General features: G+C 53.0%; 1 protein-coding gene across 1 annotated transcript; it reads left to right on the top strand.

The window, feature by feature from the left end:
* The first annotated feature begins 26,364 nt into the window (after positions 1-26,364).
* On the top strand, positions 26,365-49,206 carry LOC140694425 (rho GTPase-activating protein 20-like). The gene is made up of 7 exons (XM_072957678.1): positions 26,365-26,548; positions 33,630-33,808; positions 35,188-35,349; positions 38,663-38,772; positions 41,207-41,396; positions 42,554-42,668; positions 43,820-49,206. The coding sequence occupies exons 1-7, from the start codon at positions 26,386-26,388 to the stop codon at positions 45,664-45,666; spliced, it is 2,766 nt and encodes a 921-aa protein (XP_072813779.1). The 5' UTR covers positions 26,365-26,385; the 3' UTR covers positions 45,667-49,206.
* The last annotated feature ends 21,367 nt before the right edge of the window (positions 49,207-70,573 follow it).

Genomic DNA, 70,573 nt, shown 5'->3' with positions numbered 1-70,573 from the left:
AGCCGCAGTGCCTCCGGCCCCTCCACCACTGACCTCTTTCACTGACCGCACCACGCCCGCTCCCAAGAGCAGGCTGATTAAATGGCTTCAGTCTGAGGAACGTGGGAGAGCGGCGGTCGCCCCCAGGCTAGGCCGTTGGGGACATGGGAGAAAATCCTCTGGCTCACCAGGGGCACCCCAGTCCCCGGACCCTGTCCCCATCACTGTCCCCTGACTGCACTCCGCCTGTAGTGAGTGTGTCTGTCCGTCTGCCTGCCTGCCTGCCTGCCTGCCTGCCTGCCTGGCTGTCTATCTATCTGTTGGAGGAGGGGAGAGGCTAGTCTATGTCTGTGTGTCTCTGTGTGTCTATGTAATGGAGGAAGAGGAGGCTAGTATGTCTATCTCTCGGCCTATCTATCTCTCTGACAATCTATCTATGCAATGGAGGAGGCAGAGGAGGCTAGTGTGTTTGTCTATCTACCTAATTGAGGAGGAGAAGGAGTGTAGTGTGTGTGTGTGTGTGTGTGTGTGTGTGTGTGTGTGTAAGTGAGTGTGTGGGTCTGTCCATTTCTGTATTTGTCTATCTAATGGAGGAGGAGGTGGAGGAAGCTAGCGTGACTTTCCGTCTGTCTGTCTGCATACGCACCTAATGAAGTAGGAGGAGGCTACTGTGTTCGTCTAAGTGTCTTTCTATTGGAGGAGGTGAGTGTGCCTGTCTCTCAGTCTGTCTGGGTGTTTCTTTATCTACTAGAGCAGGAGGCTAGTGTGTCTATCTACTTACCTACCTGATTGAGGAGGAAGAGGAGGCTGCTGTGTGTGTGTATCTCTCTGACAATCTATTTCATGGAGGAGGAGATTGGTGTGTCCATCTACCTACCTAACTGAGGAGTAGGAGGGGGCTTCTGTTTGTGTGTGTGTGTGTGTGTGTGTGTGTGTGTGTGTTGGTGTGTGCCTGTCTGTCTTTGTATCTATGTATCTGTGTACCTATGTAATGGAGGAGGAGGACGAGGTTAGTGTATCTATCTGTTAATAACAAAGAAAGAGACTAGCGTGTCTGCCTATTTATATGTCTGTCTCTCTGTGTATTGGAGGAAGCCTCCCGGGACTCCATTGACCTGGAGAGATGTCAGATGCCACCCTGAGGCAGAAGAAGGCGCCCAGAGAGCTGGCTGGGGGGGACTCGGGAGGAAATCCACAGGCTTGCCTGGGCAGCTCGCGTCCTTCGCTGCTGCCCTCTCTGCAGCCGCCCCGCCCCCTACCCCAATCCCGGCCCCTGGGCGTACAGCCCCAGCATACGCAGAAATAAATTCAAAATGGCTTAGACACTTAAACGCAACACAAGACACCACACACCTCTCGGTAGGAAACGTAGGCCAAACAGTATCCCACGTACACCTCACCCATTTTCTCCTAGGGTAGTCTCCCCAAGCAACAGAAAACTCAGCAAAAATACAAACACAAACGGGAGCAAACTGAATTCATCAACTTTGGCACACCAAAGGAAACCAGAAGCAGAACTAAACCACGACCTACGAAATAGGAGACAATCTTTGCCAAACATGAGACTGACTAGGGGTTCATTTCCACCATATCCAAACAGCTCATCCGACTCAACGGACAGAAGACGACCCAATCCAAAAATGGGCAGAAGACGACCTCAGGAAGCAATTCTCCAGCGAAGACCCACCAGCGACCAATGAGAGGCACATGACAAAACAGGCTCAAGGTTGCTAATTATCCGAGGAATACAAGGCAAAACTACAATGAGGTGGCATCTCACCCCAGTTAGAGTGGCCACCATTCCAAAGCCCACACAGGACCAAGGCTACAGAGGCTGTGGAGAAAAGGGATCCCTCCTACACTGTCGGTGGGAATGTCGTTTGCTGCAGCCACTGTGCAAAACAGGAGGGAGAGTCCTCAAAAGACGGAAAATACACTGGTCAGAAGCTTTGGATCTCGGGGGGAGGCCAACAAGCTCCCAAAGGCCCGGCCTCGCCCCTGCTTCTGCCCCAGCTCGCCTGTGCCCCACAGGGTCCGGGGCGGCCTCCACTCCCAGGGCAGGGCCACCCGCGCGGGAAGGCCTCGCAAGGCCTCGCAAGGCCTGAGGGCCAGTCTCGGCTGGCCCGGGGCCGTCCAGCGCCCTCCCATCTCCCGGGGCTGCTCCCACTTTGCCAAAGCCGCCTGGGAGCGGCGGCCAAGAAAGCCGCGCAGTTCAGCCAGTACTAAGGAGGGGGAGGAAGGCACCCCAACCAGGCCGGGGGGCCCCGGGACCCGCCTCACGGTCCCAACCTGGACGCGCGGCCTGGACCCCACCGACGCACCCCTCCCCCCACCCCCGGGCGCCTCCCCAACTGCACAGCCCAGGCCTCACCCGCCGACTCCCCGACCTGCGCGCCCCCACCAGCGCCCCCTTACCTGGCTCGCGACGGCAGCAGAGGCGACAGCAAGCGGCGGGAGGCCGAGACCCCAGGCAGCCTTCCTCCTCCGGGAGCTGGTCCAGGAGCACCCAGCTCCCGCCCAGCTTCCTCACGTTCTGGGCGCGCCCCAGCGCCCTGGCGTCCTGGCGCCCGTGCGCGCGCGCGCACGAGCAGCTTTCAGCGCCCCTCCCCCTCCCGCCCGCCTGACAGCAGCATGGAGGCTTGGCTGCGACTCCAGCAGTAGGGATGCTGCGAGTGGGGCCGGGCGGTGGGCCGGTGGAGCTTCGGGCGGTGGGGCGAGCCCAGCCCGCGGCCAGGGCTGGCCGGGTCCCCAACACCAACGCGGCCCCCCACGCCCTCCTCCAGGGTCCCGGCCCCCAAGTAGGACCACCACGGGCCCAGGGCCAGGCCTCACCCCACCAGCCCCGCTACCACTGCTCGCCGACCCCCCACCCAGTCAATGCCTCCCCACCCCCTGCCACGCCCGGTCCCCGATCCACTGCACCCCCGAGACAAAGCTGCTTCTCCTCACACCCAAATCCCGCCCCAGGTCTGCGCCCCACTCGGTCCTAAGCTACAGCCCCTGTAAACCGCGCTCACCCCAAGGGCCTCACCCCAGGTCCCCCCACCGTCCGGAGATACTCCCCTAACCCTTCACCTAGGAATGAGCCCCCACCCTTCAGCCGGGTCACTTCCGCTCCCAGCAACCCCTCCCCCTCACCCTGTCCGCCCTCATCGCCAGATCGCCGCACACCCGGAGTGCACCCCTACCCCAGATGACCCCCTCAGCCCTCTCCTCGCGAGAGCCGGGCGCTCCGGGCTCCGATCACCACGGCGACAGCCGCTAGACAGGGATGCCCCGGGCCCACGGCAGGCACGCAGTCCTGGCTCCCAGGGGCGCGGCCCCGGCGGCCGGGTGGGCGGGGCTTGAGGCCATTCCAATTCCCTGCCCCACCCCCACGCCCCCATCCCACCCCGAAGCCCAATGCCTCCTCAGAGCCCATGGGATAGGTGGTCCCGAGCTGCACACCGCTCGCCAGTGGGCCTTGGCTGCTTGATGCTGGTGCGGGGAGGGAGGGTGCAGCCTTAGCCCGGCCCTCGGCCCCCGGGATGGACAGCGGGCAGCAGTGGCAGTGGCAGTGGTAGTGGTAGTGGGGGTGGCGGCGGAGGCGGCGGAGGCGGGACAGGGCGGCGGTCCAGGGAGAGCAAGTCCACTTGCTCCCACTTCCCCCGCCGCCTGGCCTCTGCTGCCAGAGCTTCCTGGAAGGAGTTTCCCCCTGTCAGCCTGCCCCTGGGAGGCAGGCCGGCTATGGCCAGGGGGGGCGGGGCGGCGGCAGTGGCAGCAGCAGAGCTGGAGATGGCAGGATTGGGGCTGACCCATACTACTAGCCAGGTACTTGCTCCCATTGCCCGCTGTCTCTGTCGCTGTCTCTGTCGCTGTCTCTGTCTCTGTCCCTGTCGCTGCCCCCGCCCCTGCACATTGACTGAACCACGCCCACCTCTCAGGAGCAGGATCACCTGACGACAAGCCTCCAGGGACCCTGGGGCAGCAGAGACCGCCCCCAGAGCAGGCTGAGGGGGACACGCGAGGAAATGCACAGGACTGCCTTGGCAGCCCCCGCCCCACGCTGCCGCCCGCCCTCTCTGCAGCCGCCCCAGACCCCGCCACCACCACTGCCCCCTGAGCACACCGCGCCAGCATCCCGGGAGCCAGACAACACGGACATGCGCACCCAGTGAACCTGGCGTAGCACAGGGCGCCCCCTGAGCAAGCTGAGGGGTCACCAGAGGAAATCCACAGGCTTACCTGGGCAGCCCTCGCCACCGCTGCTGACCTCTCTGCAGCCTCCCCTTCCCCGCCCCGGGCCACCATCCCCTCAGCGCACCGCGCCTGCCTCCTGGGAGGCATCCAACACCTAGGCGTGCAGCCAGGGAACCTGGGGTATCAGAGTCCGACCCCAGGCCAGGCCAAGGGATCATGGGAGCAAATCCTCGGGCTTCTAGGGCAGCCCCGCCTCCTCTCTGCAGCCCCTGACCGAACCTCCCCAGCCTCCCATGACCTGGCTGACAAGGAGACTTCAATCCCGCAAACCTGGGGTGGCAGAGGCTGTCCCCAGGCCAAGGAGAGGGGGAGATGGGAGGAAACTTGCCAACTCGCCAGTGCAGCCCCCTTAGCCGCAGTGCCTCCGGCCCCTCCACCACTGACCTCTTTCACTGACCGCACCACGCCCGCTCCCAAGAGCAGGCTGATTAAATGGCTTCAGTCTGAGGAACGTGGGAGAGCGGCGGTCGCCCCCAGGCTAGGCCGTTGGGGACATGGGAGAAAATCCTCTGGCTCACCAGGGGCACCCCAGTCCCCGGACCCTGTCCCCATCACTGTCCCCTGACTGCACTCCGCCTGTAGTGAGTGTGTCTGTCCGTCTGCCTGCCTGCCTGCCTGCCTGCCTGCCTGCCTGGCTGTCTATCTATCTGTTGGAGGAGGGGAGAGGCTAGTCTATGTCTGTGTGTCTCTGTGTGTCTATGTAATGGAGGAAGAGGAGGCTAGTATGTCTATCTCTCGGCCTATCTATCTCTCTGACAATCTATCTATGCAATGGAGGAGGCAGAGGAGGCTAGTGTGTTTGTCTATCTACCTAATTGAGGAGGAGAAGGAGTGTAGTGTGTGTGTGTGTGTGTGTGTGTGTGTGTGTGTGTGTGTAAGTGAGTGTGTGGGTCTGTCCATTTCTGTATTTGTCTATCTAATGGAGGAGGAGGTGGAGGAAGCTAGCGTGACTTTCCGTCTGTCTGTCTGCATACGCACCTAATGAAGTAGGAGGAGGCTACTGTGTTCGTCTAAGTGTCTTTCTATTGGAGGAGGTGAGTGTGCCTGTCTCTCAGTCTGTCTGGGTGTTTCTTTATCTACTAGAGCAGGAGGCTAGTGTGTCTATCTACTTACCTACCTGATTGAGGAGGAAGAGGAGGCTGCTGTGTGTGTGTATCTCTCTGACAATCTATTTCATGGAGGAGGAGATTGGTGTGTCCATCTACCTACCTAACTGAGGAGTAGGAGGGGGCTTCTGTTTGTGTGTGTGTGTGTGTGTGTGTGTGTGTGTGTGTTGGTGTGTGCCTGTCTGTCTTTGTATCTATGTATCTGTGTACCTATGTAATGGAGGAGGAGGACGAGGTTAGTGTATCTATCTGTTAATAACAAAGAAAGAGACTAGCGTGTCTGCCTATTTATATGTCTGTCTCTCTGTGTATTGGAGGAAGCCTCCCGGGACTCCATTGACCTGGAGAGATGTCAGATGCCACCCTGAGGCAGAAGAAGGCGCCCAGAGAGCTGGCTGGGGGGGACTCGGGAGGAAATCCACAGGCTTGCCTGGGCAGCTCGCGTCCTTCGCTGCTGCCCTCTCTGCAGCCGCCCCGCCCCCTACCCCAATCCCGGCCCCTGGGCGTACAGCCCCAGCATACGCAGAAATAAATTCAAAATGGCTTAGACACTTAAACGCAACACAAGACACCACACACCTCTCGGTAGGAAACGTAGGCCAAACAGTATCCCACGTACACCTCACCCATTTTCTCCTAGGGTAGTCTCCCCAAGCAACAGAAAACTCAGCAAAAATACAAACACAAACGGGAGCAAACTGAATTCATCAACTTTGGCACACCAAAGGAAACCAGAAGCAGAACTAAACCACGACCTACGAAATAGGAGACAATCTTTGCCAAACATGAGACTGACTAGGGGTTCATTTCCACCATATCCAAACAGCTCATCCGACTCAACGGACAGAAGACGACCCAATCCAAAAATGGGCAGAAGACGACCTCAGGAAGCAATTCTCCAGCGAAGACCCACCAGCGACCAATGAGAGGCACATGACAAAACAGGCTCAAGGTTGCTAATTATCCGAGGAATACAAGGCAAAACTACAATGAGGTGGCATCTCACCCCAGTTAGAGTGGCCACCATTCCAAAGCCCACACAGGACCAAGGCTACAGAGGCTGTGGAGAAAAGGGATCCCTCCTACACTGTCGGTGGGAATGTCGTTTGCTGCAGCCACTGTGCAAAACAGGAGGGAGAGTCCTCAAAAGACGGAAAATACACTGGTCAGAAGCTTTGGATCTCGGGGGGAGGCCAACAAGCTCCCAAAGGCCCGGCCTCGCCCCTGCTTCTGCCCCAGCTCGCCTGTGCCCCACAGGGTCCGGGGCGGCCTCCACTCCCAGGGCAGGGCCACCCGCGCGGGAAGGCCTCGCAAGGCCTCGCAAGGCCTGAGGGCCAGTCTCGGCTGGCCCGGGGCCGTCCAGCGCCCTCCCATCTCCCGGGGCTGCTCCCACTTTGCCAAAGCCGCCTGGGAGCGGCGGCCAAGAAAGCCGCGCGGTTCAGCCAGTACTAAGGAGGGGGAGGAAGGCACCCCAACCAGGCCGGGGGGCCCCGGGACCCGCCTCACGGTCCCAACCTGGACGCGCGGCCTGGACCCCACCGACGCACCCCTCCCCCCACCCCCGGGCGCCTCCCCAACTGCACAGCCCAGGCCTCACCCGCCGACTCCCCGACCTGCGCGCCCCCACCAGCGCCCCCTTACCTGGCTCGCGACGGCAGCAGAGGCGACAGCAAGCGGCGGGAGGCCGAGACCCCAGGCAGCCTTCCTCCTCCGGGAGCTGGTCCAGGAGCACCCAGCTCCCGCCCAGCTTCCTCACGTTCTGGGCGCGCCCCAGCGCCCTGGCGTCCTGGCGCCCGTGCGCGCGCGCGCACGAGCAGCTTTCAGCGCCCCTCCCCCTCCCGCCCGCCTGACAGCAGCATGGAGGCTTGGCTGCGACTCCAGCAGTAGGGATGCTGCGAGTGGGGCCGGGCGGTGGGCCGGTGGAGCTTCGGGCGGTGGGGCGAGCCCAGCCCGCGGCCAGGGCTGGCCGGGTCCCCAACACCAACGCGGCCCCCCACGCCCTCCTCCAGGGTCCCGGCCCCCAAGTAGGACCACCACGGGCCCAGGGCCAGGCCTCACCCCACCAGCCCCGCTACCACTGCTCGCCGACCCCCCACCCAGTCAATGCCTCCCCACCCCCTGCCACGCCCGGTCCCCGATCCACTGCACCCCCGAGACAAAGCTGCTTCTCCTCACACCCAAATCCCGCCCCAGGTCTGCGCCCCACTCGGTCCTAAGCTACAGCCCCTGTAAACCGCGCTCACCCCAAGGGCCTCACCCCAGGTCCCCCCACCGTCCGGAGATACTCCCCTAACCCTTCACCTAGGAATGAGCCCCCACCCTTCAGCCGGGTCACTTCCGCTCCCAGCAACCCCTCCCCCTCACCCTGTCCGCCCTCATCGCCAGATCGCCGCACACCCGGAGTGCACCCCTACCCCAGATGACCCCCTCAGCCCTCTCCTCGCGAGAGCCGGGCGCTCCGGGCTCCGATCACCACGGCGACAGCCGCTAGACAGGGATGCCCCGGGCCCACGGCAGGCACGCAGTCCTGGCTCCCAGGGGCGCGGCCCCGGCGGCCGGGTGGGCGGGGCTTGAGGCCATTCCAATTCCCTGCCCCACCCCCACGCCCCCATCCCACCCCGAAGCCCAATGCCTCCTCAGAGCCCAGGGGATACGTGGTCCCGAGCTGCACACCGCTCGCCAGTGGGCCTTGGCTGCTTGATGCTGGTGCGGGGAGGGAGGGTGCAGCCTTAGCCCGGCCCTCGGCCCCCGGGATGGACAGCGGGCAGCAGTGGCAGTGGCAGTGGTAGTGGTAGTGGGGGTGGCGGCGGAGGCGGCGGAGGCGGGACAGGGCGGCGGTCCAGGGAGAGCAAGTCCACTTGCTCCCACTTCCCCCGCCGCCTGGCCTCTGCTGCCAGAGCTTCCTGGAAGGAGTTTCCCCCTGTCAGCCTGCCCCTGGGAGGCAGGCCGGCTATGGCCAGGGGGGGCGGGGCGGCGGCAGTGGCAGCAGCAGAGCTGGAGATGGCAGGATTGGGGCTGACCCATACTACTAGCCAGGTACTTGCTCCCATTGCCCGCTGTCTCTGTCGCTGTCTCTGTCGCTGTCTCTGTCTCTGTCCCTGTCGCTGCCCCCGCCCCTGCACATTGACTGAACCACGCCCACCTCTCAGGAGCAGGATCACCAGACGACAAGCCTCCAGGGACCCTGGGGCAGCAGAGACCGCCCCCAGAGCAGGCTGAGGGGGACACGCGAGGAAATGCACAGGACTGCCTTGGCAGCCCCCGCCCCACGCTGCCGCCCGCCCTCTCTGCAGCCGCCCCAGACCCCGCCACCACCACTGCCCCCTGAGCACACCGCGCCAGCATCCCGGGAGCCAGACAACACGGACATGCGCACCCAGTGAACCTGGCGTAGCACAGGGCGCCCCCTGAGCAAGCTGAGGGGTCACCAGAGGAAATCCACAGGCTTACCTGGGCAGCCCTCGCCACCGCTGCTGACCTCTCTGCAGCCTCCCCTTCCCCGCCCCGGGCCACCATCCCCTCAGCGCACCGCGCCTGCCTCCTGGGAGGCATCCAACACCTAGGCGTGCAGCCAGGGAACCTGGGGTATCAGAGTCCGACCCCAGGCCAGGCCAAGGGATCATGGGAGCAAATCCTCGGGCTTCTAGGGCAGCCCCGCCTCCTCTCTGCAGCCCCTGACCGAACCTCCCCAGCCTCCCATGACCTGGCTGACAAGGAGACTTCAATCCCGCAAACCTGGGGTGGCAGAGGCTGTCCCCAGGCCAAGGAGAGGGGGAGATGGGAGGAAACTTGCCAACTCGCCAGTGCAGCCCCCTTAGCCGCAGTGCCTCCGGCCCCTCCACCACTGACCTCTTTCACTGACCGCACCACGCCCGCTCCCAAGAGCAGGCTGATTAAATGGCTTCAGTCTGAGGAACGTGGGAGAGCGGCGGTCGCCCCCAGGCTAGGCCGTTGGGGACATGGGAGAAAATCCTCTGGCTCACCAGGGGCACCCCAGTCCCCGGACCCTGTCCCCATCACTGTCCCCTGACTGCACTCCGCCTGTAGTGAGTGTGTCTGTCCGTCTGCCTGCCTGCCTGCCTGCCTGCCTGCCTGCCTGGCTGTCTATCTATCTGTTGGAGGAGGGGAGAGGCTAGTCTATGTCTGTGTGTCTCTGTGTGTCTATGTAATGGAGGAAGAGGAGGCTAGTATGTCTATCTCTCGGCCTATCTATCTCTCTGACAATCTATCTATGCAATGGAGGAGGCAGAGGAGGCTAGTGTGTTTGTCTATCTACCTAATTGAGGAGGAGAAGGAGTGTAGTGTGTGTGTGTGTGTGTGTGTGTGTGTGTGTGTGTGTGTAAGTGAGTGTGTGGGTCTGTCCATTTCTGTATTTGTCTATCTAATGGAGGAGGAGGTGGAGGAAGCTAGCGTGACTTTCCGTCTGTCTGTCTGCATACGCACCTAATGAAGTAGGAGGAGGCTACTGTGTTCGTCTAAGTGTCTTTCTATTGGAGGAGGTGAGTGTGCCTGTCTCTCAGTCTGTCTGGGTGTTTCTTTATCTACTAGAGCAGGAGGCTAGTGTGTCTATCTACTTACCTACCTGATTGAGGAGGAAGAGGAGGCTGCTGTGTGTGTGTATCTCTCTGACAATCTATTTCATGGAGGAGGAGATTGGTGTGTCCATCTACCTACCTAACTGAGGAGTAGGAGGGGGCTTCTGTTTGTGTGTGTGTGTGTGTGTGTGTGTGTGTGTGTGTTGGTGTGTGCCTGTCTGTCTTTGTATCTATGTATCTGTGTACCTATGTAATGGAGGAGGAGGACGAGGTTAGTGTATCTATCTGTTAATAACAAAGAAAGAGACTAGCGTGTCTGCCTATTTATATGTCTGTCTCTCTGTGTATTGGAGGAAGCCTCCCGGGACTCCATTGACCTGGAGAGATGTCAGATGCCACCCTGAGGCAGAAGAAGGCGCCCAGAGAGCTGGCTGGGGGGGACTCGGGAGGAAATCCACAGGCTTGCCTGGGCAGCTCGCGTCCTTCGCTGCTGCCCTCTCTGCAGCCGCCCCGCCCCCTACCCCAATCCCGGCCCCTGGGCGTACAGCCCCAGCATACGCAGAAATAAATTCAAAATGGCTTAGACACTTAAACGCAACACAAGACACCACACACCTCTCGGTAGGAAACGTAGGCCAAACAGTATCCCACGTACACCTCACCCATTTTCTCCTAGGGTAGTCTCCCCAAGCAACAGAAAACTCAGCAAAAATACAAACACAAACGGGAGCAAACTGAATTCATCAACTTTGGCACACCAAAGGAAACCAGAAGCAGAACTAAACCACGACCTACGAAATAGGAGACAATCTTTGCCAAACATGAGACTGACTAGGGGTTCATTTCCACCATATCCAAACAGCTCATCCGACTCAACGGACAGAAGACGACCCAATCCAAAAATGGGCAGAAGACGACCTCAGGAAGCAATTCTCCAGCGAAGACCCACCAGCGACCAATGAGAGGCACATGACAAAACAGGCTCAAGGTTGCTAATTATCCGAGGAATACAAGGCAAAACTACAATGAGGTGGCATCTCACCCCAGTTAGAGTGGCCACCATTCCAAAGCCCACACAGGACCAAGGCTACAGAGGCTGTGGAGAAAAGGGATCCCTCCTACACTGTCGGTGGGAATGTCGTTTGCTGCAGCCACTGTGCAAAACAGGAGGGAGAGTCCTCAAAAGACGGAAAATACACTGGTCAGAAGCTTTGGATCTCGGGGGGAGGCCAACAAGCTCCCAAAGGCCCGGCCTCGCCCCTGCTTCTGCCCCAGCTCGCCTGTGCCCCACAGGGTCCGGGGCGGCCTCCACTCCCAGGGCAGGGCCACCCGCGCGGGAAGGCCTCGCAAGGCCTCGCAAGGCCTGAGGGCCAGTCTCGGCTGGCCCGGGGCCGTCCAGCGCCCTCCCATCTCCCGGGGCTGCTCCCACTTTGCCAAAGCCGCCTGGGAGCGGCGGCCAAGAAAGCCGCGCGGTTCAGCCAGTACTAAGGAGGGGGAGGAAGGCACCCCAACCAGGCCGGGGGGCCCCGGGACCCGCCTCACGGTCCCAACCTGGACGCGCGGCCTGGACCCCACCGACGCACCCCTCCCCCCACCCCCGGGCGCCTCCCCAACTGCACAGCCCAGGCCTCACCCGCCGACTCCCCGACCTGCGCGCCCCCACCAGCGCCCCCTTACCTGGCTCGCGACGGCAGCAGAGGCGACAGCAAGCGGCGGGAGGCCGAGACCCCAGGCAGCCTTCCTCCTCCGGGAGCTGGTCCAGGAGCACCCAGCTCCCGCCCAGCTTCCTCACGTTCTGGGCGCGCCCCAGCGCCCTGGCGTCCTGGCGCCCGTGCGCGCGCGCGCACGAGCAGCTTTCAGCGCCCCTCCCCCTCCCGCCCGCCTGACAGCAGCATGGAGGCTTGGCTGCGACTCCAGCAGTAGGGATGCTGCGAGTGGGGCCGGGCGGTGGGCCGGTGGAGCTTCGGGCGGTGGGGCGAGCCCAGCCCGCGGCCAGGGCTGGCCGGGTCCCCAACACCAACGCGGCCCCCCACGCCCTCCTCCAGGGTCCCGGCCCCCAAGTAGGACCACCACGGGCCCAGGGCCAGGCCTCACCCCACCAGCCCCGCTACCACTGCTCGCCGACCCCCCACCCAGTCAATGCCTCCCCACCCCCTGCCACGCCCGGTCCCCGATCCACTGCACCCCCGAGACAAAGCTGCTTCTCCTCACACCCAAATCCCGCCCCAGGTCTGCGCCCCACTCGGTCCTAAGCTACAGCCCCTGTAAACCGCGCTCACCCCAAGGGCCTCACCCCAGGTCCCCCCACCGTCCGGAGATACTCCCCTAACCCTTCACCTAGGAATGAGCCCCCACCCTTCAGCCGGGTCACTTCCGCTCCCAGCAACCCCTCCCCCTCACCCTGTCCGCCCTCATCGCCAGATCGCCGCACACCCGGAGTGCACCCCTACCCCAGATGACCCCCTCAGCCCTCTCCTCGCGAGAGCCGGGCGCTCCGGGCTCCGATCACCACGGCGACAGCCGCTAGACAGGGATGCCCCGGGCCCACGGCAGGCACGCAGTCCTGGCTCCCAGGGGCGCGGCCCCGGCGGCCGGGTGGGCGGGGCTTGAGGCCATTCCAATTCCCTGCCCCACCCCCACGCCCCCATCCCACCCCGAAGCCCAATGCCTCCTCAGAGCCCATGGGATTGGTGGTCCCGAGCTGCACACCGCTCGCCAGTGGGCCTTGGCTGCTTGATGCTGGTGCGGGGAGGGAGGGTGCAGCCTTAGCCCGGCCCTCGGCCCCCGGGATGGACAGCGGGCAGCAGTGGCAGTGGCAGTGGTAGTGGTAGTGGGGGTGGCGGCGGAGGCGGCGGAGGCGGGACAGGGCGGCGGTCCAGGGAGAGCAAGTCCACTTGCTCCCACTTCCCCCGCCGCCTGGCCTCTGCTGCCAGAGCTTCCTGGAAGGAGTTTCCCCCTGTCAGCCTGCCCCTGGGAGGCAGGCCGGCTATGGCCAGGGGGGGCGGGGCGGCGGCAGTGGCAGCAGCAGAGCTGGAGATGGCAGGATTGGGGCTGACCCATACTACTAGCCAGGTACTTGCTCCCATTGCCCGCTGTCTCTGTCGCTGTCTCTGTCGCTGTCTCTGTCTCTGTCCCTGTCGCTGCCCCCGCCCCTGCACATTGACTGAACCACGCCCACCTCTCAGGAGCAGGATCACCAGACGACAAGCCTCCAGGGACCCTGGGGCAGCAGAGACCGCCCCCAGAGCAGGCTGAGGGGGACACGCGAGGAAATGCACAGGACTGCCTTGGCAGCCCCCGCCCCACGCTGCCGCCCGCCCTCTCTGCAGCCGCCCCAGACCCCGCCACCACCACTGCCCCCTGAGCACACCGCGCCAGCATCCCGGGAGCCAGACAACACGGACATGCGCACCCAGTGAACCTGGCGTAGCACAGGGCGCCCCCTGAGCAAGCTGAGGGGTCACCAGAGGAAATCCACAGGCTTACCTGGGCAGCCCTCGCCACCGCTGCTGACCTCTCTGCAGCCTCCCCTTCCCCGCCCCGGGCCACCATCCCCTCAGCGCACCGCGCCTGCCTCCTGGGAGGCATCCAACACCTAGGCGTGCAGCCAGGGAACCTGGGGTATCAGAGTCCGACCCCAGGCCAGGCCAAGGGATCATGGGAGCAAATCCTCGGGCTTCTAGGGCAGCCCCGCCTCCTCTCTGCAGCCCCTGACCGAACCTCCCCAGCCTCCCATGACCTGGCTGACAAGGAGACTTCAATCCCGCAAACCTGGGGTGGCAGAGGCTGTCCCCAGGCCAAGGAGAGGGGGAGATGGGAGGAAACTTGCCAACTCGCCAGTGCAGCCCCCTTAGCCGCAGTGCCTCCGGCCCCTCCACCACTGACCTCTTTCACTGACCGCACCACGCCCGCTCCCAAGAGCAGGCTGATTAAATGGCTTCAGTCTGAGGAACGTGGGAGAGCGGCGGTCGCCCCCAGGCTAGGCCGTTGGGGACATGGGAGAAAATCCTCTGGCTCACCAGGGGCACCCCAGTCCCCGGACCCTGTCCCCATCACTGTCCCCTGACTGCACTCCGCCTGTAGTGAGTGTGTCTGTCCGTCTGCCTGCCTGCCTGCCTGCCTGCCTGCCTGCCTGGCTGTCTATCTATCTGTTGGAGGAGGGGAGAGGCTAGTCTATGTCTGTGTGTCTCTGTGTGTCTATGTAATGGAGGAAGAGGAGGCTAGTATGTCTATCTCTCGGCCTATCTATCTCTCTGACAATCTATCTAAGCAATGGAGGAGGCAGAGGAGGCTAGTGTGTTTGTCTATCTACCTAATTGAGGAGGAGAAGGAGTGTAGTGTGTGTGTGTGTGTGTGTGTGTGTATGTGTGTGTGTAAGTGAGTGTGTGGGTCTGTCCATTTCTGTATTTGTCTATCTAATGGAGGAGGAGGTGGAGGAAGCTAGCGTGACTTTCCGTCTGTCTGTCTGCATACGCACCTAATGAAGTAGGAGGAGGCTACTGTGTTCGTCTAAGTGTCTTTCTATTGGAGGAGGTGAGTGTGTCTGTCTCTCAGTCTGTCTGGGTGTTTCTTTATCTACTAGAGCAGGAGGCTAGTGTGTCTATCTACTTACCTACCTGATTGAGGAGGAAGAGGAGGCTGCTGTGTGTGTGTATCTCTCTGACAATCTATTTCATGGAGGAGGAGATTGGTGTGTCCATCTACCTACCTAACTGAGGAGTAGGAGGGGGCTTCTGTTTGTGTGTGTGTGTGTGTGTGTGTGTGTGTGTGTGTGTTGGTGTGTGCCTGTCTGTCTTTGTATCTATGTATCTGTGTACCTATGTAATGGAGGAGGAGGACGAGGTTAGTGTATCTATCTGTTAATAACAAAGAAAGAGACTAGCGTGTCTGCCTATTTCTATGTCTGTCTCTCTGTGTATTGGAGGAAGCCTCCCGGGACTCCATTGACCTGGAGAGATGTCAAATGCCACCCTGAGGCAGAAGAAGGCGCCCAGAGAGCTGGCTGGGGGGGACTCGGGAGGAAATCCACAGGCTTGCCTGGGCAGCTCGCGTCCTTCGCTGCTGCCCTCTCTGCAGCCGCCCCGCCCCCTACCCCAATCCCGGCCCCTGGGCGTACAGCCCCAGCATACGCAGAAATAAATTCAAAATGGCTTAGACACTTAAACGCAACACAAGACACCACACACCTCTCGGTAGGAAACGTAGGCCAAACAGTATCCCACGTACACCTCACCCATTTTCTCCTAGGGTAGTCTCCCCAAGCAACAGAAAACTCAGCAAAAATACAAACACAAACGGGAGCAAACTGAATTCATCAACTTTGGCACACCAAAGGAAACCAGAAGCAGAACTAAACCACGACCTACGAAATAGGAGACAATCTTTGCCAAACATGAGACTGACTAGGGGTTCATTTCCACCATATCCAAACAGCTCATCCGACTCAACGGACAGAAGACGACCCAATCCAAAAATGGGCAGAAGACGACCTCAGGAAGCAATTCTCCAGCGAAGACCCACCAGCGACCAATGAGAGGCACATGACAAAACAGGCTCAAGGTTGCTAATTATCCGAGGAATACAAGGCAAAACTACAATGAGGTGGCATCTCACCCCAGTTAGAGTGGCCACCATTCCAAAGCCCACACAGGACCAAGGCTACAGAGGCTGTGGAGAAAAGGGATCCCTCCTACACTGTCGGTGGGAATGTCGTTTGCTGCAGCCACTGTGCAAAACAGGAGGGAGAGTCCTCAAAAGACGGAAAATACACTGGTCAGAAGCTTTGGATCTCGGGGGGAGGCCAACAAGCTCCCAAAGGCCCGGCCTCGCCCCTGCTTCTGCCCCAGCTCGCCTGTGCCCCACAGGGTCCGGGGCGGCCTCCACTCCCAGGGCAGGGCCACCCGCGCGGGAAGGCCTCGCAAGGCCTCGCAAGGCCTGAGGGCCAGTCTCGGCTGGCCCGGGGCCGTCCAGCGCCCTCCCATCTCCCGGGGCTGCTCCCACTTTGCCAAAGCCGCCTGGGAGCGGCGGCCAAGAAAGCCGCGCGGTTCAGCCAGTACTAAGGAGGGGGAGGAAGGCACCCCAACCAGGCCGGGGGGCCCCGGGACCCGCCTCACGGTCCCAACCTGGACGCGCGGCCTGGACCCCACCGACGCACCCCTCCCCCCACCCCCGGGCGCCTCCCCAACTGCACAGCCCAGGCCTCACCCGCCGACTCCCCGACCTGCGCGCCCCCACCAGCGCCCCCTTACCTGGCTCGCGACGGCAGCAGAGGCGACAGCAAGCGGCGGGAGGCCGAGACCCCAGGCAGCCTTCCTCCTCCGGGAGCTGGTCCAGGAGCACCCAGCTCCCGCCCAGCTTCCTCACGTTCTGGGCGCGCCCCAGCGCCCTGGCGTCCTGGCGCCCGTGCGCGCGCGCGCACGAGCAGCTTTCAGCGCCCCTCCCCCTCCCGCCCACCTGACAGCAGCATGGAGGCTTGGCTGCGACTCCAGCAGTAGGGATGCTGCGAGTGGGGCCGGGCGGTGGGCCGGTGGAGCTTCGGGCGGTGGGGCGAGCCCAGCCCGCGGCCAGGGCTGGCCGGGTCCCCAACACCAACGCGGCCCCCCACGCCCTCCTCCAGGGTCCCGGCCCCCAAGTAGGACCACCACGGGCCCAGGGCCAGGCCTCACCCCACCAGCCCCGCTACCACTGCTCGCCGACCCCCCACCCAGTCAATGCCTCCCCACCCCCTGCCACGCCCGGTCCCCGATCCACTGCACCCCCGAGACAAAGCTGCTTCTCCTCACACCCAAATCCCGCCCCAGGTCTGCGCCCCACTCGGTCCTAAGCTACAGCCCCTGTAAACCGCGCTCACCCCAAGGGCCTCACCCCAGGTCCCCCCACCGTCCGGAGATACTCCCCTAACCCTTCACCTAGGAATGAGCCCCCACCCTTCAGCCGGGTCACTTCCGCTCCCAGCAACCCCTCCCCCTCACCCTGTCCGCCCTCATCGCCAGATCGCCGCACACCCGGAGTGCACCCCTACCCCAGATGACACCCTCAGCCCTCTCCTCGCGAGAGCCGGGCGCTCCGGGCTCCGATCACCACGGCGACAGCCGCTAGACAGGGATGCCCCGGGCCCACGGCAGGCACGCAGTCCTGGCTCCCAGGGGCGCGGCCCCGGCGGCCGGGTGGGCGGGGCTTGAGGCCATTCCAATTCCCAGCCCCACCCCCACGCCCCCATCCCACCCCGAAGCCCAATGCCTCCTCAGAGCCCATGGGATAGGTGGTCCCGAGCTGCACACCGCTCGCCAGTGGGCCTTGGCTGCTTGATGCTGGTGCGGGGAGGGAGGGTGCAGCCTTAGCCCGGCCCTCGGCCCCCGGGATGGACAGCGGGCAGCAGTGGCAGTGGCAGTGGTAGTGGTAGTGGGGGTGGCGGCGGAGGCGGCGGAGGCGGGACAGGGCGGCTGTCCAGGGAGAGCAAGTCCACTTGCTCCCACTTCCCCCGCCGCCTGGCCTCTGCTGCCAGAGCTTCCTGGAAGGAGTTTCCCCCTGTCAGCCTGCCCCTGGGAGGCAGGCCGGCTATGGCCAGGGGGGCGGGCCGGCGGCAGTAACACACAGGAGAAACAGTAAATCCAAGTGGTTAAGAGCCTGACCTGCGGGCAGACGCCGTAGTTTCAAGCCTGGCTTCACTGCTTACCAGGTGTTTAACAAGTTTTTTAACATCTTTGCAGCATGGATTTCCCATGTGTAAAATCACGTGTGTGGATATCTACCTTGTAGGATTATAAGGTAGATTTACGTTAATTAATATATTAAAATGCTTAGAATAGTGTCTGATATAAAGAAAGCATTCAATAAATATTATCTTTTGCTACTACAGAAGGTGTGCTCAATCCTGTGTTTGTGTGTGTGTGAGTGTGTGTATACACTTACAGATATAAACACGTACATACACACATATACATATATATCCACATACATATGTATTAGCATGGCTTATATAATTATATATGTGTATGTGTGCATGATTTATAAAGCCTGTGTAAGCCTACTTTAAACCACATGAGATGGACAAGGCTCAAAATGGGCTGGAACATTTTCCCCCCATTACTTCCACTATAAACAATTCCGGGCTTTGGTGAGGTGTTTGTGTGTGGGTGTGTGTACGTGTGGGTGTGTTTTGGACAGCAACTCCTGTTTGGAATAGGTCCCGCCAGAACCCTGTTCTTCCTCAACCTGTCCCGGTAACAGTCCAATCCGGCAGGAACCTCGATCTGTTTCTTTCTTATCACAAATACAAACAAACCCCTTCAACAAGCTAGTATCATAGAGTGGCGTGCTTCATCACTAATCCGCCCTTTCTGCAGTCCTGACTCCAAGGGAAGAATGCCACCTTCCCAACCATCCGCACCAGTCAGCCAGTCCTGCAAAGTGCGGCAATGCTCAACTCAGCCCGGGTCGGCTCCAAATCCCCTCCCTCTGATTATTCTTTGGCCTTAAAAAAATTTGCCACTATTCGGGCTGACAGGAAGTTATGCTCTCAGCACCCATACCTGGTAAACATTTCCGCATATTGTAGCCTTCTTGAGAAGCCAAATTTCGGAGTCCGCTCTCTGCGTGCGTTTTCCCTAATTGCGCTTGCACTTTTGGAATGCCCGGGTCTCTGCCGCTCACAGACAGCGGAAAACGCCGGTGCAAATTGCGTGGGGGCTGCTGCCAGGCCCGGCCCGGCCTGGCGGCTGCAGAAGCTGGCGCAGGTCCCCCCGGGAGGCTAACGTGCAGGATTGCACAGGAAGTCAGCCGGTGCTTCCAAACCCCTCTGCGACGCGCGACTCCGTCCGGGGCCTCCCGGGCGGGGCGGGGCAGGGCGGGACGGGGGGCGGAGGCCCCCCCTGCTGCACGGAGAAAGCCTGACAGGCATCACCGGCGCTCCTCTGTTCGGTCTGAGGTCGCCACGGCCTCGCCGATGCATGGGCTGCCGCGGCGCCTTTCCCGCGGGCGCAGCGCGGGAAGGGATGGGGTCGGGGGCGAGTGGGCTGCGCGTCGGGAGTGGCGCGCATCCGCGCGCTAGAGGCCCGGTTAGTGACACCGGCCGCTGAGCCCCTTCGGACGGGACCCACTCGGCATCGCGGACTGAGAAGGTCAGTAGGTGGCCGGTTTCCTAATGTGTATCTAGAAAGGCGCGCGGCAGGCCAGGTCGCCACAGGGAGGGCCGTGGCCAGAGGAGGGCAGCCGGGGGCGAGCCCGGCGCAGGCCGCCTGGCACGGTGGGCGGACCCGAGGCGGGGTGGCCGCCGCCGCAGTTGCCTGCAGCCACGCTCCGGAAGGCGGGCGGCGGTGCATGGCCCCGACGGGAGGTGCGCGTCCCGGACCCGGAGCTCCGCGCGCCTCCTGAGCGCTGCAGCCGCCTCTGCGCTGCGAGTCCTAGGCACTCCGGCCGCCGTCCCGCGGACAGGACTGCGTAGCCTCCTCTTGGGCTGGGATTTGCTTGGAAGTCTTCTTCCTGGAAGCGATGTCCCCCCAACAGGAGACGCTAGGGGGGCAGCCGGGGCGCTCCTCTTCCCTGACAGGAGTGTCTCGAATCGCGGGCGGCCCCAGCACCAAGAAGGTGAGGACGCCGAGCGGAACCCCGCCCCCGCCGCCGCCGCCGCCGCCGCCGCCGCATTCCAGGCGCGCGCCCTCTGCGCCCGTCACCTCCGTGGGGTTTAACGTTCGAAGCTCGCGTTCGGTGCCGTTTGTTCCAGACCATTCCCTCCTTACCCGCCCTCACGCCCGCGGCGCTCCCAGCACCTCCTGGCCTCTTGGCGTCTAGTCTCACTCGCTCCACAGAGGACCCCGCGGCAGCCCATCCACCGCGGCCCCGGCGGCCCCGCTCCCGCCCCCGGCGGGGGCGGGGGCCGGGAGCCGGGCAATGCCTTTTCCGGTCCCCTCCTGGTGCCGGCTCTCGGCGCCCCGCCCGAAGTCCCCCGGGCGATCACCACTTCTTGACCGGGTCAGCTCCGACGTCGTTCAGGCCGGCGGCGTCTGCCTGGGCGCGGCTACCGCGCTGAGTAAGGTAGACGGCCGTGCTGCATCGCCCGCGGGACCCAACCCCTCACCTGGACCCCGCGGCGCGGCCGCTCCGCGTGATTTGATGGGGTCGGGGAGTGGGTGCGCGCCTCGCACTGCGCTCCTGGATGGACTCCGGGTCTTCGAGGCGGTGGGCAGCCTCCTAGGTGTGCTGGGGATGCTAACGGTCAGCTCCATGGAGGAGCCTGAGACCGTGCTGGGTGGGGCCAGTGAGCTGCAGCGGGGGGTCGTGAGGGCTGCGGTGAAGGGCCTTGGCCCTGCGCTCGGTCCTGGCTCCAGGAATCGGCGGGGCTGGGCAGGGGCCGGGTGTCAGTGTGGTTGTGCCGACAGTGCGCTTGATCCCTGTCAAAGCTCGGAGGAGGGATGCGGGCCACAACTTGCAGCGTACCATGCCGATAAACACAGCCGCCCTGTGGCGTGTCCATTACGATCGGGTGAGGTTTCCTTGGAACCGTTCCCTCCGCAAGTGCACGCGGCCGCGAGCGGCACCCTCTGCGGCTTGGCTCTCTCTCCAAGTGATTGATTTGGGTGTTTCTAGCCTTGCCTTCTCTCGCTCCTCCCCTCCCCCAAGACCTTCTGCTAGTTGGCCATTTTTGCTCTGTGTCCTGGTGGTGCCCTTCCAGCTTCTGTGGAACCAAGTTGGGATTCGAGGGATAACTTAACTCTTCCTTAAGAAATGCCTTGAGGCATTTTATTTATATCTTTGGAGCCCTAAGGGACCGCGGAGGCTCCCTGATGTCAGAGTCTTACAGCCTTTCATGACTCCTCTGACCAGGATCCAGATGGGCTCCAGGTCAGTGGAAGAGCGGCGAGATCCGTGCGTCCGTGCGCCAAGTTCAGAAGTGTGTGTGAGCTCCCAAGGACCATGACCATGTCAGCAAGCCATCTAGGTGTCGGTGAACTCGATGTATCGCTGTAGTGCAGGCTCAGCCTTTGATGTATTGAGGCTGAGGTTTGTCCTTGTTGCTTGTCCCCTTCAGAGATGCACGGATGGGGGGGGACTCACTAGGTTAGAGCTGTATTTGGGACGGTAATTGAATGCTCAGTAATTAGCATTTTAAAGCATTTTTATTCTTGTTAACTTAAGGAATTGGGAAAAATCAAATATTTCTATTCGTGAACAGATCTCTTCCTTTTTTTACTAACGGTAATTAGGCATACTGGTGAGGGGAGAACACATTAGAGGAGCTTGCTCATGTATCAGTAGTATTGTCCAATAAATGATAGGTTGCTTTGCATCTTAAGCCATTGTCCTAAAATGCTGTCCTTCATTATAAAACATAATGGGTTGTCTCGTTACCAATCCAGTCTTTTCCTTTTCCTTTTTTAAAAACCTAAATGGATGTTGCCAGTCTGGTCTTTTGACAGCATTTTACTGCCTATAGAGCAGGAGTAAGGTTGAAGAACTGTTTCATTTTGCTTTTAACATTTTTTTTCCAGAAAAGTGCGTCTCCGCCTGTTTCAAATATTAGTAGGCATGTCTGTTTGATTTCAGACCCCCAGAGCAATAGAAAGTAATACTAATAAAAGATTATTTACAAAAGCATAGCTCAGAGAACACTGCCATTTACACTCATGGACCGCAATCTTCATGTATCCCAAATACTCAACAGACTGATCTTTTTCAGATTTCATCTCACCATTCTAGTGCTTGGTAGTCCGAGTGAGTCATGGGATTTATTTCTAAAAAGTCTACTATGTGGTTGTAATGTTAATTACTAGGATTTGGATCCATGTTGTTTAAATTACCAGTTATAATCAACATTTAAAAATGAAATAGAAAAGAAAATATTAGCAGGGTAGTAAGGGTAAAGACTGTTTTGTGTAACTTCTTTTTCTCTGTTTCACATCCGTATATGTATTTTGGGTAGGGATGTAAAATGTATTTCTTACTGAGTGGTCAGAATTTTTAAAGATAGGTTTATTGGCCAGACCACTGTATGGGATGAGTTCACTTGGCTTTTAGTTCTAGCTCTATTACTGTCTCAGTAATCTTGACAAAAATCACTTAACTTGTTTGTTTCCTCATCTGTAAAATGGGAATCAAAGAGATAATGCTGCAGCAAGTGCTTTGAGAAGCATACACAGTGGACAGATACATCTTTTACTCTATGAAAATAAGATGCTCTTAAATAATAGGCCTTAAAGGAACACGCTAAGCAGTAAAGCAGTAGGATCTTTCAAGCTAGTCATCCTGAGAGTCTGTGAATTCAGTGGTGTTACCAGTGCCTCGAATGTGGTTCATGGTCCTAGAAACTGTTGCCAAGGATGCGGTTTTGTACACTGTGATGAAATTTGGAGTGTGATGACCTAGGTTCAATTCTACATTGTTTCTGTCCTAGCCTACTGACCTACTGAACCTTTCAGTTTCCTATGTGTAAAATGAAAATAACAATAGTACCTAACGCCTCGAGATTTTGGGGAAAATCGAATGTGAAATTGAGTGAACATTGACATATAATAAGCACTCAAAAGGTGTTAGCTCTTATTGTTTGTACTTAACGTGCATGTCTGTTGTAATTCATAGTACTATGTCCCAGTGGTTCAAGCCAAAAATCTAGGATTCATTTTCAGCTCCTGGCATTTCCTCACTCTATAGCAACCATCAGAAAGGCCAGTTGACTATCACTTCAAAACATGTCTTGAATTTCTCCACTTCATCTCCACTGTTGTCACTGTAGTCCAAGCCAAACCATCACCATCTCTCTTGTACCTTTGCAGAAAGTCCTTAACATGCCTAACACCTTTTCTCTTGCTCTTCCCTGACCCAGTCTCCATTTTGAAGCACCAGAGTGATCTTTTAAAAACGTAAATTGATGTTAATTAATGACATGACTCATTTTCTTATTTATGCTTTTCTTTTGGGTAAGTGATCGGTCTCATCACCCCAAAAGTATTTCTGTTCAGTGTGTAGTTAGGAATTGAGTCTCTCTGGTTATACTGCTCTAAGGAATTATTAATGTGTACACTACACTACATGAAAAGAAAGGATTTTTACTAGATTGCTCTTCCTGTTTGCAATAAAAATTTTTGACTAGAGGATAGGAAAGGAAGTGACAAAGTAGGGGAGGGGACTTGGCAGGATGATCTCCTAGCCAATTCCCTTCATTATAAGGTCAGGGTCATGATTTTTAATCAGAAGATAAAGGCAAGAATATTAAATATTGCCATTCTGTTCTGCCTTCACTTTAAACATTTTTGCTTTATCCTCTTCTAGACAATACAGCAAAGTCTGTATAATTTGGTATTATTTCTTTCAAATAGGATTTTTAGTATTACTGGGTTGTAATTCTGCTAGTGAACGGTTTCATTGTTTCCCATAACTGGGCCTATTCTCTAGACAGAATTCTTGTCCTTTCTGTCCCCAGGACTGGACTTGCCCAAAATAAAGCCAGTGTACACTGTGCCAACTACCTGTCTCCTCAAAGCCCCTTGGTCAGTCTTTTCTTTCCACTCAGGAGCAGCTGACTTAATAGTCAGCCTCTGAGATTTTACTTTTTCATCACAGACACAGCAGTGTTGTGGTTTTCTGGATAACAAGATTGTCTTTGCAGGGGCACATTGGAGATTAATTCTAGTATTTGCTAAGTAGTGCAGAGACCTAACAGAAGTCAGGACTCTAAGTAAGATAGATTGATCTTTTAGTAAACCAGGAAGGGTTTGGGTTTTTTTTTTTTGGTTTTGTTTGTTTGTTTGTTTGTTTGTTTGTTTGTTTACTTTACACAAGGGCATGTATGTGATCTCACATTCTGTGGGCTACCCTATTTATAATACTGAGAGCCTGATTCCACTGAAGTTCATGGATCCCTCATCATCACTAGGGGAAAAGGGCAAGATTTCTGAATCCTCTGTTAGGGGTTAGAGGAGAGATGGGTTGTAGGAACCAGCATTACCACCTTTTAAAACCATATCACCCCCATGAACCATGAAAGCATTTATATTGGCCCTATGTTTTTGCAAAACATAGAAATGCCAAAAAATATGTCTTTGTTTAGTTACCAAATGTGAGAGAATGATTGTTAATTCTTTTATCTCCAAGGGCTCTGAGAAAGAGTACCATTTCTGGGCGAATTCTAGCAAAGAAGAGGCACCATATCCACTTATTGGTAAGTTTCTGTGAAAATATAAGATGGATTGTGTTTTAATTATAGTTCTAAATGTCTCAGAGAATTGGTCATATGGCCCTAAATTTAAATACTATTAAATAATTAATCCCATGTAATATTCACCTATTCATTTAATAAATACATATATCAAGTATGTCCTATGTGCAGGTAAATGATATCTCTTCATTCAAGCAACTAGTGGTGTAGAGGGGAAGAGAAATGTCAATTTTCCTTTCTTTTTTTTTTCACTTTACAAACAGAACTATTTTGTCAAACCTTTTAAAACTTTCTTTCTAAGAGAAAGCAAGATGTGCTGGAATTCCATTTTCCCTGTATATTTATTTTTCATATTTAGTTCTTGAATCTCCTTTCCTTTTCCTACCGTTTGCCTCTATAGAAAACCTCCTATGATCCAGTCATGCCTCTTAATCTATCAGTGAGTACTTAACACTTGCCCTGTACCCAGATCTTTGTTAGGCATCAAAAAAGAAAATGAAATCAAACCGTTTAGATTCCTAAGACTCTTTATTGACTTATTTAGCAATAGGTACTACCTTACCAACTAACTACTTTGCTATTTCTCCAGCCAAATTTCCCAGCATCTGTTTTGAGGAATTACTGGTAAATAGGTCACATCTCACCTTATTTAAACCATTTAGCTACAAAAATATTTCTTGATCAGTGAAGTCCTTCAGTATAGTTAACGGAAGTAGGGCAATTAAAATAAGGGACAGCATCTGTAGCAAATCTTGAGATGATGACATTGATGATGATGACGATTTCTGTTAATGATTTTTAAATGCTTGCTATCTGCCTAGCATTATGCAGAGCATATCACATGAGTTATCTCATGTAATCCTTTCATTGACCTACAGTGTAATTTAGGTTTCAAGTGATATGAATAATCTAAATCCAAACTTTTCTATGAAATGTATATTCTCAAGCTTTAAAGCAAGCCATCATGCACATAGCACAAAATTCCCTGCATTTCCAGTTTATTTCTTAATGTTGTCATTTGTGTAAAAGTCAATGAGCAACAATTAAATCTGTGATGAAAAGTCAAATAAGTACTTAAAATAGTTGTTTTAATAAAATATATTAATTTAATTAAAACTATGTAGGTAGTAACTGTCAGGCTTAAAACAACATGAAGCTTCATTTTTAACTCACTGAAAAAGACACATAGGATATGGGACATGGTTGTTACTTAGCAGCAATTCTCCATTGTATATTTTACTGCATCTTGCAAATTTCAGTTGTGGATTAGCTACTGGCTATTTTGGTAAATCAATTTTGTTTTATTGCTGTCATAGAAGTCTTTATTTTTCTGCCTTTGTCCCTGAAAGTTGCTGTAGTACTTAATATCAATGAAACATTGACACTGTAGGCCTATGCGAGATGAAAAGGAAAAGTTCACTGAATTAGATTCAGTGATAAGTCTGGAATGGAAGAGACCTTACTCTCTGTACTTAAAAAGTAAACAAATCTACAGCACAATGGTACTTAAGAATTGAGAAAATGAAATTACTCAGCGTACTAAAGAGCAAAAACTGATATTGCAGTCAGATGTCCAGGGTTTAGTTTTTCTAGTTTGAAAATTCCTTTTTGAATCTTGTTTTTGTGTCTCTCATGCCCTGCAGTCTTCCTCCTAACTATTGCCTGTGAAAAACGGCCTCAGAGTGGCGTGGTGGGAGGGAAGCATAAGTCAGACAAGCCAGCCCTTGAGTAACTCTAATTGTGTATAACTAATAAAGAGTATAAAATGTCTTCTTTCAGGCAGATATCTTGTACTGAATAATAGTAATAATAGTGATCTTTGAAATATATAGTTATTTGCCCTTTGTATTTAAATACTATTAACCACTGAATTTTACTTATCTGATCCTTATGATACTGTGTGATGGGTAGGATAAATATTTTAAATCATGGATTTAAGGCTGAGAGAGGTCAGGGATTTGCTGAAGATTTACAGAGGTAGGTAGTGTCAAAGGAGAAACTAGAATGCCTTTCAGTATTCTCAGATGTGAACATAGGAAAAGTCAACATGATGCAACTCACAAACTAACCTGTGCATTCCCAAACAAGATATTCTTTAAAGACTTTTTCCTCTTTGTTTCTCCTCTCTACCCCCAACACCCCAAAAAGAACTACTTTGGTGGGGCCACCTGCATTACACAGTGGTCTCCAAGTGTAAGAGTGTGCATGGTGATCGCTCAGTCAACAAAAGGATTCTTTATACCAAAAGTCCCAGGAGCAAATTGCAGGACATTCCATCCTGTAGCACACATGCTCATACTGACACAGTGCCAGTCAGCCTAAAGTCTACATTTAGATTTTTCTCTGTGTAGGACATGAATTCCCCTATGGGATTGAAATGGGTCACCTTCGAGACACGGCACTCCTGACGCGGGGGTCGAAGGACTCCCCGACACCTTCCAACCTCCAAGAGCCCTTCCTCATGGAACAGCTGCCCCAAGAGAAGCAGTGCCACTTCATCTTGAAGCCCAGCTGGCTGGCTGTGGCCCAACAACTGGGTGGTGAGTTTTCTTCCTCTTTCATGAGAGCCTTTTTTTAGCAAAACTTTTCATTCCTGAAAACCAAGTTTTCAAAGTTCTTTGCCTTTATACAGGCAAAGACCCAAACTTCCAGCCAGATGAGGTATTTTTTTCTTTTGAATTTTCTAAGTGTTTTGAAAGGAAAGATGGAGCTTTAGAAGATGGGTTTATAAATCAGCGGTAGGAGTGACTGACGGGTAATCAGCGGTTGGTTGTGGTACGGTCTGTTCTTTCTTCACTGTCCTTCCCCCTTTAACCTTATGCCCACTGCAGAGTCAAAGGCACCAGTCAGTGCGGCAGGTGCTTCAATGCCTTCTTTGTACTGTAATGCATTGCATTGTGTGTTCCCCCTAAATGATCACATTATTAAAAGAAGGCCGTCAGTGATGGGTGTCAGGAGACGCTGGTGCCCTACCTGGATCTGGCACTGATGATCATGGGAAGATGAAGGTAATTTCCACCGAAATCTCTCCTTAGCCTGCTAAGCTAATCTGAATTCCCTGGGAACATAGCCATCTGTTACCCTCCCCATAATAAAGACTCCAGAGTGATAAAAAGTGGTGCTCAACACAGGAGGACCATCATTAATTACCCTAACCCATGTTTGAGCTTTAAACCCTCAGTCTGAAAGTAAGATTGTATAGAAATAAAAGCATATGTATCATAACAAAAAGTGTGAGGTGGGGGGGTAGCTGAAAATTGATGCTGAATTTTTGGAGCTGCTTTTGTAAACCTGAACAAACTGGGATACCCCATGGACAGTGGCCACTGTTTTATGCTCATCTCCACACACATGCATGTCCAGCCCTGTCTCTTTTGGTTGATGACCTAGCCTCAAACTTTATACTTTATTGAAATCACTGGTCAGGACTCCTCCATCTTGCCAATACCAGTGATAAAAACTGACCCTGCATTTGCACCAGTCCTCCTCTCTCCCACAGAGTTAAAGTGAGTTTTTGAACTCTAAGGCTGTTTACTCACATCTTTGGGGTGTTATGGAGATATTACAGTTTTCCATCCCCTGAAACGTGAGCTCCATGAAGGCAGAGAGTTGAGTCTGTTTTGTTCACTGCTATGTTTTCAGCACCTGAAACAGTGTCTGCATATATAAATTGAACTCAATAAATATTTGTTGAATGAATTCTTTTATTGACAGGTCTGTTGCTGGTACTCATTGAAGACACAAAGGGAATGTTGCCTTTATAACTAAGCTGAGGAAAATGGTGTTTTACTCTTCTATCTTTATACCCATGTTGTTCAAAATGATTTCTCTGGGTCCCTTGTCAGTAAAATAAATTTATTTTAACTGACTTGACCAAAACAATCAGGGGTCAAGAATCCTAACAGTTTTACCCAACTTTGTCAACAGCTTGCTTAATTAAACTGTAGGCACCCTCTGTGTGTTAGTCCTCTGTTTCTCTCTGTTGGAAGTTAGGATAAGATTGGTTGCAGCTGTAAGATGATTCACGCTAAGGGAATGGAGTGACTACAGACCCATGGTGGCAACCTACCTGTGAAACTAAAACTTTAACAAGTGAACCAGTTTTGTATTTTTTTTAATGCCCAAGATTTTGATGAACAACTGCTTTGGAAACCACTGACTTAGAGCAGGGCTCAATAGACTTTTTCTGTAAAGGGCCAGATAGTAAAATTTGCAGATCAAGAGACAGAATTGACGGTATTACACAGGTACTTAAATGACAAGAGGAAAAGCAAATTTTAACAAATTTTTTTATTGATGACATTCGATACATAGTAATAGAGTACAATTTTGTGTGGTACAGATCTACTAATGAGAGGAATTGGATTGTTTTGGGGGAATAACATTTCGCTTAATTGAAGTGCAAAGTTAGTATTCCAATTGTCACCATTGATTGGAAAGTGTTCTGATACGTAATTAGGTTTTACGTATTTCATCATCTTTGAAAATACCTTTTCACACAAGTAGGTACTGCCAAATACTGAGATACCAACGCTACAAGTGTACAATTTTAATTGAGCATGTTTCTCTCTTCAGAGATATTTGTAGAATTTTGTTAGATTCTTCTTTTGATATTTGCCTTTTGGCATGTCGTTTCATTGCATATTAATCACTTCCACTTGAAAGTTAGGTAGAAGTGAAAGACTTTTGAAACATGAAATTCCCCTTTGCACAGGTCAATTGCACAGTTACAGGATTTTCAAATGTAGAAATATCCTTTGCACTTACCTTGAGGCAGGTAAATACTGCTAGACATGTAGTTTGAGCTCAGAAAATATCACTGCTGCAGTTTTTTTTATGGGAATGGAGATCTTGCTTCTTGTTTTGACTTTAGACGGCGAGAAAAGTGTGAAAGTAGCTTGACATTACTTCATCACTAAATGTCATTAAATGTCAAAGTAGTGTTTTTGTTTTCTTTAGATAAATACCCAGCAGTGGAATTGCTGTGTCACATGGTTGTACTATATTTACTTTTTGGAGAAACCCCCGTGCTGTTTCCCATAGTGGCTGCCCCAAGTTGCATTCCCACCAACAGTGCGTGCGGGTCCCCTTTCTCCACATCCTCACCAACACTTGTCATTTGTGTCCTGCTGATAATAGCCATTCTAACAGGTGTGAGTTTCCATCTCATTGTGGTTTTGATTTGCATTTCCCTGAGAATTAGTGATGTTGAGCATCTTTTCATGTGCCTGGTTGCCATCTTTATATGTTTCTTGGAAAAAGTCTCTTCAAATCCTCTGCCTATGTTTAATTGGGTTGTTCATTTTTTTGCTGTTGAGTTATATGAGTTCTTTATATATTTTAGACGTCAACCCCTTATCAGATATGTGATTTGCAAATAGTTTTTCCCATCAACTTATTGAAGTAGGTTGATTTTTCATTTTGTTGATGGGTTTCTTTGCTGTGCAGAAGCTTTTTAGTTTGATGTACTCCTGCATTTTTCCTTTCTTTGCTTTTCATTTTTGGTGCCAAATGCAAAAAAAAAATCATTGCTCAGACCAGTGTCAAGTAATTTACCCCCATGTTTCCTTCTAGGAGTTTTATGATTTCAGGTCTTATATTCACGTCTGATCCATTTTGAATTAATTTTTTTGTATGGTGTGGTCCAGCTTCACTTTTCACTTACTGCTCTCCAATTTTTCCACTAGAACAAATCATAATAAAATTTATATGGAATCCCAAAAGACCTTGAATTGTCAAAGCATTACTGAAGAAAAAGAAGGAGGCGGGAGGAGTAACCCTCCCAGACTTCAGACAATACTCCAGAGCTACAGTAATCAAAACAGCATGGTATTGGTACAAGAACAGACATCTGGATCAGTGGAACAGAATAGAGAGCCCAGAAATGAACCCACATCACTTTTGAAGAGACTGTCCTTTTCCCATTTTATATTCTGGGGGGTATCCCAGCGGCCCTGCCCCTCAGACCAGTGCCTTAAAATTAGGAAATGAGTCTCTTTAACATGAAGTCAGTGATTTGGAAAGAACTGCCTCTGCCCTGAGCCCTGGGGTGGGTAGTGTGCACACAAGTGCTTTAAGAACTGTTCCCCAGTCCACCATGGACCACAGATCTCCTGGGCGTGAGCTCTGTTGGCCTTCAAAGCGAGATGTTTTAGGAGTTTGTCTCACAGGTGCCAGACCTTAGAAGTTGGGGTGACCTCTGTGGGGTACAAACTTTTCACTCCTTCTGGGGAAGGTCTGGATTTTGAGGAGATTTTAAGTTCCCTCCCAACTGTAGGTTGTTGCACCAGGGATGGGTTTTACGGTGAGATTGTCTCAGCCTTTTGTAGCCACTTCCCTCTCATTTGCCCAACTTGACAGTCTCTCTGTCAGTTTTTAGGTTTTTTTCCAGAGGAAACTGTTGCATAGGTAGCTGTAGATATGGTGTGTGCGTGGGAGGAGGTGAGATCAGGATCTTCCTATGTCACCATCTTGCTAAAATCTTATTAAAGGGTTTTTTTGTTGTGATTATTCTTTAACAATCTATGAGGACAGACTTCTGAGAATTATACTTTTTAATATTCAGCTCCCTAATTGAAGCATGGAGGAACACCGGCTTGGACCTTGTCGGGGCTGTCTGGGATGCTAAGCCTTCCTGAACTCCACCGGCCCTGCATTTACATCTCCCTTACAGTTTTTATAGCAATTGCATGTCTTTTCATCAGTCTTTGACATTTGGAAAGTAAGAGCTGTGTATTAAAGCTCTGCAAGAAAGTAAACTTTAATGAGATTTTTTTTCTCTCAGTCCCAGAGGGAACGTGAGCTTTAAAATTGAATGTTGTACATAGTAAAAGACATGGCTGCAGCTGAAAGTATTTATAATAAAGTTCAGGACTCAATTTCTGCTTTATCCTCTGCACTCGTAGGATAGCTGGGTATATAACTTTATGATAAAGCATTCTTTCTAAGAAGTGTAAGAAAGCTAAAAAAAAAGCAAATAATTCTGATAGTTTTAGAAATAATGAAACCAGATTAAATGTGAGGAAACTAGACTAAGTAGAACTACTCATCATATGTAAACATACATACCCAACAAACATTTGCACAGATTGGCATTGCTGGCACACAGGAACCCCCTCCTGGATTTAAGAATGGGTTCAGCTTTCTTTCCTGTTCTTTAAGATGGTGCAAGTTGGGAATGTCAGGACAGGAAGAAAGTGCTTTAGTTAAGCAGATTCTGGTATTTCTTCCTGTCCACACACTTCCAGAAGGCTGTTAAACAAGTGGAGAATGGATGTGGGGAGGAGGTCCTCTTTCTGGGGAGGAGATTGGTGTCTTGGCAGCTCTGTTCAAGGCTGCTGTGGACCTATGCCCTGGGCAAAGTAACACTTTTCAAACATTATCCTACTTAATTCTCTCGGTGAGGCTGTTAGCTGTAGGTTGTGTTCTCGTGTTAAGGTGAAGAAGCAGGATAAGTAACTTGCACAAATAAATATCTGAAGCAGGAGTCTAGCTGGGCTCCTGACTCCTGAAACAAAGAACTTTACACCTGGGTGTATGAGCATTTATGATGCACTTCTTGTACCCTGAGGAAGCCAGGGGTGGATGATGGTCTAGCTGCTGTTCAGTAAAATGTTTCCTATTTGATTATCTTCCCACGACGTGGCTTTTTTAGTATTTGGTTTATGTTGGGTATGCTGAGGAAATAAACAGTATGAAACACTTGCTTGAAATGAGCACTGGGCACTGCCGACTGTGCCCCTCCCACCCCCTGGAATCATCTCCTTCGGTGTCCCCACCACCCGGAATAGTGTCCTTCGTGTCCCCCAACCCCCGAATGTTCTCCTCGGTGCCCCACCCCCCGAGATTGTCCCCTTCGTGCCCCGTGGTCAGAGAGAGCTGGGGGGTAATGCACCATCTCTGGCAGCATGGCTGGGGGTCAGGGCCTCAAAGCCACAGTGTGATGACCAGTTTCATGCACTGTCCCTGGTGAAAAATGTAGTCAGAATCTATGTGGGCACCACCTGTGGGCCCGTTCGCCTCAAGAGCTGTTTCGCATCTGCCCCACGCAACGCAGGCTTCGGGGGTCAGCCAGAGGTTTGGGCAGAATTCATGCCCATTATTTGGGTTGGGGCTCCCACTAGTCTGTCTGCTCCTTCCTGGGGTTCCCCCTTCACCCTCCAGCTGCTGTGGTCACCTCCATCTCCATTCTCTATAGTTTTTTCAAACCAGCAAGAGGATAGGTTTCTCTCCAAGTTTTAGTCACCCCTGCCAACCCGGGGTCCTACGCTCATGGAAGAAGCTGTAAAAGTGGGAAACTCACCCAGTGCCATGCCATTCCCTTCCTCCCAGGTGTCAAACTGTTACCTCCACTCTGTGCCTTCCTTTGGTCACTCTTTAGTGTCTTCAGGTCGGCTCTTATATCTTTAAGTGTTGCCTGGAGTTTATAGCTGTTACCTGTGTGTATTTGTTTAGGCCAGGGGGTGTAGGTGGCAGAAAGGTCAAAAAGGACCCTAAAGAGCTGTCTTTTTAGGTATCAGATCCTGTGCAGATCCATCCATTTTTGTCTTAAAATTAGATGCAGATGACATCAGAACTGTTTTAGAACTATGATCTCACAAAACCATGATTCACTGCTGACCTTTCTCCTGCCTGTTTTGTTCCTGCTGTCTTGTTTCACCTAAATGTCTGCTCAGTTCAATTACTGTTCGAGAATGATTTATTGATTACTCACTAGACATGAGGGATGATGCTGGATCCTCTACCTGTTGAAATCGTGTTGATTCCAAATTCACATCCAATGCAGGTGCCTGCAGGACCACTCCCTCTCTCCTGACGGGGAGGCAGATGTGCTTCATGGTTCTTCTGAACGCCTCTGGTGCCTTGTTCCTCCCTCAGGATGTCTTATTTATTAATATACTTGCTCTCCCCCACCCACCCATCACCAGTCTTGTCCCCCTGTAAGATTATAAACTATACCGTGGCAAGGGTGAGTCTCACTCATGTTTTCATCCATCCATGCTGCCTTAAACATACTTTTTAAAGTCAGGAACCAAAAAGATACATGAAAAGTCTGCAGTTGGAGAGAAAGGGGGGGGCACAGAGCATTAGCTTCCTGCCTCTGTGCTCCACAGCAGAGTGGGGCATCAGGTAGCAGAGCCTTCTTGTTCTCAGAGAGCACCTTCATAGCAACGCCTCCTCCCCTTCCCCCAGGTCTCCTCCCTCCCCTTTTCTTCCTCCTCCTCCTCTTCCTTCTCCCCTTTCCCCTCTCTTTCTCTCTCCTTTTCCTCCTCCTTCTTCCTTTCTTTTTCTCATTACTGAATTGTGGTCTAATTTGATCTTCAGCTTTTTTGTTCACTTAGTCTCCTCTTTAAAATGGCCTGTGTGTTGGTATGAAATGCTTTGTGCTGTAAGTTCAGTAAACGGGGAGCCCTTTCACCTTTGAAAATTTGGTACCAGAATTCAAGCACATAGATCAGTGACGTCCCCAAAATGGGGGGGGGAGAATAACCCAAGCGTTTAATGTTTCCTTACCTTATAAAATACTGAGCCGTGGTGCTGTGCATACTATACAATGGAAACTATAGAAATAAGATTAAGTGAATTAAATTAGTTTTGCTAATAATCTCACTTCTTCCTTAGATTCAGGTCAGAAGACGTTTAAAAGAAGAAGATCTATCATTAACTGGGCCTTCTGGCGAGGCTCGAGCACCCACCTGGACAACCAGCCCGTGTCACCAACGTCTCTGATGCCGGGACAGCTCTTTGGAGTGTCTTTGCCAGATATCTGTGAGAATGACAATCTACCCAAACCTATCTTGGTAAGTCTCGTTTTGGTCTGTAACACTTAACAGGAAAGGAGAGCTCTGGAGGGAAAATCTACCCCAAATGGAAAAATTGTGGACACTCATGGCTTTGGCTGAGAACCTTTACTATTACTTCAAAGAATACAAATCTTGACTAAACTATTGCAGCATCATAAGGCAGACGTGATGGGGAGAGATGGTCTTGTCTGCTGGCGCAGGAAGGAGCAGCATGAACCTGCTCTGATAAACTAGAGTCTGTCTGCTCTGTGGACGGAGAATGCACTTTATCCCACACGTTCCTCTCACATCCTTTCTTGAACCCTGTGTTGTTCAGAACATGACTCTTTTAGTCACCTTAGCAGCAAGGACTAAACCTCATACTTTTTATTAGTATTCTAAGTGTTTAGGCATGAAGATAGATCCTCTGGCATTTAGTTACCTTTTGTATGTACAACAGATCAGGTGAAAGCCACTGAGTGTGTATGGTCTTCAGTGAAGGTAGTAAATGAACTCTGTCAAGCAGCATTTTTTGAGTGTCCAGTACCCTTCAGGCACCGTCCCGGATGCCTGGCACTTCATGCTCTGCTGTGTGTCTGTGAGTACCAGACGCTAGTCTAGTCACTTTATCGCTTGTCTTTCACAACAGATTTAGAGGGTAGTTGTCACCATCATCATCATCACCATCACCATCTCCATCATTCCTACTTTACAAATTAAAGCCCCACTCCCCCCCAAAAAAACCCTCAAGCTTACTGAAAGTCACACACAGCAAGCCTGAGCTGTAACTAGGTCTAAGGTCCTGTGGGTTGCATGTCTCCGACACCCACTTGTTCCTCCTCTGGAAAGGAAGCAAAATGAAACACTGATTGGAATGGAATGGGACAGAGAAGGCTTCCCAGAGGTGATGATTTTGGAGCCAGATTTTAAAAGAAGTCAATATAGGAAGTAGGATGAAGTGTAAAGTAGGATGAAATGTAAAGTCACAAGAAAAGAAAGACAAGCAAGTGGAGGATGAGTTAGGCAAGAACATTTCCATGTCTGGGGACAAGATTTCGTGTTAGAGAACAGTGGGCAAAGAATAGTGAGACAGGAGGGACATGAGGTAACAGGTACCTTGAAGTGACTATTGGATCGCTGAAAAAGGACAGTCGCATGAAAGCAAGTATTGAAATGTAGCAAGAACAAATGGGAGAAAATAGATTTAGACACACACACACACACACACACACACACAAAGTGACTTTAATCCTCTGGCAGCCTGTCCAGCCCCAGCCCTTCAGTGCCTCCCGCAGGGCCTCCCCGGCCCCTGGCAGCCGGGGAAGACAGCGATGTGTTCTCTGGCTCCTTCTCCGTCAAGTGCCATTTTGATTTTTGTTTCCTTTGTTTCCCCATAGGATATGCTTTTCTTCCTTAATCAGAAAGGACCCCTCACAAAAGGGATCTTCAGACAGTCGGCCAACATGAAATCCTGCAGAGAGCTGAGAGAGAAACTGAATTCCGGAGTTGAAGTACAGCTAGACTGTGAATCGGCTTTCGTGATAGCCTCTGTCTTAAAGGTGGGGAACACATGCCCTTCGTCCCCCCCACAGTGGAGCTCTGGGGGAAGACAGCTGGTCTCCCTCATTATAACGCTATCCCCGTCTTTGAAGAAGCGTCATAGTTAGAGTTTCACAGCCAATTAGCTATGTGATAAAAGTATTTGTAGCAGAAATTCTTGTGGCAAAGATGTCTATGGCAAATAGGTTTACTTATGGGGGAAAAAAAACCTGGAACCCAGCCCCATGGTCACTTAACTCACATCCATAGTTGAGTTAGACTTCTTCTAAAATGTTTTCCTCCCCCCCATTCTTGAAAATGTCTCACGTCTTTGCAAAAGCTAAAGTCAAAATGAGCTTTCAGCAGCGCTCTTGACCACAGCAATGGCTTCTGCAGACCAGCGTCAGGCTGCCGTCTCTCAGCAGGCTTGGTGTGCACCCGTGCCAGGGGTAGGGACAGGGCCCCAGCCTGCATCCCAGGGCCTGGAGCATAAAACCCAAATTCCGGAAAACGTGGTGAAGAAGGCTCTTACGTGTCCCTGCTCCCAGTCAGTTGCTCACAGAACCGTACTCTATGAATTTAGGAACAGTCAGATGTCTCTTGGTAAAAGGGCCATGTCTGCTCTTAAAACAATCCCTGCCACAGACTTTGACAATGAAGTGTCACTCAGAAGAGCTGGAGGGCGGAAGCGGGGAGCATCTTGTCTATTTTACACAGGGTTTGCACTTGCCTTTCAGTCGTGGAGCTCAGTAGAGATATGTGTGGTGCGCTAGCTGAGCAAGACCCAAGTCAGGGACGTGTATGCATGGTGGATTTTTCTTTGCTTTTTTTTTAACCATATGATTAGGCTTTCTCCCATCTCTTAATTTAAGAAGTTAAAGGCTATGTTTTAGAAGATTTTCCTAATTTTGCTATTCTTCACAGCACCACACTCCTCAAAATTTTGAACTAAATTGCTGAGGCTGTTAACAAAGAATTTTGGGTGTAAAAGAGTTAAGCTGCATTTCACATTGCAGAGAAAGTAGTTGTACAAGAATAAGCAAAGGGCAAAAATAATCCAAATGATTGGAAAGTCTGGTTAGATGGGTTCCAACTAATTAAATAAAGCTTTGTGATCATGGAACTGTGCTTTACTCTCAATTTTTTCCCAAGTGGTGGCAGGAAAGGAAATACTTTTTGCCAAAAGTTATTGAGCTTTAGTTTTGTTTTGTTTCTTGTTCTTGAGACTATTTGGGAGTGGTACTTAAGTTTTCCCTGAATTTTTCCCTTAGGCTGGTTTTGCTTAAATATAAGCTTCACTCTGAACTATAATTGGAATAAAATTGCTTGAGAAAGCATAACTCTGATCCATCAGACGTTTGAGGAAAAGTTCGCTTTTTAATCCTGTAAGAATCTCATCTCAGATTAATCTGGGAGCTCTGCTGATGGCCAGGGCCCTGCCTTTGGAGGGGAGGAGACTTTGAGTCAAGCGCTGGGCACTGGCGATTCTAATTCAGAACCAGCTTTCACATCCTTCTCAGCTGTGATGGTTGTTATTTCATAACTTGTTATTCCAGCTGTGGAGAGTCCATTACGATGTTACGAATTATCTTTCAAGTGTAGGTTTTAAGATTTAATGATGTTTTTCTTCAAGACAGATCATAAGTATGTTTTCCACTGAAGTTTAAAAAGAGAGCTATTGTCACTGCCCCACTTTGAAATAACTGATTTTGGCTCTTCTGAATCTGACTTGTCAAGTAGGTGCAGCACTAATATTAGTTAGGAATTATGAAAATTTGATAGCTTTCCCCCCCAAAAAAGGTAACTTTTGTGATGATGCATCTGAATCACGAGTATCCAGGTACATCTCTCCTGGAAAATACAATAGAACAGAGACAGACTTTAAATCAGTCACTTTCCTGCTTACTAACCACTCCAAAACATTGTCTTATAATAGGTAACATGACCACGAAGAGGCTTTTAAATTATTTGAGAGCCTCAGCTATAGTTAGCTGGCCTTCCCTTGTCCCTCACTAATATTTGGCTATAGGACATACAGCAACATTTCAGTAATGACCCCTGCTACGTCTGCGACTATGCTTGGCATTGAGTATATGAAGTGAAAGGCAAGGGTCTGGTCTGATCCTGCCCTGAAGGAGCTCGTAGGCTCGTGGGAGACATGCTCACCTAATCAGCTGACTGCAGCACCGAGGCTCAAGGCTTCCATGTTAGTCACAGAAACACGACATGTTGTCTGCCACAAGTTGTGTGTCACCTTTGGTAAGGCACGTATGTAAGGCTGCTATTTGATTTTCCAGCAAGAATTAAAATTACTCCATTGCACACCTGTCTCTGTGTTGCAAGCAGGAACTTGCAAGAGGGTGGTCAGCCATGGGTCCAGCACTTAGACATGGAATTGGGTTTTCTCTGCCTGAAGTTTCCTAAGGTGGAGATCAGACTTCACAAGCTTGGCTTGTTAGGACCGTGCCAAAAGCAACAGAGGGTGTTGGCCTAGAAAGGAAAGGAACATAGGACCAGGACCAAAGTGTGTCTACTTTTAAGCTTTTTTATAAACAAATGTCAAACAACAACCTCCCTTGGTCAGATCCTACTTGTGTCATAGTCTGGTTTCACCCACACCTGGCCCCACAAGTGCTCTAAGGAGGAGTCTCGAAGGCCGAGAAGGATAATGTACCAGGGACATGTTATTTAATATACATTAGGGATGAGAGTGCTGCCCCAGGCTCCCAGAGCCAGCCATAGCCTGGAATGCCTTCTCCCCTCCTATGAAGAATACAGGGGGAAACTGCAGACACCTCTGGATGGAATTAGTCACCAATGCTGCTGGAATCTAAAGTTCTAAATTACCAGGGACTTTGTTTTATTTACTACCCTGTTCCCGGCACCTGAAACAGTGCCTGGCACAGATGAGTAAATATGTGTAGAATGACTGGATGACTGACTACCACATTATGAATCTCACAGATACCTTCGTGCATTCCTTTTAACTAGTGATTTGAGAGACAGAGAAAAAAAACAAGATTAGGATGGTTTGCCAGACCCTGCCATGTTATACTAGTTTGCTAAGATGTATACAAACAGGAGTTTTCAGCCCAAACAGGTTGTCCTTTATCTTTCCCACTGTAGTCCAGACCCCAATTTCCCTCCGGTTTTTTGTTAGAAAAAAAACCAAAGCATATTTTTCTGTGTGCGCACATCATTGGAGGGCTGGTGCAGAGCTCTGTGTGTTCCAAAGAAGGGAGGACTGAACTTTCCAATAAAGTGTCTTCTTTCTAATTTCTCCAACACAAATTATTAGAATAACAATTTAAAATTTTTTTCCCTCTATGTAAGGATTTTCTACGATGTATTCCGGGAAGCATCTTTTCATCAGATCTCTATGATCATTGGGTCTGTGTAATGGACGAAGAAAATGATGAGGAAAAAATAAATGCAGTTCAAAGGTAGTTATTCCAATTTGGTCATTTCTCAAAAATACTTTTTAAAAAACTTATATTTTACAAGCTTGTCTGTTAATGTAATAATAACTATCAAAGTCATATCCATAGGGGCTAGTTTAAAAATAGATTTATGCTAGCAACTGTCATTGTTATTATTGGGTTTTTTCCTAATCTTATTAATATGGAATACTCGACCATTGTACACCTTCTGTATATTCTAATCTGATAGGCACTGAAACCCATTAGACTAATAGCAAATACTGTAGACCCAATCTACAATTTATGACCTTAATTTTGGTAAGTATTTAATTAACCAGACGATTCCTTATACACTTCATTTAGCAGCCAAATTCATACAGAGAAAATTCCTTCCTCTCAAGGAGCTCACAGTCTAGTAGAAATAGACAGATAAAACCCAGAATTCCAGTGCGGTACAGTCAGTGCCATGACAGGGGTATGTGGAGAAGGGGATGTGAGGACACTCCAGAGAGACAGTCAACTCATTGAAAAGTGTCAAGGGAAAAGGGAGTTGCAGAGCCTTAGCCTGATCACAGAGAATGCATTGTCTGTCCTCATGGAAAGGGAAGTTGCCGGCAGAACCCAGCACCCCCATTCCTGAGTATTTCCCGCATCATAAGAGTATAGGAAAAAAGTGTCCATTAACAAAAAGCAATACTTGCATTTCTGTGAAACCCAAGAATCCCAGTATCATTTATTTGCAAACGCTTGTTCAGTGCAGTGTTATCTTGAGCAACTTTCAAATGTAAATCATTATCTACACGCAGCTACTGATGGTGTAAGTGTTGAAGGCACCAGACTCAGAGCCATGCACAAAATGCTGTCTCTGCTTTCGTGACAGCTTGGTGGGAACCGTTCAGGTACAGGGAACTTGAGATTCTGTATGTTGTTGCTCATTGTCTAAAATTTTATATCGTAGAAGCTGTTAAAGGATGATTTTTAAAAGGCCAGAATTATGGCTCTCATATAAACATATACACATGAAAGAAATTTTATTTAAAACATGGATTAATAAAGAGAACTACTAAGACGTTACTGCCGCCGGTTCAGAGAAGACAGTTAACTACCACAAGTTGTAATAGTTGAATCAGAAATGCTGAAATGAATTTATAAATAGACATAAAAAACAAAACTGGCTTTTTCTGCTGGGGCATGAGGCAGTGCAAGTAAATCACGTGACTCTTCACCAGAGAGAATTTTCAGGTCTATGGACAAGTCTTATGTGTGTTGCTGTCAATATTCTATAGTTTACAGAGGTGTAAAATAACTCAAAGGCTCAGGGCCCCCTCAGAATCTGACACCCCAAAAGAGCACACTAGGCAAGGCCTCACTGTCCAATGAAAACATTCAGTAATCTTTTGGCCCATTGCAATCTGTCATAATCTGTCCCTAGAAAACCATACTCATTGTCAGTCTGTGGTGCTGAAGAAGCGCCTCTCTGGTATTTATGCAACAAGAGCCAGATGACCTGATGTTCTTCCCCAGGCTGTGATACAGGAAAACGGGGCACGAGAGGAGGGCTGTGTCCCAGGTCTCACTTGAGTCCCTGGAATGCGCCCCGCCAAGTGAGGGTCGTTGGCTTCACGCGGGAAAGAATTCAAGAGCGAGCCCTAGTTGAGTAAAAGTAGATTTGTTTAGAGAGATGTACACTCTGTAGACAGAGCGCAGACCATCTCAGAACGCAGGAGAAGGGTAGAGGGGAGCAGGGTTGGGTGTTTAGTTTAAAGGAGAAGTAGACACACAGTCCATAGACAGAGTGCCGGGCATCTGGGAAGGTGAGGGAGCAAGAGAGTCCACGAGGCGCGGTGTTGTGAGTTTTTATACGTTAACAAGTGAGAGGATTACTCCAACTGCTTTGAGGAAGGGGTGGGGATCCCCAGGAATTGGGCCACTACCCTCTCCTTGACTTCCATGGTCAGCCTCAGAGCTGTCATGGCACCTGTGGGTGTGCCATTTGCGGTGCTAGTACATTACAGTGTGTGTGAGGGAGCTCAGGGTCCACTGGAGGTCAGCTCTCCATCCATCCTGGTCCTCAAGGTCCATCAGGAGTTGACTTTTCCTCCACCTTGGTGCTAACTGCTGTGTCATTCCTTCAATGGCTGTGTCCTGCCCCCTTCCCTCCTGTCTCAGTTACAGGTTCTTGTTGGAAAAAAGCAACAACCATGAAAATATATATATGTATGTATAAAGGTTCTCACCCAGAGACAGAATATACAAAATAAATGAATAAACCCCCTGAGTCTTACTCTCTCCCCTCTGTAAGACAGTCCTCGCTCTGCACGTACCATATGAGCTGACCCTCCCGCATACCTGAACTGTGTTTCTGCTTCGCGTGGTTCCCCATGAAAAGCGAAGAAAGATTGCCCTGTCTACAAGTTTTCCACGAAATGTCTTGCTTAAAGAGCACCTTTGTCTTTAGGCTATTAGACCGGCTCCCAAGAGCGAACGTTGTTCTGCTAAAGTATCTTTTCGGGTTATTGCACAAGATTGAAAACCATGCCTCATGGAACCAGATGAATTCATTTAACTTAGCAGTGTGCATCGCTCCAAGCATCCTTTGGCCTCCTGCTTCCTCCAGCCCCGAAATAGAAAGTGAATTTACAAATAAGGTAATGAAGTTTTTCATTTTTCTGCCCTGGGGCACTGAGTCCCCGTTTTGAACCTAAAGTTTGGGGTATTAGTTCTGAAAGACACGTCCTTAAGTACATCTTCTTATAAGTCTGAGTTCATCGACTGTTCTGTCCTCTCCTGGTAGACTGCAGAAAGCTGATTTCTTAAGCAAAGAAAGTGATAGTAATTGGGTTACTTCTGTTTTCCCTTTAAGGAGGCAAAACAGCTGTGATTGACTGAAACCATAGAGGGAGAAGAGCAGTTGATAAGATTTTAAAAAGAAACAAAAGACTTTGAAATTGAACAGGCGCAGGTGGAAATCTCAGCCCTCCCCACTTGCCAGATGTACAATCTAGGGCAGAATTAGTTATACTGTTCCACAGTTTCCTCATCTAACACAATGGAGGTGGCGATGGTACCACACTCACTCAGTACTTACTTGAAATCACACTCCTGCAGTACCTGATGGTTAGTACAAGGATGGGGCACTGATTCCTCTTCCTCCCAACGTTCTGCCTGCTCCTTTGCCTCAGCTACTGGGGCAAGAAGACTATGGAAAGGTTCCAGTATATCTCAGTGGAGGCACAGCTCTCCCCAGTGAGCTCTTCTCCAAGCATCTCCAGTTCTGGCTCCTCAGGGAGGCAAATGCATAGGAAGAGGCTGGTCAGGGAAAATGTACGCTTTTCTCTCCAGCCGTCCCTCTCCTTCACAGTTAATCCACAGAGGATGCCCACCTCCCACACTTATGACACCTGCCTTTTACATAAGAAACATATTTTATAAGTCTATCTAACGACGCTTCATGAATTTTAATAAGAAAGTATATTTCTTCATCCCAAATGCCCAGTACAGAGAATACTTAAAATTACCCTAATTTTAAAGACAGGACCATTAGTATAAAACTGTTAGCATTAAACCAAGGCCAGAAATAATAACTTTAAGCCACTGATTAAAATGGATTTCTATACTCAAACTACTGTTGTTTTTTTAGGGGAAATGGTTCTGTTTAGTTTCCAAGCAGACATGAACTTTGAATTTTTCTCAGGATTCTTCAGTTTTTTTTTTTTCGGTTTGAACCAGGATTCGTATATGAAGTGTGATTTATAGGTGCGCTATGTGAAACGTAACCCTTCATTTTTGTTCCTTTTTTGTGCAGGTTTCTCTGCTTCTACAATTTCTGATTGAAAATTGCTGTAGAATATTTGGAGAAGAAATCACTTCCCTTTTGGAAGAGGTTTCAGTGACATGTGCTACGAAAGAGAATGTCTCAGGTACTGTGAATAATGGGGTTGTTTTTGTGTGTGAGAAATAGACACACACGTGAAGGTCAGCGAGGGCACCGATTACCCTGCAGCCCAGAGCAGCTCGGGTGAAGGGGCCTCTCACCTGAGTCAGGGGCCGCGGGCTTCCGCCCCTTCCTTAGAAGGCCTGCTCGTAGGTCAGGCTGTGTTAACACTGTGGTCAGGTTACCTAGTGTATAAGACAAGGTTCCCAAACTCCAAGAAGTTGTTAGTGGCAGAATTCTAACTTCTTGTTTCAAAATAAAACCTTACAAGGATATACAATAGAACAATTAACAGATTTACAATATAACAATATTGTTACAACATATTGTTGCAATATCTTACAATATAACAGAAGTGCTGTGGTTGAAACTGGAGTAGGAGACCGAGAAGCAGGCCTGGCCTGGTTGCTCCTCATCTTCCTCTCCGAGGTCCCTGACATCTCTCAGAAATCCAGCGCCCTGCAAAGTACTTGAGAAAACAGCTAGCCTCATGGGGCGGGGCAGGGTGTGTGGGGCTTGAAGACATTCAGCCTTCCAAAATATGAATGCCTGTACCACCAATTCTTGGTTATCTTTGAACAATTATTCTGTGCCACCGTAACATTGGTATCTTCTCCTGTAATTATGGGAAACCATAACATCTAACTGGTCTGATTGCTGTAAAAAATAAACAAAGTAATAGATATTAAAGGACTTTGTCAAAGGGAAATTGATAAGGTTGGTAAATGGTTTCTCTGAGACTAACAGAGTTAATTAGGTGTATCCACCAGCTAATCCATTTAAAAGACACAGTCTTATTCAGAACCTGAGTGTATCTGCATTAATTTCTTTGTATTTTTTACCATTTCCTGGTATTATGACATGTCTTCATTGCTTTGAGGAAACCTTACTTAAAGAAAAGCTATTTCTTCAGGGACTGAGGTAAATCTAGTATACCCCCAAAATTTACTTTTAGTTTCTGCACTAACAACTAGAAAGATTATGAAAGATGCTTTCTTTCTTGAGAGTAGGAATTTGAAAAATCTGCATGAAAACAGAATTAAACTAAACATCATAGTTGTTTAGTTTTTTTTTTTTAAGGCAGCATGTATTTGAGGCAAATGCAAATGTTAATCATGGTTTGATTTTTTTCGACAGATAACTCTTTCTTCCAGCTGAATGACTCCTCCTATGACAGCCTGGAAAATGAGCTGAACGAAGTTGATGCTCCATGCAGTGACTTGGTAAAGAAACTCGGTCCAGGCAGCAGAAGCATGGACTCCATGTTAACCCTCAGTGACTATGACCTCGAGCAGCCTGAGGCGGAAGGCGTTTTAACCCTGAGCGACTTTGACTTAGACCATCCTAAAGATGAAGACGTTCAGGTGGAACAGCCCAGTGAGCCTGAGCCGGTGACCGTGGTGGCAGTGTACAGAAAGGCCTCGCTGCAGGACCAGGCCAGTGCCCCCTCTGGCATGAGCACCCCCAGCCACCTGTCCGCAGCTACGGAAGATGCTCCAAAAAGCCCGAGGCAACAGCGGCGCTGCTCGGAGCCCAGCATCGGCTACCTGGGTTCAAAGCTTTCCTTTCTCAGGGCGTTTTATCAGAAAAGGATACGCAAGTCCAGCTGTGATGCGATTCTCCTGAAAAAAGATGAGAACCATCTGAGTCAGAATCCACCCCTCCAGAAAGAGGGTAAGACAGGTTTTAAAACAAGTTTAGTCACAGACACTGATGTCAAGAAAAATGCCACTGATGAAAATGATAAGAAGAAAAGCTGGTGTGATAGCGAAGGAAATCACGTAAACCTTTTTCCTAAATCCAAGCCAGTGACCATTTCTCACAGCCACCTGTCCTCACACGATTGTCCCACGAACCAGCCCATCGCTGTGGACACGGCTGGGTACTCCCCGCCATGCCCAGCAGAGCCCCTCAAAGGCTCAAGGAGGCAGCGGCGCTGCTCAGAGCCCAGCACCGATGACCGACACTGCAAACTGACCTATCTCAGGGGACTTTATTCAAAAAAGAAGCAGCACAACGCAAGCTGTGACGCCAGTCTCTTGCACAAAGAGGAGGACTATCTCAAGCGGCACAAGTCTTTGCAGATGGAGGGGCAAAAGCTTATCAGTCGGAGCTTGGTCATGGGGATCGAGGTTGGCAAGAGTGGTGCCGCAAACCAGAACACTGAGAAGGTCTTCCCCCCAAGGTTAAACATTTGCCCGAGGAGTAGCTGTTCCAGCTTGTCCTCCCCAGACACGTCCCCATCTGGCTCGCCAGTGAGCTCCCAAGACAGCGCTTTTTCTCAGATTTCTGAACAGTCAGTGTTTACACCCACTGAAACATCCTCTCCAATAGATTGCACTTTTCGAGCTCTAGGAAAACAGGAAGAGCTTTCTTCTGACTTAAGCAGTTCCAGCCTCATTTCTGGAATTCCCGGTCCCTCATCAGGGCAGGCCAGTAGCCACCAGGCTCATACAAAAAAGGACAGTCTAGAGGGGCATTCACAAATGCGTTCTGTAACTCTGCACCCCAGCACATGGTTGAGAAATGGTATAGCCAGTTTGAAAAATTGGTCTCTCAAAAAGAAGGCAAGGGCACCGAGACCAGAAAACAATAAAACAGGTTCTCTAAAAGCACCCACGGAGCCACCTCCATGTGCTCCTGGCATTCCAGAAGCCAGCGCACCGCAAGAGAGACAGACAGACATTCCCCAAATGGCAGCCGAAGGGCTTGGGGCTGTGCAAACAGCCCAGTCCTGTAGTTCTTACCCCAGCCAGGAATCAGAGAAGGATGGTCGCTCTCCATCCAGCCTGGCGGAAGACGGACTTGAGCTTTGCTTGAAGTCACCTGAGGAAGGAGAGAAGGATGGGCAGTGTTCTCCTGGTACTCTGCCTCTAGAAGGATCCTCACCCAGCTCTTTGACAGTGGATGACGTGTCCAGCCCAGACTCAGGGCCAACAGTGGTTTCTGATGTTGAGGACACGCATGTAACCAAAGACATTTAACCACAATCAGAATCTAATATTTGCAAGGACAGAAACCGGGCTACTAATAACATAAAGATAATAATTACTATGACCCCTGTGTATAGAATAACCGAGACAGGTAGCATCGGGGTTATCACTGCTGATACTTAGGACAAACAAAGAATCCTCTTTATTGAGACTATTTGGCAAAAAGTCAAGGCTAAAAGATTTTATCACCTAACTGCTTGGGAGGCTTTTCCTTATTAGAGCATGGATTGATCCTGTCATGCATTTTAAGAGATCCCAGCAGAGGGCTAAAGAAGCATCATCTCTAGAGGAAACACGCCTTAGATGACACTAAGAAGGCCAGGATATCAAAAGTGAAGAATAAAAACCATGGACAGAGGGGGAAGTCTGCAAAGAAACCATCCACATTCCATGAAATGTTTTTAATAAGTAAGCAAGAAGAATGCCACCAATCAAAGCATTAAGAAGGAAAGCATGTCAGATGATCAAGGAAATCACGCCAGACTTTTCCCCGAAACCAAGCAAGTGGCCAGTTCTGAGACATCTCATGGTCAATCACGTGCCCTCACAGAATCATTCCAGGTACCAGCCCATTAAGGCAGCTAGTGTGGAAGAAACTCGAGGAATTCGAGCCATGAGTACCATGACATCGTAGTTCTTGTTGGTCGGTTCGTTTTTCCATGAGCGTCTCACTGCTCTGCAGAGGCCCCCGGACACAGCTGTGGGGAGAACGAAGGAAATGGGTGCTCCTTTCAGTGTTCTTTCCAGAGGTGCCTGAGCCAGAAACATTCTCCAGAAATGCACTTTTTCCTCCTAGGAGGTGCCCTCCTGACAGCATTGGCTGTCTTAGTGAGGAGGAAGAGTCTGCAACAACAGTCCTTCCTTTGTTGCACGGTCACTGTTGCCAACAGGTGATCAAAGCAGGACTCCTCTTTGCTGAAATGTTTTTCTGCAGCCTTGCCTCTTGGATTAATCAACCAGGAAAAAAATTGCTGATAGATCTTCCCTTTTCTGATGGCCATTTAACAGCTGAGAGAGCAGTTTTGAGAGCTGGCAGGTTGTAAAGAGTCACAGAACAGAAGAACCACCACAGTGGCTGTCTGGCCTTCTTTCAGATACTCCTCGACGCTGGATTTTCTCACCTCCAGAAGTTTTTACATCATTTTGTCCCCAAATGATTCATGGTGTATACCCCACCGGTCTATTCCAGTGGGGTATACACCACGGTGTGTACCCCACCGGTCTATTCCAGTGGGGTATACACCACAGTGTGTACCCCACCGGTCTATTCCAGTGGGGTATACACGGTGGTGTGTACCCCACTGGTCTATTCCAGTGGGGCATACACGGTGGTGTGTACCCCATTGGTTTATTCCAGTCGGGTATACACCATGAATCATCTTGGGACAAAAAGATGTAAAAACTTCTGGAGGTCAGAAAATCCAGTGTCGAGGACTGTCTGAAAGAAGGCCTGACAACCACTGTGGTGGCTCTTCTGTTCTGTGACTCTTTACAACCTGCCAGCCCCTCTCTCTCAAAGGTTACACCTCTCCTGGATTACCTCCATGGATTATTAGGCCTTGCCAGACAGTACGAAGGGACAAGCAGGAATGGCTGTGCACCTTCCTTCATTTTAAACACTTACTTATTAGAAATTGCTTAGAACCCATTTGACCTCTTTAATTCAAATTCCAATGGCCCTTTCTCCCACAAACTTGCTTATTCCAAATCACTTTTCTTAGCCACCCAGAAACTTTCATGCCAAATATGCTTCCCCTGTTGTCCTAAAGATTGCATTTTTTCGTTATAAAAAAAAATTTTTTTCTGTAAGCTAGAAGAAGTCCTTTCAGTATTAGCCATAGGTGCTACCTACCTCTTGGGGACATGGCCCTTTTTGTCCTTAGCATTATAATAAACCTTTAGAATTCTGTGTCCAAAGAGCTCCTTTATGACAATGGCCATCTCAGTCACAGATGTGAAGTAGATTTTACCTTATCACCAACCACTCCTATATTTAGACTCCTCTAAGTGTCCATATGCCTCTCACGTGATATGATATATGAGAGCAGCAGGGATTCCCCTCACCCTGAGGGCACACTACTGTCAGAACTGCAATATGTGAATGAAGCTCTATGGCTTGGAGTGTCTTTTGCAGAAGCAAACTGCTTCTCTACTTAACAAAATAATAGTTCTAGCCATTTTTTTTGTTTGTTTTTCTTTTGTATTGGTGGGAGAAAATCATATGCCCAGTTTGAAGCAGAGAAAAGAATAGACACTCGAGTTCTTTAATAACCATTTCTACTCTGTTCCCTTAGATACTCCTTACATACTTAATGTGAATACTTAATATTGCTGTAAAGTATTATATTGTATGATTTGAAGGCAGACTACATGTCATTTTATTACACTCTTGTCAACCTAGAATATATCAGACTGATGCTTTATCTAAGATTGTTTTGAGTTTGTATAATATATCTTGACAAATTTTACTACCATATGTTATATAAGAAATGTGTATTTTTGTACTTGCAGAAACCACTACTAACTTTTAAAGTTGTTTGATTTTTCAAGGCACTGATAATGGATGTGTATGAAGTCCATGCTATGTATTAAATGAAACACCATTCTTCAACAGTTAACAATCCCACCAGAGTAATACTGTCCTTTGTGTAATTGTTTTAGCTAATGAGCTCAATTTCTGCTTAACATTGGGAATTTCATAAAATGTAATTAATACTGAACTGGAACTTTGAACTTTTCGTCATAGGCCATGGTCAGTCTTTCCAGAAAAAGACACTTTTCTAATTTTATCATTTACCAAACAAGTCATGCTTTAGACACAAAGTCTTCATTTTCTTAGGTAGTATATTCTCACGGTGCTCCTAGAATCAGATGCACACATATAGTCTACATTCTTGTAGCAAAAAAAAAATCAACTTGGTTTGATTGTATAAGATTTTCTAATCTAAATTTGAACCATTCGGACCAGAGTGTCCAGTTGATTCCAGACACATCCAGGCATCCCAGGATGTCTGGATCCAGATACTACAAGACATCAGTACTTCGAAAGTCATGTAAACTTAAGCAGTATTACTGGTTTCTTGTGACTGCTGCGTTTTTGCCCTCTCAAAGTTCACGGAGTTCACTCCGTGTGAGTTTAAGCACCATTTCAAAGAGATTCAAAAATATATATACTACCTAAGTCCAGAAAAAAAAATGATTTGCTTTGAGCAGTAAAGACCTACAACCCACTGTCAGAAATGTCACTGATTAAATTTGGGCAATGTACACATATACTGATGTTAATTTCTACTTAATGTTAAACAAATAAAGTAATTTTTTGCTTTTAAAGAAGAATCTCCATCTACTGTGAAAACATTGGATTGAATAAATTGTCTCACATTGTATTTTTCTGCTTTTCATGGTGTGATACTGAATTGAAAGCGTCTAATGTATCCTTGAACCAGTGGCATATTTTGTCTGTTGAAAGGTAACTGAGAATATTATGTATCTTAGTCCGACTTCTGGTAGTAAATGTTTAACTGATCTTTTCCTACCTGGTCATGTTTTAATGAATTGAGAGGAAGTCTTTGGAAAGTGTTTATTTCAATACAAAGAAAAAAATTGAACCATAAAGTTGGGTAAAATGTTAACTTTTTAAAAAAATATCTATTCTGGTTATGAGGATATCTCATAAGCTAACTTTCCTGCTGAAAGGAAGAGTACTCTTGAGTTCTGGGTTTTCTACACCAAGCATGGGTCTCCCTTATTTCTGAGCCACTTATGGGTATAAGTCCTTCATTTTTTTTTTTGAGTAAACTCCTTAAGCTTCCGTTTTGCATGATGTCAGATGTGTGATAGAATTGGCAGAGGCTCTGGGGTGTGATTTGAAAAATTTTGTTTCCTAATCCTCAAAAAAATTTACACAGGATGGTATTAGATATATACTGTTACTTCATTTGTACAGCATGTGTGCTCATTGTGCAGTGCCAGGGTGCACATACGTACATAGATAGATAGTTCAAAGTGTTTCTCTAACCTATTTTAATTTGTTAAGGCAAAGTAAATATGCTTTCTGGAGTTTGATATTACACGACAATGTGAGATGCAGGTTTGGGAGGTGTTGAGATTTAAATGCTAGTTGTTTTACCTAGGTTTGATCTTTAGATTACAGCAACTTGGACTTCAGTTTAGGACTCCTCGCAGCCTCTTGGTCTGCTGTGAGGAGTGAATAAATGAGCTAAAAACCTGTACTTGTGAGGCAGGCCCTTTACTTTGAGCAAGTAAAATAGGTATTTTAAAGAAATACTCCATCTTTCCCAGGTCACAGGGATGGTGAATATTATTGCCTAAAATTTTCAGAAGGAGAAGAAACATTCTATCTTTCCCAGGAATGAAATGACTGAAAAGCAGAGAATCTTCACATTGTGTTATTTCATTTAATGTTCACCATATCCTATGTGGTGGGTACCTTCAGAACCTCACTCTGACTCCAGGCTCTTTTTTTCACCCTTTCTTAAAATAGGCATGATAATACTTCTTCCATAATAAAGCAGACACAAGGCGTGTACATGAGGACCCATCCAAACCTTACTATGTTATTGTGTCTCTGCTAAATATCTGTAAGAAAATGCCCTCTCCCCTCCACGCGCCTTCCAACAGGGACACCTGCTGATGCCACACACGCACTCAGAGCTGTGGCAGCGGACAGAGCAGCAATTGGATCTGCAAGAGGGGGACACGCAAACAGAGCTCCCCTCAGCCGGGCTGGGTCTGAGGGATGCTCTGACCTACAGCTCTACCTGTCCCCGACCTGGCGTCCAACACAGGCCACAGGCGACGGACAAAGTCAGAGGAGCTGATTTCAGTCAAGGCAGCTCTCTGCGCCCTGTCACACTAGCTCAACCAGTGGTTGGTCTCGTATCATGTGGACAAAACAACTCTTTGATGAGTGAGGTTTTTCACTTCCCTCAGCTCAAGTCAGCATGAGTCCAGGGTGGCGCCTGCCAAGTACGTGGGCGAACTGGGGCCCTGAACACCTTGCTGTTGGCCATGCTGGAGGCAGCCTCACTTTCTCACTGCCCTCAGAGGGGTTTGGTTTGGAGCCGGGGGCAACAGAAGGAAGCTAAGACTGGGAAACTGACAACTAGGATGGGGCTAACCTGAAAAGGTCTCAGGGGTTTCCCAAGTTTAGTTACCCTCTTGTCCAGAGTGGGGTTGGCAGAGACCTTGGCCTCACCCCAGCGTGTGCCTGTGTGTGACTGACCAGGCTGTAACAAAGGCTTTCTCGGAATCTGAGGTTAAGAAAGATGAAGGGCAGGGGCCGCCTGTCGACTGCAATGGGCATACTGCATAATAATAGCTTTCTCTGATCTTTCTTCCGCCTGTTTGTGGTTTCTCTACTTCCTTTCAACTTTGTAACGTGACACCCAGCTGCTGGCTTCTTATCTCTGCTACCTGCCCCCACCTCCCAAGTCTCCTCCTCAGACTCGCACAGAGAACAGAGACCCCTCCTCCTTTGAAGCCTGGAGGATCACACCAGTTCCCTTACCATCCCTCTTGTTTGCTGGACTCATTGTTTAGTGATGCTGTAGCCAGTTGAGGACCATTCATCCTGCCTCCATGTCTTCTTCTCCCAGTTTAGTCTAAGGTTACTTACTCAGGCAGGTCACATGCCCCCGTAAGCCAAGAGGACCCATCTCGGGGCCAGGATAGAGCCTAGATTTGAATATTTTATCTGGAGTGTTTCCACTCCTACATAAACTCAGGAGATGGAAAACAAGACTGCTGACTTTGTTAGACTGATGCTTGGAGGATAACAAAGACCCCTGTGCCATCAGGCTGAGCCCAGGAGAGACAGCATCTCCCGGGGCTGCACAGCTGGGAGGGGGGTAGGTTCAGGAGCAGGTGGCTTGGTGATGAGCTATAACAGGGCCGGCCCAGGTCAACACTTCTGGGTCTGAGGACTCCTAAGCTGCTGGCTAGGCAAGAACGTAATGAGAGTGTTTTCCAAGTGTCCCAAATTTGGAAACATCATTCCCATCAAAATAAACAGATTACTTTGTAAAGAGATTCTCTGCCTGCATTTTTTGCTCCTTCTAAAAAGGAGACCTGTGATTTGAAGGAAAAAAATGCCCTCTATGTAGCTTTTCTCAAAGACACTATGATGAGCAGGAGTTCCCTGTCCGGGGTCCCCAAATGCCTGGGCCTCTCAGAAGCAGAAATGGAGACACACACATAATCTCAACAGTGAAAAAGCCAATTATCAAACTGCACAGGCTAATGACGATATTAGCAGCAGCAGTGTCCTTTACTTTTAGATCTAATTCCTGAACTTAGTATGTTAACTCTGGGGGGAAATAAGGTCTGTGTCCTGACAAAAGAAAGTACCTGCAATCACATAAGTGTGTTGGTTGGTTTTTGTGGGGGGTTTGGGGGGTTTGGTGGAAAAGAATGTTAAAAATTGAGAAAAGAAGTAAGAATCTACAGGAAAAGGAAAAACTCAGGAGGAAAAGCAAATATGTAGTAAGGACTGAGGATCAATTGCTTGAATAAGCCACTACATAGTTTAAAGACAAAAAATGGCAAAAGCAGCTATAACTGTAATAAACAGATAAAAGATAAGCAAGAAAGATGTAAAGTGTAACATAAAAAAACAAATGTAGGGGAGGGCAGTTAAAATGTAGCTCATTTACCATATGATTGAAATTAAATGACTATCTTATTTAAAACAAGTAGATATAATTATACATCAACATCTATGAAACGCATGGTAACCACAAAACAAAAAATCTACAATAGAACATAAAAACTAGGAAGAAAGGAACACAAACATTCTGCTAGGGGAAATTATCCAACCACAAGGAAAGAAACAGAAAGAAGAAGAAATGAACGTAGGAGGACTACAGAAACAACTGGGAAACAAATAATGAAGCGGCAATAGGTTCTTCTCTATCAGCAGTTACTTTAAATGTCAATGGACTAATTGCTCTTGATCAAAAGACAAGGGTGGTTGTTTGGATAAAGAAACAAGAGTCATCACTACGCTTCCTAAAAGAGACTCACTTCAAAGCTAAAGACACACAGACTGAAAGAGAGAGGATGGAAAAGGTATTTCATGCTAACAGAAACAAGAAAGCAGGGAAAGCAGTATTCCTATCAGACAAAATAAACTTGAAACCAAAGGTTATAACAAAAGACAAAGAAAGGCATTTTGTAACGACAAAGGGATCAGTACAAGAAAAAAAGTGTATTACATCCCTAAACACATGCACCCAAAACAGTAGCATCTAAAGAAACATAAAAGCAAATACTAACAGACATAAAGGCAGAATTAAAAATAGTATAAAAATATTAGGGGATTTTAACACCTGCACTTAATTGAATGGATAAGTCATCCAAGCAGAAAATCATTAAAGCAGCAGTTGTCATAAATGATACAATAGAACACTTGGTCTTCAAAGAGACTACAGGACATTCCATTCAAAACCAAACCAATACAGTTTTTTTTTTTTGGAGTGTAAAGTATTCCTCAGGACATGACACAAGTAGGTTAGAAGAGCTGACAATTCCAAGAAAAGACCAGGAAAGGGGCTGATCATGGGAAGAGGCTTCCAACAGATCAGGCATCACCAGGGGTCCCAGGGCTGCGTGTTCCCCAGGGCTACGTGTTCCCCAGGGCTGGGTGTTTCCCAGGGATGGTAGCAAAGCTTTTGAGGAAACAACCATGCCAGATGCTGCAATCTGCATGAACCCAGGCCAACAAATAACATAAAAAATCAGGATAAAAATTACATTCTCCCATCTCCCAGACGGCCTGGCTTAAGGGCAGCATCTGGTTCCCCAGGTTTGCAGCACTCACGTGTTGAGGACAGCCTCATTCCTGGAACTGCGCGGTTCGGGCAGGGAGCACAAGGGAAGACCAAAACGATGGCAGCTGATGCCCTGGCGGAAGAGACAGCAGGAGAAGAGAGCGTTGATTTCCGCCAGCCAGTAGCTTTGCTACCATCTCCCAAGCAGCCTGGCCTCGAGGTGACCTCTGCTGCACCAGGGAACCTGGAGACTTCTCCTCAAGTCACCCTGATCCTGAAGGTGGGCGTGGTGCAGTCAATGTGCAGGGGTGGGGGCAGCGACAGGGACAGAGAGAGCGACAGCGGGAAATGGGAGTAAGTCCCACATCTAGCAGCATGGGGCAGCCCAAATCCTGCCATCTCCAGCGCTGCTGCTGCCACTGCCACCGACCCGCCCCCCTGGCCATAGCCGGCCTGCCTCCCAGGGGCAGGCTGACAGGGGGACACACACTGATTCCAGGAAGCACTGGCAGCAGAGGTCAGGCGGCGGGTGAGGTGGGAGCAAGGGGACTGGCTCTCCAAGGGCAGCCACCCTAAGCCTCCGCCATCGACACCACTAGAACTGCAGCCCGCTGTCCATCCCGGGGGCCGAGGGCCGGGCTAAGGCTGCACCCTCCCTCCCCGCACCAGCATCAAGCAGCCAAGGCCCACTGGCGAGCGGTGTGCAGCTCGGGACCACCTATCCCATGGGCTCTGAGGAGGCATTGGGCTTCGGGGTGGGATGGGGGCGTGGGGGTGGGGCAGGGAATTGGAATGGCCTCAAGCCCCGCCCACCCGGCCGCCGGGGCCGCGCCCCTGGGAGCCAGGACTGCGTGCCTGCCGTGGGCCCGGGGCATCCCTGTCTAGCGGCTGTCGCCGTGGTGATCGGAGCCCGGAGCGCCCGGCTCTCGCGAGGAGAGGGCTGAGGGGGTCATCTGGGGTAGGGGTGCACTCCGGGTGTGCGGCGATCTGGCGATGAGGGCGGACAGGGTGAGGGGGAGGGGTTGCTGGGAGCGGAAGTGACCCGGCTGAAGGGTGGGGGCTCATTCCTAGGTGAAGGGTTAGGGGAGTATCTCCGGACGGTGGGGGGACCTGGGGTGAGGCCCTTGGGGTGAGCGCGGTTTACAGGGGCTGTAGCTTAGGACCAAGTGGGGCGCAGACCTGGGGCGGGATTTGGGTGTGAGGAGAAGCAGCTTTGTCTCGGGGGTGCAGTGGATCGGGGACCGGGCGTGGCAGGGGGTGGGGAGGCATTGACTGGGTGGGGGGTCGGCGAGCAGTGGTAGCGGGGCTGGTGGGGTGAGGCCTGGCCCTGGGCCCGTGGTGGTCCTACTTGGGGGCCGGGACCCTGGAGGAGGGCGTGGGGGGCCGCGTTGGTGTTGGGGACCCGGCCAGCCCTGGCCGCAGGCTGGGATCGCCCCACCGCCCCACCGCCCCACCGCCCGAAGCTCCACCGGCCCACCGCCCGGCCCCACTCGCAGCATCCCTACTGCTGGAGTCGCAGCCAAGCCTCCATGCTGCTGTCAGGCGGGCGGGAGGGGGAGGGGCGCTGAAAGCTGCTCGTGCGCGCGCGCGCAGGGGCGCCAGGACGCCAGGGCGCTGGGGCGCGCCCAGAACGTGAGGAAGCTGGGCGGGAGCTGGGTGCTCCTGGACCAGCTCCCGGAGGAGGAAGGCTGCCTGGGGTGTCGGCCTCCCGCCGCTTGCTGTCGCCTCTGCTGCCGTCGCGAGCCAGGTAAGGGGGCGCTGGTGGGGGCGCGCAGGTCGGGGAGTCGGCGGGTGAGGCCTGGGCTGTGCAGTTGGGGAGGCGCCCGGGGGTGGGGGGAGGGGTGCGTCGGTGGGGTCCAGGCCGCGCGTCCAGGTTGGGACCGTGAGGCGGGTCCCGGGGCCCCCCCCCCGGCCTGGTTGGGGTGCCTTCCTCCCCCTCCTTAGTACTGGCTGAACCGCGCGGCTTTCTTGGCCGCCGCTCCCAGGCGGCTTTGGCAAAGTGGGAGCAGCCCCGGGAGATGGGAGGGCGCTGGACGGCCCCGGGCCAGCCGAGACTGGCCCTCAGGCCTTGCGAGGCCTTCCCGCGCGGGTGGCCCTGCCCTGGGAGTGGAGGCCGCCCCGGACCCTGTGGGGCACAGGCGAGCTGGGGCAGAAGCAGGGGCGAGGCCGGGCCTTTGGGAGCTTGTTAGCCTCCCCCCGAGATCCAAAGCTTCTGACCAGTGTATTTTCCGTCTTTTGAGGACTCTCCCTCCTGTTTTGCACAGTGGCTGCAGCAAACGACATTCCCACCGACAGTGTAGGAGGGATCCGTTTTCTCCACAGCCTCTGTAGCCTTGGTCCTGTGTGGGCATTGGAATGATGGCCACTCTAACTGGGGTGAGATGCCACCTCATTGTAGTTTTGCCTTGTATTCCTCGGATAATTAGCAACCTTGAGCCTGTTTTGTCATGTGCCTCTCATTGGTCGCTGGTGGGTCTTCGCTGGAGAATTGCTTCCTGAGGTCGTCTTCTGCCCATTTTTGGATTGGGTCGTCTTCTGTCCGTTGAGTCGGATGAGCTGTTTGGATATGGTGGAAATGAACCCCTAGTCAGTCTCATGTTTGGCAAAGATTGTCTCCTATTTCGTAGGCCGTGGTTTAGTTCTGCTTCTGGTTTCCTTTGCTGTGCCAAAGCTGATGAATTCAGTTTGCTCCGGTTTGTGTTTGTATTTTTGCTGAGTTTTCTGTTGCTTGGGGAGACTACCCTAGGAGAAAATGGGTGAGGTGTACGTGGGATACTGTTTGGCCTACGTTTCCTACCGAGAGGTGTGTGGTGTCTTGTCTTACGTTTAAGTGTCTAAGCCATTTTGAATTTATTTCTGCGTATGCTGGGGCTGTACGCCCAGGGGCCGGGATTGGGGTAGGGGGCGGGGCGGCTGCAGAGAGGGCAGCAGCGAAGGACGCGAGCTGCCCAGGCAAGCCTGTGGATTTCCTCCCGAGTCCCCCTCAGCCAGCTCTCTGGGCGCCTTCTTCTGCCTCAGGGTGGCATCTGACATCTCTCCAGGTCAATGGAGTCCCGGGAGGCTTCCTCCAATACACAGAGAGACAGACATATAAATAGGCAGACACGCTAGTCTCTTTCTTTGTTATTAACAGATAGATACACTAACCTCGTCCTCCTCCTCCATTACATAGGTACACAGATACATACATACAAAGACAGACAGGCACACACCAACACACACACACACACACACACAAACAGAAGCCCCCTCCTACTCCTCAGTTAGGTAGGTAGATGGACACACCAATCTCCTCCTCCATGAAATAGATTGTCAGAGAGATACACACACACAGCAGCCTCCTCTTCCTCCTCAATCAGGTAGGTAAGTAGATAGACACACTAGCCTCCTCCTCTAGTAGATAAAGAAACACCCAGACAGACTGAGAGACAGACACACTCACCTCCTCCAATAGAAAGACACTTAGACGAACACAGTAGCCTCCTCCTACTTCATTAGGTGCGTATGCAGACAGACAGACGGAAAGTCACGCTAGCTTCCTCCACCTCCTCCTCCATTAGATAGACAAATACAGAAATGGACAGACCCACACACACACTTACACACACACACACACACACACACACACTACACTCCTTCTCCTCCTCAATTAGGTAGATAGACAAACACACTAGCCTCCTCTGCCTCCTCCATTGCTTAGATAGATTGTCAGAGAGATAGATAGGCCGCGAGATAGACATACTAGCCTCCTCTTCCTCCATTACATAGACACACAGAGACACACAGACATAGACTAGCCTCTCCCCTCCTCCAACAGATAGATAGACAGCCAGGCAGGCAGGCAGGCAGGCAGGCAGGCAGGCAGGCAGACGGACAGACACACTCACTACAGGCGGAGTGCAGTCAGGGGACAGTGATGGGGACAGGGTCCGGGGACTGGGGTGCCCCTGGTGAGCCAGAGGATTTTCTCCCATGTCCCCAACGGCCTAACCTGGGGGCGACCGCCGCTCTCCCACGTTCCTCAGACTGAAGCCATTTAATCAGCCTGCTCTTGGGAGCGGGCGTGGTGCGGTCAGTGAAAGAGGTCAGTGGTGGAGGGGCCGGAGGCACTGCGGCTAAGGGGGCTGCCCTGGCGAGTTGGCAAGTTTCCTCCCATCTCCCCCTCTCCTTGGCCTGGGGACAGCCTCTGCCACCCCAGGTTTGCGGGATTGAAGTCTCCTTGTCAGCCAGGTCATGGGAGGCTGGGGAGGTTCGGTCAGGGGCTGCAGAGAGGAGGCGGGGCTGCCCTAGAAGCCCGAGGATTTGCTCCCATGATCCCTTGGCCTGGCCTGGGGTCGGACTCTGATACCCCAGGTTCCCTGGCTGCACGCCTAGGTGTTGGATGCCTCCCAGGAGGCAGGCGCGGTGCGCTGAGGGGATGGTGGCCCGGGGCGGGGAAGGGGAGGCTGCAGAGAGGTCAGCAGCGGTGGCGAGGGCTGCCCAGGTAAGCCTGTGGATTTCCTCTCGTGACCCCTCAGCTTGCTCAGGGGGCGCCCTGTGCTACGCCAGGTTCACTGGGTGCACATGTCCGTGTTGTCCGGCTCCCGGGATGCTGGCGCGGTGTGCTCAGGGGGCAGTGGTGGTGGCGGGGTCTGGGGCGGCTGCAGAGAGGGCGGGCGGCAGCGTGGGGCGGGGGCTGCCAAGGCAATCCTGTGCATTTCCTCGCGTGTCCCCCTCAGCCTGCTCTGGGGGCGGTCTCTGCTGCCCCAGGGTCCCTGGAGGCTTGTCCTCAGGTGATCCTGCTCCTGAGAGGTGGGCGTGGTGCAGTCAATGTGCAGGGGCGGGGGCAGCGACAGGGACGGAGACAGAGACAGCGACAGCGACAGCGACAGAGACAGCGGGCAATGGGAGCAAGTACCTGGCTAGTAGTATGGGTCAGCCCCAATCCTGCCATCTCCAGCTCTGCTGCTGCCACTGCCGCCGCCCCGCCCCCCTGGCCATAGCCGGCCTGCCTCCCAGGGGCAGGCTGACAGGGGGAAACTCCTTCCAGGAAGCTCTGGCAGCAGAGGCCAGGCGGCGGGGGAAGTGGGAGCAAGTGGACTTGCTCTCCCAGGACAGCCGCCCTGTCCCGCCTCCGCCGCCTCCGCCGCCACCCCCACTACCACTACCACTGCCACTGCCACTGCTGCCCGCTGTCCATCCCGGGGGCCGAGGGCCGGGCTAAGGCTGCACCCTCCCTCCCCGCACCAGCATCAAGCAGCCAAGGCCCACTGGCGAGCGGTGTGCAGCTCGGGACCACCTATCCCATGGGCTCTGGGGAGGCATTGGGCTTCGGGGTGGGATAGGGGCGTGGGGGTGGGGCTGGGAATTGGAATGGCCTCAAGCCCCGCCCACCCGGCCGCCGGGGCCGCGCCCCTGGGAGCCAGGACTGCGTGCCTGCCGTGGGCCCGGGGCATCCCTGTCTAGCGGCTGTCGCCGTGGTGATCGGAGCCCGGAGCGCCCGGCTCTCGCGAGGAGAGGGCTGAGGGGGTCATCTGGGGTAGGGGTGCACTCCGGGTGTGCGGCGATCTGGCGATGAGGGCGGACAGGGGGAGGGGGAGGGGTTGCTGGGAGCGGAAGTGACCCGGCTGAAGGGTGGGGGCTCATTCCTAGGTGAAGGGTTAGGGGAGTATCTCCGGACGGTGGGGGGACCTGGGGTGAGGCCCTTGGGGTGAGCGCGGTTTACAGGGGCTGTAGCTTAGGACCAAGTGGGGCGCAGACCTGGGGCGGGATTTGGGTGTGAGGAGAAGCAGCTTTGTCTCGGGGGTGCAGTGGATCGGGGACCGGGCGTGGCAGGGGGTGGGGAGGCATTGACTGGGTGGGGGGTCGGCGAGCAGTGGTAGCGGGGCTGGTGGGGTGAGGCCTGGCCCTGGGCCCGTGGTGGTCCTACTTGGGGGCCGGGACCCTGGAGGAGGGCGTGGGGGGCCGCGTTGGTGTTGGGGACCCGGCCAGCCCTGGCCGCGGGCTGGGCTCGCCCCACCGCCCCACCGCCCCACCGCCCGAAGCTCCACCGGCCCACCGCCCGGCCCCACTCGCAGCATCCCTACTGCTGGAGTCGCAGCCAAGCCTCCATGCTGCTGTCAGGCGGGCGGGAGGGGGAGGGGCGCTGAAAGCTGCTGGTGCGCGCGCGCGCACGGGCGCCAGGACGCCAGGGCGCTGGGGCGCGCCCAGAACGTGAGGAAGCTGGGCGGGAGCTGGGTGCTCCTGGACCAGCTCCCGGAGGAGGAAGGCTGCCTGGGGTGTCGGCCTCCCGCCGCTTGCTGTCGCCTCTGCTGCCGTCGCGAGCCAGGTAAGGGGGCGCTGGTGGGGGCGCGCAGGTCGGGGAGTCGGCGGGTGAGGCCTGGGCTGTGCAGTTGGGGAGGCGCCCGGGGGTGGGGGGAGGGGTGCGTCGGTGGGGTCCAGGCCGCGCGTCCAGGTTGGGACCGTGAGGCGGGTCCCGGGGCCTCCCCGGCCTGGTTGGGGTGCCTTCCTCCCCCTCCTTAGTACTGGCTGAACCGCGCGGCTTTCTTGGCCGCCGCTCCCAGGCGGCTTTGGCAAAGTGGGAGCAGCCCCGGGAGATGGGAGGGCGCTGGACGGCCCCGGGCCAGCCGAGACTGGCCCTCAGGCCTTGCGAGGCCTTCCCGCGCGGGTGGCCCTGCCCTGGGAGTGGAGGCCGCCCCGGACCCTGTGGGGCACAGGCGAGCTGGGGCAGAAGCAGGGGCGAGGCCGGGCCTTTGGGAGCTTGTTAGCCTCCCCCCCGAGATCCAAAGCTTCTGACCAGTGTATTTTCCGTCTTTTGAGGACTCTCCCTCCTGTTTTGCACAGTGGCTGCAGCAAACGACATTCCCACCGACAGTGTAGGAGGGATCCCTTTTCTCCACAGCCTCTGTAGCCTTGGTCCTGTGTGGGCTTTGGAATGATGGCCACTCTAACTGGGGTGAGATGCCACCTCATTGTAGTTTTGCCTTGTATTCCTCGGATAATTAGCAACCTTGAGCCTGTTTTGTCATGTGCCTCTCATTGGTCGCTGGTGGGTCTTCGCTGGAGAATTGCTTCCTGAGGTCGTCTTCTGCCCATTTTTGGATTGGGTCGTCTTCTGTCCGTTGAGTCGGATGAGCTGTTTGGATATGGTGGAAATGAACCCCTAGTCAGTCTCATGTTTGGCAAAGATTGTCTCCTATTTCGTAGGCCGTGGTTTAGTTCTGCTTCTGGTTTCCTTTGCTGTGCCAAAGCTGATGAATTCAGTTTGCTCCGGTTTGTGTTTGTATTTTTGCTGAGTTTTCTGTTGCTTGGGGAGACTACCCTAGGAGAAAATGGGTGAGGTGTACGTAGGATACTGTTTGGCCTACGTTTCCTACCGAGAGGTGTGTGGTGTCTTGTCTTACGTTTAAGTGTCTAAGCCATTTTGAATTTATTTCTGCGTATGCTGGGGCTGTACGCCCAGGGGCCGGGATTGGGGTAGGGGGCGGGGCGGCTGCAGAGAGGGCAGCAGCGAAGGACACGAGCTGCCCAGGCAAGCCTGTGGATTTCCTCCCGAGTCCCCCTCAGCCAGCTCTCTGGGCGCCTTCTTCTGCCTCAGGGTGGCATCTGACATCTCTCCAGGTCAATGGAGTCCCGGGAGGCTTCCTCCAATACACAGAGAGACAGACATATAAATAGGCAGACACGCTAGTCTCTTTCTTTGTTATTAACAGATAGATGCACTAACCTCGTCCTCCTCCTCCATTACATAGGTACACAGATACATACATACAAAGACAGACAGGCACACACCAACACACACACACACACACACACACACACACACACAAACAGAAGCCCCCTCCTACTCCTCAGTTAGGTAGGTAGATGGACACACCAATCTCCTCCTCCATGAAATAGATTGTCAGAGAGATACACACACACAGCAGCCTCCTCTTCCTCCTCAATCAGGTAGGTAAGTAGATAGACACACTAGCCTCCTCCTCTAGTAGATAAAGAAACACCCAGACAGACTGAGAGACAGACACACTCACCTCCTCCAATAGAAAGACACTTAGACGAACACAGTAGCCTCCTCCTACTTCATTAGGTGCGTATGCAGACAGACAGACGGAAAGTCACGCTAGCTTCCTCCACCTCCTCCTCCATTAGATAGACAAATACAGAAATGGACAGACCCACACACACACTTACACACACACACACACACACACACTACACTCCTTCTCCTCCTCAATTAGGTAGATAGACAAACACACTAGCCTCCTCTGCCTCCTCCATTGCTTAGATAGATTGTCAGAGAGATAGATAGGCCGCGAGATAGACATACTAGCCTCCTCTTCCTCCATTACATAGACACACAGAGACACACAGACATAGACTAGCCTCTCCCCTCCTCCAACAGATAGATAGACAGCCAGGCAGGCAGGCAGGCAGGCAGGCAGGCAGGCAGACGGACAGACACACTCACTACAGGCGGAGTGCAGTCAGGGGACAGTGATGGGGACAGGGTCCGGGGACTGGGGTGCCCCTGGTGAGCCAGAGGATTTTCTCCCATGTCCCCAACGGCCTAGCCTGGGGGCGACCGCCGCTCTCCCACGTTCCTCAGACTGAAGCCATTTAATCAGCCTGCTCTTGGGAGCGGGCGTGGTGCGGTCAGTGAAAGAGGTCAGTGGTGGAGGGGCCGGAGGCACTGCGGCTAAGGGGGCTGCCCTGGCGAGTTGGCAAGTTTCCTCCCATCTCCCCCTCTCCTTGGCCTGGGGACAGCCTCTGCCACCCCAGGTTTGCGGGATTGAAGTCTCCTTGTCAGCCAGGTCATGGGAGGCTGGGGAGGTTCGGTCAGGGGCTGCAGAGAGGAGGCGGGGCTGCCCTAGAAGCCCGAGGATTTGCTCCCATGATCCCTTGGCCTGGCCTGGGGTCGGACTCTGATACCCCAGGTTCCCTGGCTGCACGCCTAGGTGTTGGATGCCTCCCAGGAGGCAGGCGCGGTGCGCTGAGGGGATGGTGGCCCGGGGCGGGGAAGGGGAGGCTGCAGAGAGGTCAGCAGCGGTGGCGAGGGCTGCCCAGGTAAGCCTGTGGATTTCCTCTGGTGACCGCTCAGCTTGCTCAGGGGGCGCCCTGTGCTACGCCAGGTTCACTGGGTGCACATGTCCGTGTTGTCCGGCTCCCGGGATGCTGGCGCGGTGTGCTCAGGGGGCAGTGGTGGTGGCGGGGTCTGGGGCGGCTGCAGAGAGGGCGGGCGGCAGCGTGGGGCGGGGGCTGCCAAGGCAATCCTGTGCATTTCCTCGCGTGTCCCCCTCAGCCTGCTCTGGGGGCGGTCTCTGCTGCCCCAGGGTCCCTGGAGGCTTGTCCTCAGGTGATCCTGCTCCTGAGAGGTGGGCGTGGTGCAGTCAATGTGCAGGGGCGGGGGCAGCGACAGGGACGGAGACAGAGACAGCGACAGCGACAGCGACAGAGACAGCGGGCAATGGGAGCAAGTACCTGGCTAGTAGTATGGGTCAGCCCCAATCCTGCCATCTCCAGCTCTGCTGCTGCCACTGCCGCCGCCCCGCCCCCCTGGCCATAGCCGGCCTGCCTCCCAGGGGCAGGCTGACAGGGGGAAACTCCTTCCAGGAAGCTCTGGCAGCAGAGGCCAGGCGGCGGGGGAAGTGGGAGCAAGTGGACTTGCTCTCCCAGGACAGCCGCCCTGTCCCGCCTCCGCCGCCTCCGCCGCCACCCCCACTGCCACTGCTGCCCGCTGTCCATCCCGGGGGCCGAGGGCCGGGCTAAGGCTGCACCCTCCCTCCCCGCACCAGCATCAAGCAGCCAAGGCCCACTGGCGAGCGGTGTGCAGCTCGGGACCACCTATCCCATGGGCTCTGGGGAGGCATTGGGCTTCGGGGTGGGATAGGGGCGTGGGGGTGGGGCTGGGAATTGGAATGGCCTCAAGCCCCGCCCACCCGGCCGCCTGGGCCGCGCCCCTGGGAGCCAGGACTGCGTGCCTGCCGTGGGCCCGGGGCATCCCTGTCTAGCGGCTGTCGCCGTGGTGATCGGAGCCCGGAGCGCCCGGCTCTCGCGAGGAGAGGGCTGAGGGGGTCATCTGGGGTAGGGGTGCACTCCGGGTGTGCGGCGATCTGGCGATGAGGGCGGACAGGGTGAGGGGGAGGGGTTGCTGGGAGCGGAAGTGACCCGGCTGAAGGGTGGGGGCTCATTCCTAGGTGAAGGGTTAGGGGAGTATCTCCGGACGGTGGGGGGACCTGGGGTGAGGCCCTTGGGGTGAGCGCGGTTTACAGGGGCTGTAGCTTAGGACCAAGTGGGGCGCAGACCTGGGGCGGGATTTGGGTGTGAGGAGAAGCAGCTTTGTCTCGGGGGTGCAGTGGATCGGGGACCGGGCGTGGCAGGGGGTGGGGAGGCATTGACTGGGTGGGGGGTCGGCGAGCAGTGGTAGCGGGGCTGGTGGGGTGAGGCCTGGCCCTGGGCCCGTGGTGGTCCTACTTGGGGGCCGGGACCCTGGAGGAGGGCGTGGGGGGCCGCGTTGGTGTTGGGGACCCGGCCAGCCCTGGCCGCGGGCTGGGCTCGCCCCACCGCCCCACCGCCCCACCGCCCGAAGCTCCACCGGCCCACCGCCCGGCCCCACTCGCAGCATCCCTACTGCTGGAGTCGCAGCCAAGCCTCCATGCTGCTGTCAGGCGGGCGGGAGGGGGAGGGGCGCTGAAAGCTGCTGGTGCGCGCGCGCGCACGGGCGCCAGGACGCCAGGGCGCTGGGGCGCGCCCAGAACGTGAGGAAGCTGGGCGGGAGCTGGGTGCTCCTGGACCAGCTCCCGGAGGAGGAAGGCTGCCTGGGGTGTCGGCCTCCCGCCGCTTGCTGTCGCCTCTGCTGCCGTCGCGAGCCAGGTAAGGGGGCGCTGGTGGGGGCGCGCAGGTCGGGGAGTCGGCGGGTGAGGCCTGGGCTGTGCAGTTGGGGAGGCGCCCGGGGGTGGGGGGAGGGGTGCGTCGGTGGGGTCCAGGCCGCGCGTCCAGGTTGGGACCGTGAGGCGGGTCCCGGGGCCTCCCCGGCCTGGTTGGGGTGCCTTCCTCCCCCTCCTTAGTACTGGCTGAACCGCGCGGCTTTCTTGGCCGCCGCTCCCAGGCGGCTTTGGCAAAGTGGGAGCAGCCCCGGGAGATGGGAGGGCGCTGGACGGCCCCGGGCCAGCCGAGACTGGCCCTCAGGCCTTGCGAGGCCTTCCCGCGCGGGTGGCCCTGCCCTGGGAGTGGAGGCCGCCCCGGACCCTGTGGGGCACAGGCGAGCTGGGGCAGAAGCAGGGGCGAGGCCGGGCCTTTGGGAGCTTGTTAGCCTCCCCCCGAGATCCAAAGCTTCTGACCAGTGTATTTTCCGTCTTTTGAGGACTCTCCCTCCTGTTTTGCACAGTGGCTGCAGCAAACGACATACCCACCGACAGTGTAGGAGGGATCCCTTTTCTCCACAGCCTCTGTAGCCTTGGTCCTGTGTGGGCTTTGGAATGATGGCCACTCTAACTGGGGTGAGATGCCACCTCATTGTAGTTTTGCCTTGTATTCCTCGGATAATTAGCAACCTTGAGCCTGTTTTGTCATGTGCCTCTCATTGGTCGCTGGTGGGTCTTCGCTGGAGAATTGCTTCCTGAGGTCGTCTTCTGCCCATTTTTGGATTGGGTCGTCTTCTGTCCGTTGAGTCGGATGAGCTGTTTGGATATGGTGGAAATGAACCCCTAGTCAGTCTCATGTTTGGGAAAGATTGTCTCCTATTTCGTAGGCCGTGGTTTAGTTCTGCTTCTGGTTTCCTTTGCTGTGCCAAAGCTGATGAATTCAGTTTGCTCTGGTTTGTGTTTGTATTTTTGCTGAGTTTTCTGTTGCTTGGGGAGACTACCCTAGGAGAAAATGGGTGAGGTGTACGTAGGATACTGTTTGGCCTACGTTTCCTACCGAGAGGTGTGTGGTGTCTTGTCTTACGTTAAAGTGTCTAAGCCATTTTGAATTTATTTCTGTGTATGCTGGGGCTGTACGCCCAGGGGCCGGGATTGGGGTAGGGGGCGGGGCGGCTGCAGAGAGGGCAGCAGCGAAGGACGCGAGCTGCCCAGGCAAGCCTGTGGATTTCCTCCCGAGTCCCCCTCAGCCAGCTCTCTGGGCGCCTTCTTCTGCCTCAGGGTGGCATCTGACATCTCTCCAGGTCAATGGAGTCCCGGGAGGCTTCCTCCAATACACAGAGAGACAGACATATAAATAGGCAGACACGCTAGTCTCTTTCTTTGTTATTAACAGATAGATGCACTAACCTCGTCCTCCTCCTCCATTACATAGGTACACAGATACATACATACAAAGACAGACAGGCACACACCAACACACACACACACACACACACACACACACACACACACAAACAGAAGCCCCCTCCTACTCCTCAGTTAGGTAGGTAGATGGACACACCAATCTCCTCCTCCATGAAATAGATTGTCAGAGAGATACACACACACAGCAGCCTCCTCTTCCTCCTCAATCAGGTAGGTAAGTAGATAGACACACTAGCCTCCTCCTCTAGTAGATAAAGAAACACCCAGACAGACTGAGAGACAGACACACTCACCTCCTCCAATAGAAAGACACTTAGACGAACACAGTAGCCTCCTCCTACTTCATTAGGTGCGTATGCAGACAGACAGACGGAAAGTCACGCTAGCTTCCTCCACCTCCTCCTCCATTAGATAGACAAATACAGAAATGGACAGACCCACACACACACTTACACACACACACACACACACACACACACTACACTCCTTCTCCTCCTCAATTAGGTAGATAGACAAACACACTAGCCTCCTCTGCCTCCTCCATTGCTTAGATAGATTGTCAGAGAGATAGATAGGCCGCGAGATAGACATACTAGCCTCCTCTTCCTCCATTACATAGACACACAGAGACACACAGACATAGACTAGCCTCTCCCCTCCTCCAACAGATAGATAGACAGCCAGGCAGGCAGGCAGGCAGGCAGGCAGGCAGGCAGGCAGACGGACAGACACACTCACTACAGGCGGAGTGCAGTCAGGGGACAGTGATGGGGACAGGGTCCGGGGACTGGGGTGCCCCTGGTGAGCCAGAGGATTTTCTCCCATATCCCCAACGGCCTAACCTGGGGGCGACCGCCGCTCTCCCACGTTCCTCAGACTGAAGCCATTTAATCAGCCTGCTCTTGGGAGCGGGCGTGGTGCGGTCAGTGAAAGAGGTCAGTGGTGGAGGGGCCGGAGGCACTGCGGCTAAGGGGGCTGCACTGGCGAGTTGGCAAGTTTCCTCCCATCTCCCCCTCTCCTTGGCCTGGGGACAGCCTCTGCCACCCCAGGTTTGCGGGATTGAAGTCTCCTTGTCAGCCAGGTCATGGGAGGCTGGGGAGGTTCGGTCAGGGGCTGCAGAGAGGAGGCGGGGCTGCCCTAGAAGCCCGAGGATTTGCTCCCATGATCCCTTGGCCTGGCCTGGGGTCGGACTCTGATACCCCAGGTTCCCTGGCTGCACGCCTAGGTGTTGGATGCCTCCCAGGAGGCAGGCGCGGTGCGCTGAGGGGATGGTGGCCCGGGGCGGGGAAGGGGAGGCTGCAGAGAGGTCAGCAGCGGTGGCGAGGGCTGCCCAGGTAAGCCTGTGGATTTCCTCTGGTGACCGCTCAGCTTGCTCAGGGGGCGCCCTGTGCTACGCCAGGTTCACTGGGTGCACATGTCCGTGTTGTCCGGCTCCCGGGATGCTGGCGCGGTGTGCTCAGGGGGCAGTGGTGGTGGCGGGGTCTGGGGCGGCTGCAGAGAGGGCGGGCGGCAGCGTGGGGCGGGGGCTGCCAAGGCAATCCTGTGCATTTCCTCGCGTGTCCCCCTCAGCCTGCTCTGGGGGCGGTCTCTGCTGCCCCAGGGTCCCTGGAGGCTTGTCCTCAGGTGATCCTGCTCCTGAGAGGTGGGCGTGGTGCAGTCAATGTGCAGGGGCGGGGGCAGCGACAGAGACAGCGGGCAATGGGAGCAAGTACCTGGCTAGTAGTATGGGTCAGCCCCAATCCTGCCATCTCCAGCTCTGCTGCTGCCACTGCCGCCGCCCCGCCCCCCTGGCCATAGCCGGCCTGCCTCCCAGGGGCAGGCTGACAGGGGGAAACTCCTTCCAGGAAGCTCTGGCAGCAGAGGCCAGGCGGCGGGGGAAGTGGGAGCAAGTGGACTTGCTCTCCCAGGACAGCCGCCCTGTCCCGCCTCCGCCGCCTCCGCCGCCACCCTCACTGCCACTGCTGCCCGCTGTCCATCCCGGGGGCCGAGGGCCGGGCTAAGGCTGCACCCTCCCTCCCCGCACCAGCATCAAGCAGCCAAGGCCCACTGGCGAGCGGTGTGCAGCTCGGGACCACCTATCCCATGGGCTCTGGGGAGGCATTGGGCTTCGGGGTGGGATAGGGGCGTGGGGGTGGGGCTGGGAATTGGAATGGCCTCAAGCCCCGCCCACCCGGCCGCCGGGGCCGCGCCCCTGGGAGCCAGGACTGCGTGCCTGCCGTGGGCCCGGGGCATCCCTGTCTAGCGGCTGTCGCCGTGGTGATCGGAGCCCGGAGCGCCCGGCTCTCGCGAGGAGAGGGCTGAGGGGGTCATCTGGGGTAGGGGTGCACTCCGGGTGTGCGGCGATCTGGCGATGAGGGCGGACAGGGTGAGGGGGAGGGGTTGCTGGGAGCGGAAGTGACCCGGCTGAAGGGTGGGGGCTCATTCCTAGGTGAAGGGTTAGGGGAGTATCTCCGGACGGTGGGGGGACCTGGGGTGAGGCCCTTGGGGTGAGCGCGGTTTACAGGGGCTGTAGCTTAGGACCAAGTGGGGCGCAGACCTGGGGCGGGATTTGGGTGTGAGGAGAAGCAGCTTTGTCTCGGGGGTGCAGTGGATCGGGGACCGGGCGTGGCAGGGGGTGGGGAGGCATTGACTGGGTGGGGGGTCGGCGAGCAGTGGTAGCGGGGCTGGTGGGGTGAGGCCTGGCCCTGGGCCCGTGGTGGTCCTACTTGGGGGCCGGGACCCTGGAGGAGGGCGTGGGGGGCCGCGTTGGTGTTGGGGACCCGGCCAGCCCTGGCCGCGGGCTGGGCTCGCCCCACCGCCCCACCGCCCCACCGCCCGAAGCTCCACCGGCCCACCGCCCGGCCCCACTCGCAGCATCCCTACTGCTGGAGTCGCAGCCAAGCCTCCATGCTGCTGTCAGGCGGGCGGGAGGGGGAGGGGCGCTGAAAGCTGCTGGTGCGCGCGCGCGCACGGGCGCCAGGACGCCAGGGCGCTGGGGCGCGCCCAGAACGTGAGGAAGCTGGGCGGGAGCTGGGTGCTCCTGGACCAGCTCCCGGAGGAGGAAGGCTGCCTGGGGTGTCGGCCTCCCGCCGCTTGCTGTCGCCTCTGCTGCCGTCGCGAGCCAGGTAAGGGGGCGCTGGTGGGGGCGCGCAGGTCGGGGAGTCGGCGGGTGAGGCCTGGGCTGTGCAGTTGGGGAGGCGCCCGGGGGTGGGGGGAGGGGTGCGTCGGTGGGGTCCAGGCCGCGCGTCCAGGTTGGGACCGTGAGGCGGGTCCCGGGGCCTCCCCGGCCTGGTTGGGGTGCCTTCCTCCCCCTCCTTAGTACTGGCTGAACCGCGCGGCTTTTTTGGCCGCCGCTCCCGGGCGGCTTTGGCAAAGTGGGAGCAGCCCCGGGAGATGGGAGGGCGCTGGACGGCCCCGGGCCAGCCGAGACTGGCCCTCAGGCCTTGCGAGGCCTTCCCGCGCGGGTGGCCCTGCCCTGGGAGTGGAGGCCGCCCCGGACCCTGTGGGGCACAGGCGAGCTGGGGCAGAAGCAGGGGCGAGGCCGGGCCTTTGGGAGCTTGTTAGCCTCCCCCCGAGATCCAAATCTTCTGACCAGTGTATTTTCCGTCTTTTGAGGACTCTCCCTCCTGTTTTGCACAGTGGCTGCAGCAAACGACATTCCCACCGACAGTGTAGGAGGGATCCCTTTTCTCCACAGCCTCTGTAGCCTTGGTCCTGTGTGGGCTTTGGAATGATGGCCACTCTAACTGGGGTGAGATGCCACCTCATTGTAGTTTTGCCTTGTATTCCTCGGATAATTAGCAACCTTGAGCCTGTTTTGTCATGTGCCTCTCATTGGTCGCTGGTGGGTCTTCGCTGGAGAATTGCTTCCTGAGGTCGTCTTCTGCCCATTTTTGGATTGGGTCGTCTTCTGTCCGTTGAGTCGGATGAGCTGTTTGGATATGGTGGAAATGAACCCCTAGTCAGTCTCATGTTTGGCAAAGATTGTCTCCTATTTCGTAGGCCGTGGTTTAGTTCTGCTTCTGGTTTCCTTTGCTGTGCCAAAGCTGATGAATTCAGTTTGCTCCGGTTTGTGTTTGTATTTTTGCTGAGTTTTCTGTTGCTTGGGGAGACTACCCTAGGAGAAAATGGGTGAGGTGTACGTAGGATACTGTTTGGCCTACGTTTCCTACCGAGAGGTGTGTGGTGTCTTGTCTTACGTTTAAGTGTCTAAGCCATTTTGAATTTATTTCTGCGTATGCTGGGGCTGTACGCCCAGGGGCCGGGATTGGGGTAGGGGGCGGGGCGGCTGCAGAGAGGGCAGCAGCGAAGGACGCGAGCTGCCCAGGCAAGCCTGTGGATTTCCTCCCGAGTCCCCCTCAGCCAGCTCTCTGGGCGCCTTCTTCTGCCTCAGGGTGGCATCTGACATCTCTCCAGGTCAATGGAGTCCCGGGAGGCTTCCTCCAATACACAGAGAGACAGACATATAAATAGGCAGACACGCTAGTCTCTTTCTTTGTTATTAACAGATAGATGCACTAACCTCGTCCTCCTCCTCCATTACATAGGTACACAGATACATACATACAAAGACAGACAGGCACACACCAACACACACACACACACACACACACACACACACACAAACAGAAGCCCCCTCCTACTCCTCAGTTAGGTAGGTAGATGGACACACCAATCTCCTCCTCCATGAAATAGATTGTCAGAGAGATACACACACACAGCAGCCTCCTCTTCCTCCTCAATCAGGTAGGTAAGTAGATAGACACACTAGCCTCCTCCTCTAGTAGATAAAGAAACACCCAGACAGACTGAGAGACAGACACACTCACCTCCTCCAATAGAAAGACACTTAGACGAACACAG

This window comes from Vicugna pacos, unplaced genomic scaffold (genome assembly GCF_048564905.1).
Source record: "Vicugna pacos unplaced genomic scaffold, VicPac4 scaffold_21, whole genome shotgun sequence".
Taxonomy (NCBI): Eukaryota; Metazoa; Chordata; class Mammalia; order Artiodactyla; family Camelidae; genus Vicugna; species Vicugna pacos.
The sequence above is the reverse complement of the archived record's forward strand: the minus strand, read 5'-3'. Positions and strand labels throughout refer to the sequence as shown.

Excerpts from the sequence above, each read along its gene's own strand:
- LOC140694425 (XM_072957678.1), top strand. The coding sequence starts at position 26,386 with ATGGGTCACCTTCGAGACACGGCACTCCTGACGCGGGGGTCGAAGGAC. Across the intron at positions 26,549-33,629 it reads TGTGGCCCAACAACTGGGTG|ATTCAGGTCAGAAGACGTTT; the intron begins GTGAGTTTTCTT and ends CTTCTTCCTTAG. Across the intron at positions 41,397-42,553 it reads AAAGTGAATTTACAAATAAG|GTTTCTCTGCTTCTACAATT; the intron begins GTAATGAAGTTT and ends TTTTTTGTGCAG.